Source organism: Seriola dumerili, unplaced genomic scaffold (genome assembly GCF_002260705.1).
Source record: "Seriola dumerili isolate Sdu_G_001 unplaced genomic scaffold, Sdu_1.0 BDQW01000068.1, whole genome shotgun sequence".
In the NCBI taxonomy this organism is placed as follows: domain Eukaryota; kingdom Metazoa; phylum Chordata; class Actinopteri; order Carangiformes; family Carangidae; genus Seriola; species Seriola dumerili.
In genome coordinates, this window is record NW_019174323.1 from 12,436,953 (window position 1) to 12,508,554 (window position 71,602).

The 71,602-nt window shown below is 41.1% G+C and overlaps 5 protein-coding genes across 5 annotated transcripts in view; 1 reads left to right on the forward strand and 4 right to left on the reverse strand.

The window, feature by feature from the left end:
• Positions 1–20,074: 20,074 nt before the first annotated feature.
• LOC111219853 (pentraxin fusion protein-like) lies at positions 20,075–22,168 on the reverse strand. The gene is made up of 3 exons (XM_022742687.1): positions 22,108–22,168; positions 21,908–21,971; positions 20,075–21,757 (listed from the first exon to the last, which is right to left on the reverse strand). Exons 1-3 carry the CDS (start codon positions 22,108–22,110, stop codon positions 21,147–21,149), a joined length of 678 nt encoding a protein of 225 aa, XP_022598408.1. The 5' UTR covers positions 22,111–22,168; the 3' UTR covers positions 20,075–21,146.
• Positions 22,169–23,525: 1,357 nt separating this feature from the next.
• LOC111219852 (STIP1 homology and U box-containing protein 1-like) lies at positions 23,526–29,727 on the reverse strand. Its single transcript, XM_022742686.1, has 8 exons — positions 29,611–29,727; positions 28,574–28,804; positions 28,203–28,401; positions 27,676–27,841; positions 27,445–27,520; positions 27,226–27,282; positions 26,096–26,212; positions 23,526–25,473 (listed from the first exon to the last, which is right to left on the reverse strand). Exons 2-8 carry the CDS (start codon positions 28,685–28,687, stop codon positions 25,348–25,350), a joined length of 855 nt encoding a protein of 284 aa, XP_022598407.1. The 5' UTR covers positions 28,688–28,804; positions 29,611–29,727; the 3' UTR covers positions 23,526–25,347.
• Positions 29,728–45,949: 16,222 nt separating this feature from the next.
• Positions 45,950–51,434, forward strand: metrn (meteorin, glial cell differentiation regulator). The gene is made up of 4 exons (XM_022743030.1): positions 45,950–46,066; positions 46,775–47,208; positions 48,791–48,850; positions 49,549–51,434. Exons 1-4 carry the CDS (start codon positions 45,960–45,962, stop codon positions 49,860–49,862), a joined length of 915 nt encoding a protein of 304 aa, XP_022598751.1. The 5' UTR covers positions 45,950–45,959; the 3' UTR covers positions 49,863–51,434.
• Positions 51,435–52,942: 1,508 nt separating this feature from the next.
• Positions 52,943–66,347, reverse strand: ccdc78 (coiled-coil domain containing 78). The gene is made up of 18 exons (XM_022742347.1): positions 66,279–66,347; positions 65,666–65,797; positions 65,481–65,567; positions 64,859–65,215; positions 64,424–64,474; positions 64,192–64,280; positions 63,826–63,904; positions 63,537–63,662; positions 63,241–63,437; positions 62,397–62,571; positions 62,065–62,108; positions 61,897–61,978; positions 61,702–61,802; positions 54,932–54,953; positions 54,339–54,413; positions 54,079–54,223; positions 53,517–53,713; positions 52,943–53,140 (listed from the first exon to the last, which is right to left on the reverse strand). Exons 1-18 carry the CDS (start codon positions 66,345–66,347, stop codon positions 52,943–52,945), a joined length of 2,226 nt encoding a protein of 741 aa, XP_022598068.1.
• A 783-nt stretch (positions 66,348–67,130) lies between these two features.
• The window catches only part of ift140 (intraflagellar transport 140), a 25,486-nt gene continuing 21,014 nt past the window's right edge, over positions 67,131–71,602 (reverse strand). Inside the window, exons 19-29 of the mRNA XM_022742611.1 lie at positions 71,283–71,473; positions 71,061–71,156; positions 70,806–70,938; positions 70,561–70,704; positions 70,303–70,431; positions 69,933–70,115; positions 69,628–69,831; positions 69,196–69,408; positions 68,590–68,753; positions 68,315–68,456; positions 67,131–68,143 (exon numbers count right to left, since the gene is read on the reverse strand). Coding sequence (XP_022598332.1) covers positions 67,964–68,143; positions 68,315–68,456; positions 68,590–68,753; positions 69,196–69,408; positions 69,628–69,831; positions 69,933–70,115; positions 70,303–70,431; positions 70,561–70,704; positions 70,806–70,938; positions 71,061–71,156; positions 71,283–71,473 — 1,779 coding nt within the window. The 3' untranslated portion in view covers positions 67,131–67,963. The remainder of the gene's footprint in view (positions 68,144–68,314; positions 68,457–68,589; positions 68,754–69,195; positions 69,409–69,627; positions 69,832–69,932; positions 70,116–70,302; positions 70,432–70,560; positions 70,705–70,805; positions 70,939–71,060; positions 71,157–71,282; positions 71,474–71,602) is intronic.

Genomic DNA, 71,602 nt, shown 5'->3' on the forward strand with positions numbered 1-71,602 from the left:
CATTTTTTTGCCTTACTATACTATGATGTTTTTGTGACATTTTATGCCTTATTATACTATGTTGTTTTTGTGATTTTTTTATGCCTTGCAATACTATGACATTTTTTGACATTTTTATGCCTTACTATACTATGACATTTTTTGACATTTTCTGCAATACTATACTATGACGTTTTCATGACATTTATGCCTTATTATACTATGACGTTTTTTTTTACCTTTTTTGCTTTATTATTCTATGACATTTTTATGACATTTTATGCCTTACTATACTATGACATTTTATGCCATACTATACTATGACGTTTTTACGACATTTATGCCTTATTATACTATGATGTTTTTTATAGGTTTTTATGCCTTATTATACTATGACTTTTTTTGACGTTTTTATGCCTTATTATACTATGACACTTTTATGACATTTTATGCCTTACTATACCATGATATATTATGCCTTGGTATACTATGACATTTTTTGACATTTTTATGCCTTACTATAGTATGACGTTTTTATGACATTTTATGCCGTAATATACTATGACGTTTTTATGACATCTTCTTCCTTATTATACTATGACGTTTTTTGACGTTTTTATGCCTTATTATATTATGACATTTTTTGGCATTTTAAGCCATACTATACTATGACTTTTTTTTGACATTTTATGCCTCATTATACAATGACATTTTTTGACATTTTTATGCCTTACTGTACTATGTCGTTTTTATGACTTTTTATGCCTTGGTATACTATGACATTTTTTGACATTTTTATGCCTTACTATACTATGATTTTTTTTGACATTTTATGCCTTAGTATACTATAAAATTTTTTGACATTTTTATGCCTTACTATACTATGACATTTTATGCCATGCTATACTATGACGTTTTTACGACATTTATGCCTTATTATACTATGATGTTTTTTTTTTTACGTTTTTACGCCTTATTATACTATGACGTTTTTTTTTTTACCTTTTTTGCTTTATTATTCTATGACGTTTTTATGACATTTTATGCCTTACTATACTATGGCGTTTTTATGACATTTTATGCCGTAATATACTATGACGTTTTTATGACATCTTCTTCCTTATTATACTATGACGTTTTTTGACGTTTTTATCCCTTATTAAATTATGACATTTTTTGGCATTTTAAGCCATACTATACTATGACGTTTTTTTGGCATTTTAAGCCATACTATAGTATGACGTTTTTTTGACATTTTATGCCTCATTATACTATGACATTTTTTGACATTTTTATGCCTTACTGTACTATGTCGTTTTTATGACTTTTTATGCCTTGGTATACTATGACATTTTTTGACATTTTTATGCCTTACTATACTATGATTTTTTTTGACATTTTATGCCATACTATACTATGACATTTTTTTGACATTTTATACCTAACTATACTATGATATATAATGCCATGGTATACTGTAACATTTTTTGATGTTTTTATGCCTTATTATACACAGTCGTTTTTATGACTTTTTATGCCTTAGTATACTATAAAATTTTTTGACATTTTTATGCCTTACTATACTATGACATTTTATACCTTACTATACTATGACGTTTTTTAATTTTTTTATGTCTTATTATACTATGATGTTTTTTGACGTTTTTATGCCTTATTATACTATGTAATTTTTATGACTTTTTATGTCTCAATACATTTATGACGTTTTTTGACATTTTTATGCCTTATTATATTATGACATTTTTTGACATTTTATGCCTTATTATACTATGATGTTTTTTTACATTTTTATGCCTTATTATACTATGACATTTTTATAACATCTTATGCCTTATTATACTATGACGTTTTTATGACATTTTATGCCTTACTATGCTATGACGTTTTTATGACATTTTATGCCGTAATATACTATGACGTTTTTTATGACATCTTATTCCATATTATACTATGATGTTTTTTGACGTTTTTATGCCTTATTATACTATGACATTTTTTGATGTTTTTATGCCTCAGTATACTCTGATGTTTTTTTTATGTTTTTCTGTCTTTTTGTAAGCTATGACATTTTTATGACATACTATGTATGTCATAAAATATCATAGTATAGAATGGCATAAAAAGTCATTGTATACTGAGGCATAAAAAAGCTATAGTATAGAATGGCATAAAACAGTCATAGTATAGTAAGGCATAAAAAAGGTGTAGTATAGTAAGTCATAAAGTCATAGTATAGTGAGGCATAAAATGTCATAGTATAGTAAGGCATAAAAGGAGAACATGTAAACTCCACACAAAAAGACCCCTGCGGCGCAGTTCAAACCCAGAACCTTTTCAGTTTGAGGCAAAAGTTCTGACCACTGTACTATGTTCAGTGAAGCCAACAATCGACTGGCACATGGTGCTGATGCACTCTGCTTTCTGTTATTTCTGAGTATCTGACTTCCACTAACAAATTATTGTTTAATATTGATCCACAGTTTGAAATGAATTTGTTTGATTTTTGAAATCTACTTTCAGTTCCTTTTGGCTAAGATGGTTTGGTTTTTTGCCACTCTGGACTAATAAACCAACCCAGAAACATATTATTAGTATTGTATTTCTATTCCAGTTATTTTATTTTTTTGTAGAGCACAAAAGACTGGATTACTGTTAAAAAGACTGAACTGTAATCGTCCAGATTTAGTTATGTTTAAAGGATTGCTTTATTTACTCTATTTAATTTTTTTGTGGAATGTTTAATCACTAGATTAAATTAGTACTTTGTGACATGTGATATTTATGTCCTCATTAAGTAGCTGTGTATGGATATTTTGCAGAATGTTGATTTGGCCGGTTTTCTTTATCTTCTGTCTATTTCTTAAAAAACTGATTAAGCTAACTGCACCTTGTACCTAAATTAACAGATAGGTAGACATACAGCCACTCTCCCAAAAGTTTTTGTGCTCGGTTAACTCCACAACGGCAGTGTTTACGTTCACAGGAAAAAGTAGGAATTTCGAAGTAGCTGAGTCTTGCAGTGTGAACACAGAACTCTCCTGGCGAGTTGAGAGAGTTGAGGGTCCTTATGGAGCGGCATCTGGGGAGGCTGACAGGAGCACTCTATTACCACTCAGAGAAAGGAACCTGAGGGCTGCAACAACACTGCTACCAGGGAGATCCAGCTGTGCAGATGCCTCCAAACACACACACACAGCCACACAGCCAAATCCATGCAAATGAAGAGAAAACTTCACCACACACACATGTTCCCTCCTTCAACAAAATGGACTTTATGGTGTAACAAAAAGAAACACAGATAGGAAGACTGATGACTAAATAGCGACCTCTAACCCAGGCTGAGTCCCTTTCCACTGGTGGAGTTTTAGGCCTGAGGTGGAATAGCTAACAGCTCCTCTCTTAGCCTGCGCTGCTGGGCACATTAACTAAACTCATATCGCTCTCAGCCACTATCAATTATTCACCAACCCCCTCCCATCTTTCCCCTCGATTTCAAAGGAGAACAACTCCAACAGCCATTCCCAGCTTCACTAACACACAGCCACAGAGACAAAACAACCTCATGCCTTTGGTGACTTCCTTTGGTTTTCTTTAGCACCCAGTGTGTTTTATGACTTCAAATTATCCTTATAATCTTATACTCTTTAACATGCTAATAACTGTCTTACATCATTGTTGCAATAAGCTACTTTATATACACTGTAGGTGCTCCATGTATAATTGAGTTTTAGTTTATTTTTCACAATGTTGGAGCGTATGTAGAATATGAAGCATATGAAGAATTTTGAGTATTTCTGCTTTTCCTTCTAGGCACTCGAACAGTCCTGGAGCAAGCGGCGCTTCAGTATTTTGCTTAAGGACACTTCAGCAGGACAGGTGCTTTCCAAAAGAAGCTTGAACCCACGGACCACAGCAGTCTCATCAGATTTTCTGATGGCCCCATCCACAGAAGCACATCTCTTAGCTTCTGTGCCTTTGCTCTCAGCTCCAAACTGGGAACGTGCCAATCAGAATCTACTGCAGGTAATACACTGACTACAGATACCTACCTCACACAACCCCAAATAACCCCAGCAATTGCCTTTAATATGACGCTGTTGGCACTCAAATGAGTACATACTTCCACACACAGTTTAGTAGTCCTTCAATGTGGCCCAGGACAGATCACCGTACACCCTGCTGAAAGAATGTGGCCGTCTGCGGCCCAGACCACCTCCGAACGTGGTTTGAACAATCAGATCTCAATGCTTCGCCAAAGCATCTGGGGTGCATTCACACCTGTATTTGTGAATGAGGCCTGACTTGTTAAGAATTCTTACTCAGGAGTTGCTCAAGAGAAAACCTTCCCAGAACTACTGATTCATGAGCAGCCAGATATTTCAAGCTACTTTGTGTCCGTATAGCACACCGTGAGTCTTCACTGGTTGTCTGCCATCCTCATGGCCACAGGAAGTGACTGCTACCGGCCAAGAGATAGTCCCCCACCTAACTCACTGAGCTCCTCTGGTACTGATAGGTGGATTTTGTCCTCTGGTACTGGTAGGTGGATTTTGTCCTCTGGTACTGGTAGGTGGATTTTGTCCTCTGGTACTGGTAGGTGGATTTTGTTACCTTTGGACTGAGCAAGACTCATCTATTTCTCAGCCAGTTAGTGAATAAATGTGTTTCCCAAAATGTTGAACTATTCCTTTGAATGGTAATTGTCTTGATAGCTATATCAGACCCTTTATCTGCATTCAAAAGTCCTGACAAAATAGTCAAGTGTCCTTTTCGGAGGTGAATTGCCTCCATAGTATGTCAGGGAACAGTGCTGGGAGCACACAGTGAGACATTTTCAGCTTCACACTTAAATGAACTCACACAATTATAGATGAGGGCTAGACAAACACTGGCAATTTTCCAAGGTGAAAATGCAGCCTTCAAATTGAGCTGGGTTGATATCTGAAAAGGGCAGACGTCAACGTTCAGTCATGACTGGATGTATGACTCGTTGGAGTTTTCTCTGCAGATATCTATGCCCTTCTCTGAGTCTTAACATCAGATATGGATGCAACTTTGCGGCAGAATCAGTAGGTGAGAAGGGCTTGTTGCTGTAAGTCTAACAGAGGCATTCATTTGGAATGAGATGCAGCTGATGCCTAACATTCACTGCTTATCATTCATATATGTGTGAGTGTGATGAGAGGTGGAGTTCACACCAACGCCTGTGCTGTGAGGTCGCTGACAGGAAGCAGCTGGTGCCTCGGTCGCCCGCTTTTTCGCTCATCGTCTCAGTCCCCACCCTCAATTTTCACCAGCTGCCTCCAGACACACCCGCAGGAGGCGGGGTCTCTCTCGCCAGGGCACCTGTGGGTGTCACCTGATGGGGGGAAATGCAAGTGGAAATGAAAGGAAGCAGCCGATTCTGTCAGAGCACATCAGGGCTGCTGTCCATCACGGCACTGACCTTCAGGGTGTGTGCGTGCGTGTGCATGTGTAAGTCTATCAACAACTGACCCAGTGTGTGTGTATAAGTATGTGCATATTAAGTCACTGACCCACAGGGAGTGCATGTGAGTGTGCGCATATGTTTGTTCATCAATGCAGGGTGTGTGAGACCATGTGTATACATTAGCGCCTTGATCCCAGTGAGTGAGTGTGTCCGTAAACACATAGACCTTGAGGGTGTGTGTATGAGTGTGTGTCTGTGTATCTGTCTATCTCAGTGCAGTGATCTGTATAAGATAGCTGCAGTAGCTGGTAGGTCATTGACAACCCTTGACACCTAAAACCAAAGCTCCTGACCTCGCTCACTGTCCTCACTTTGAGTTCTGACTAATTTCCAAAGTGAAAAGTGTCTGTTACCCGTCAAATGTGTCCAGATCTTAACGCTAATGTACAGCAAATGTCCATATGTGTTGGGAGCACAGTACCAGCATGTCCTTTTGCTGGGACCAGGGCTTTTATTCCCTCAGCAACAGGGCTCAGAGCAGTACTACACTCTGGGGACCAGGGACTAGAGGATGGTGTCAGTCAGTTTCCCAGCTGCAGTCAGGGCCGCCCCATGTACACCCCAAAGCCAGTGGCCCCTCACCTCCCCCTCTTCACCATCTCTGGGTTTGACTCAGGATGGGTGTGGGGGTGCAGGCAACAGCAGGGAGAGAGAGGGAGAGAGAGCGAGAGAGGCTGCACTGTGCTGCTAACTCCTGGAGGACGGCTGTTCGGCTCTGGCTGCCCAAGCGGGAAGAATTGAGGGAGACAGGGACCAAAGCCCGTCAGCTCCATCCCTTAGGGTGCCTCGGCCTCCCAACTACAAGTCCATGTTTTAGCAAACCATATGTTCACCCTCTTCCCCACCCAACCCCCCCACCCCCACCCAGTTAGCAAATAAACAAGTCAGGAAGCCATAGCTAGAGGGAAGTCTTGTTTCCCTCTCACTGGCTGTCGCTCTCGCATATTCTCACTGCCGCTTCAGACTCTCCCCTCTCACATCCCATGATTTGAAGCTGTGATACACAGTGGATAAGTGATGAAGAATGTCTGATATCTTTTTTTTTTTTTTTTTTGTCGAGTGTCTTTTTATTGAGACCTTCCTTTTCCAATAATTTTTCTATGTTTGACTGACGAATAAGGACTTTGGTAACTCATCATTTTGAGGAGTTTGGTTGGAAAATCAATACATCAGTAGAGTCATTCTAGATATTATGTCCACATTGGACAATTCTGCACCTCAAGACATAAAGCGCCAATGAGGTAAAGGTGTGAAGGTCAGCGTGGTCCCATCTCAGCCATGCATTTAACATTTGTTTTAGTCACCTAACTTAACTTTAACCACAGTCCATTTACGAAACTCATGATCTTTCCCTAATACTAATATTAACTTTGCTGTATTTGCATGTCCAGTTATTGTGGAAAGCAAGAATGTTAAATTAAGGGTGCCACAGGACACAAACTAAATATTATGACTAATGGGGGAGGGGTTCTCCAGAACCATCCAAAACTGTGGGTAAAGGGTTTCCATTTTTGTTACCAACCAAAGTGATACTGTAGTACCAAATACTGTGATCAGTCTATAGATCTGTTATATAACTTAGATCATTTGTTTATGTAAATATTGGTGCCAAAAGTATTTATACTAAACATGACTAAGAGTCTACAGGCTTGGTAGTGGTCCTGTGAGGCAGTACTTGGGCACAGTGGTGCTTTGAGCTAAATGCTAATGATGGTACTAATACAGGGACAATGCTGATGTTTGGCAGGTATATTTATCATTATCACCATCTTATTTTAGTATGTTAGCATGTTAACATTTGATAATTATCACTAAACGCAACGTACAGCCGAGGCCGATGCGAATGTCATTAATTTTTCAGGTTGTTGGTCATAAAGCAAAATGAATCTAAGAGAGAAAATGTGCTGTTGGTGCTAGATGAAAAGTCTGGGGATCATCAAAGTAGTTAGATTTATTCTCTTGGCATCATGGACATTTATCAAATGTACCAAATTTCATGGCATGGAATAGTAGGCCAAACTGGTGGACCGACCGATCAACAGACCAACAATCGCGTCAGAGCCATGCTGCTAATATGGCTAAAAATTTTGAACTAATGCTGAGAGCAGAAACATTGGTGATCTGAGAAGGGGCCCATTGCTCTCTGTTACATTAAACCTCAATGATTCAGTCTGAATTTAAAATTGAAAATGAATGAAGTTGCCTGGTTCTGCTTTCCATGCGGTGAATGAAAGACAGTCCTAAACAGATGGGCAGAGCGTGTACAAGGTCCACAGAGTCAGTCAGTCCTCCCTTTGGGCAGAGAAATTGTCCAGAGATGGACAGCTGTGCCCAGGGCAGGGCATATAGGAAGTGAAATAACACACAGTATTTATGGCTCCCTCAGGGTCTTGCGACTCACTGACCTGGCCATCCTGTAGCAGACAGGCAGACAGTTGGCGGTCCAGAGTTTTTCACAAGGTCAGCCACCATCCATCACAGTTTTAGGATTACAAAACGAGTTACCAAGCAAAGCATTGTTTTGTTTGACAGAGCTGCACCTCTCATTTCTCACCTCCAATGCTGAACATACAGTAATGGAACTCAGTGTTTTGGTGACAGAAGCTTTTGTAGTATATGTGACTATATATCTATTTCACCTCTTTGCCTGTGAGTAGTTCAAGTTCAGGTTTATTTTTATAGCACCTTTCCACTTTTTTGACATTTTTGCCTTTACTGGAGAGCTCACAATACAAAACAGACAACATATGTTACATATCTACCAGGATGCCCGATGTATAGCAGCATATCATTCAAATGTAGCTCCAAATGTTTTACAGGGTGATAAACATCACATTAGATTAAGCTGGAAAAGGAAGAAGCACTAAAAACAGCATAAGGACAAATAAAACTGACAAAAAGAATGTACTATACTGCAATGTTGATCAGCTATGAATAGCTTTGGCTCAGTGTACATACTATACTTTGGCCCAACTCTATAATCCATGAGTTCACCTGATCTAATGGTGCAGTAATTCAAGTACGATTTTACATAAGAACAAACCTCAGTGATCTTGTGGAATTTTGACATCCTGATTACGTCTTTATAGATTTTGTCCACATTGATTTTGTCAGGGGCTTGGTAAATCCCACACACACACGCACACACACACAAAAACATGCACGCATAGTGACATGACAGCCTGCCACACTGACTGGTCCATTGAGTCATCAATGACCTTCCGTGGGATTGGAGTTGCCAGGCCAATTGACCAAATCACTGATCTTTAAAAGCAGCTCTGCGGGCGAAGGGGGGGGGGGGGGGGCGGGTTGAGTGGCACTAAACACACACACATTGATGTACACGCACCCACACACTCCATCCACCTCAGTCTCTAATCAAGGAGCAGGCAGGCAGGACTCTGGGTCGCCACAGCGACACTAACAAGAGGCGACAGCTCCTCAGCGCTCGGGGCAACGACCAGCTCGGCTGTCGAGACCGCGGAGAGAGTCCGCCAGGCACGCACTGAGGCAAGGTTTGCTGTTTTGGGAGGAGGCGGCAGAGGAGGAGGAGAGATGGAGGAGGGGAAGTGGAGGACTGGTGGTGTAGATGCGTGAGGAGTTAATGAAGAAGCCTGAGTCTGAGAAATGATACACACTGACTTCCTCTTTTGATCCAGTCACTCACGTCTTTAAGTGCAAACATATACATTTTTTTTTTTTTTTTTTTTTTTACAGAAATTACCATTTTGAACAGAAAGACACAAGACACACAAACACAAGCAGAAACACACACACAAGCACACAATCTGAACTGAGGCGCACCCTCACCAAAGCCATCCAGCCCTGGGGCCTACTTGCAGAGTGCCGTTTCCCCCTCCCCACTTGCCCAACTTCCCTCCGCAACGCCCCCCCCCACCCCACCCCACCCACCCCCCATCTCCTCTGGAACACAGTTTAACTTCTGTCATTTAGATGAAGCAAGTGAGTCAGTCTTGCGGTGGCGAGAGGATGTGACAGGCCGGTAATGGACAGGACAAAGAGGGGATTTATGAAGTATTAGTAAACCTTAATAATTCACCACACCAAAGACCCCGGGAGTCCCCCAACCGACCCCCTGTCTCTGGCTCTCATCCTTGCTCTGATGTCCTTTGGATCTCACTTTCCATCCCAGCGCCTGTTAACAGTCAAAGACAAGAAGAATACAGAATAATCTTAACTGACTGATAATATCATGTAGGACATTTTTTCTTTAACCTTTTGACCCTAAAATCGATGGAAAACCACAGGAAATTTAAGATAATTAATATTCTTCAGAAGTGAAAATTAAAATTACAGTAATTGTATCATTCTGATGTGTATTGAATTATGCCTCTGAATGAGGCAGAATGAGCTCTGACAGTAGTTGAGAAAACAGTCTCACCACAAAGTCCATTAGTAGCTGTCTGGAGTTTTCAAAAAATAAAAAATTCAAGTGATCTTCATCAACAGATGAAGTTTGGCAAGGATTTTTATAGATTTGTTTATCTTCACATTTTCATTGTTTAAGCAGTTATACAAAATGGTTTCCACTTATAGCATTTTTTCCTAATTATCGTGATGTGCTCAAAAAAGACGACCTCCCATCGCTCTGCAGAAAACAACAAGCTGATAACCACACAGTAACAGAAAAAAAGTCTAAAAAGTCTTGAAATTAGTTCAAACAAAGAGTCAAAGAATCAAAGAGGTTTTCATGAGTGCTTAAGGCAAAATGAGTCTCCTTCACATCTGCAGAATGAACAAGACTAAAAAGGTCTGCTACCACACAGGCTGTAAGGAGGTACAATGGTGCTTCATGCTAAAATAGCATTGCCAACATGCTCACAATGATAATGCTAACATATGATGTTTAGCAGGTTTCCCATGTTCCTTGTTCTAGTTTTGGGTGTTAGCATGCCAATGTAGCCCACTCCTGATAATTACACCGTAACTAGGTTTGTAAGGAGCTCAGAAACTTAGACTAAAAAAACCATAAATGAAACACAATGCAAGTTGCAATTTAAAACCTTTAGTGTAATGAACTTGCAGGTAGTAATTCACAACAGGTTCATTAAAAAATTAAAAATATAAAGAAAAGGGGCCCTTTGAAATAAGTCTTTAGTGTATCAAAAGCCAATAAAGTCTGTTATCTGTGATCATTTTCAGTCTTTTTAATGTCCGTTGTCCCCAAGCGTTGTCCGTGACTGTCCCGTGACAGTTTTCTGGAATAGTGGGCACTCTTTGTGGATGTGCGGGAGTCCTGGCGACTTGCACCACCCTACCACCAGGTGGAATATTCGATGAATCAACTCTGGGCTCCAGGTTCCAAGTACAGTTTTACTGGGAGGCTCGTCATCAGTAGGAATGATCTCCAGGGGTGTCTCTCACTATGTCCACACGACCGGACCTGATGGCAAACAGGACTTTAAGATTTTATTCGATCTATTTGCTGCACAACATTCACACTAAAGCATAACTATGACAATGTAACATTAACCACATCACATACAATATTATACTCAATGATAACATTTCCATGCCTGGCATTACACTCTAGTTCAAAAAACTTCTCATCTCTCAAGAGCAATATCTAAATCATTGTACCATCATAACAGCACACACCATTGTACACTTTAGTACTGATTAGACAATACAAAAAACAGAAATATTATGACAATAGCTGTAGGCTTTACCTTAATCTAATATTTTATCAATATCAATGTTATATGGCCCTGCTATAATTAGCAATGCCCACTCTCTAATGAAAATACAGGTGACATTAACATACTCTCACATCTCCCACAGTAAAAGATTAACACTGCAATTTAAATATTTACATCTTAAACATCTACCTTAAACATTGCTGCTACAGCACAGTCAGCAATCAATAACTCCGGCCGCACATTTCTCCAAACAACTGAACAGACAGGCCACGCAGCGCCGCACACACAAATAACAACATTAGCAGCACGCTGCTAGCTTACCGAGACAGCTGGAAAAGACAACACCGGACTTCCAAACGTCCGGTGTGTTTCTACTTTACTCCTCTGTGTTGGCTAGTTAGCTGGTAGGTTTTACTCACAGTTTACTTTTTAATCCTACTCATCAATCCCACCCCCCGTCGCCGTTACACGAGCACGTCTCATTTCTGTCTCTCACACAACCTTGATTGTGCAGGTACTTTGTGTTCCACCATGTTCAACCAGAGGCGGGACTTTAACCAACCACGATTACTGAGTGGCTGATCATTTGTTCAACTGAGATGAAAACACTATTTGTTCAACAAAAAACGAAGTAACTTTATATTCATATTTTAACCCTTTATTGTCACTGGGTTACTCTAAAATGTGATAATTAGTGCTAAAAACAAAGTAGAGCTGAGGCAGATGGGTATGGCAGTTATTTGGTCACGGACCAAAATGTTGGACAGAACTTTTAACCTGTACCTGATTTCATGATTATCCATCCAATAGCTGTCATGACATTTCATATAAAAAATTTTAAAAAAAGTCAGGCGTTAACAAAGTCTATACTTCATCCTCAGGAAAACAATGTCTGTACAAAGTTTCATCATGGTTCATTCTTGCAATATTGCAGAGATATTTTAGTCTGGACCAAAGTGATCCCTGTAGCCAAACGGCTACCATGGCTAGTTTATGTGAGAACATATGAGTCTGAACCGGGCAGGAAGCCTCATTCATGTCTGCATATTAAAAAAATTAGCTCATGAGTAAGTGGTAACTTCAATGTCATGATCCGGTCTCCTCTCCCACCTGTCTGAGAAGCAAAAACAGGAGAACAATAGCCCTCCTCCTCCTCACCACCACCAGCCACCAATTAACCATGATCAGAGTTTAGCAGGTCACAATCGGTCAGACAGGCGGCCTAAAGGGAAACACGCACACAGATATCCCTACACACACATCTCCGTCGCAGCTGCTCCACGGTGGGTCCATCACTAAACAAATAGCGTGGAGTTAATTCCCTCTCTCAGCAGCCATCGCTGTGACGACTGCAGTCATGGCTGTGAGTGGCAGGCGTAGTCATTAGATCCCTGGATACCCCCACTGGCTGCTCTTTTTACCCTCTTTTATGTGTGTGCATGTGTGTGTGTACTGAGTGGTGGTGGTGGTGGTGGTGGTGGGGAGGGAGGGTTACAGAGGAGCAGTGATGGGTGTCAGTACTGAGGCCTGGTCCAGTCTGCTGTGGCCTGGTGTGACAGCACTGCCGCCTGACCACCCCACCCCTGACCCCCTCTCTCCTGCCTGCATCGCCCGGAGAGACGTGGAGGGTGATGGGGACTGGCACCGCAGGGGCCTCCCTGGCTGGTGCCTTTGCTGGTGGTCTCCGTGGCCTATTAGTGTCCTGCTATGGGCCTGTCAGACTGACAAAACAGGGGCCTGTCAAATTAAGTAGGGGCTGAATATCGAAGATATGTATTCAAACGCACCAAGGGGAGATGGTGGCGGGGAGGGGTGAAGAGAACCAGGATGAGGAAACCACCGGTGCTAATGTCGATGCTAAGTGAGAGTGACAGGTTGAGAGCTGATCGGAGGGTGAGGACGGAGAGAGAGAAAGAGAGAGAGAGAAACAGTAACAGTAGTTGATAATGGTGGGGTGGTTGTCCTGAGGAGACTTGTTAAGGGCCAGTCCAGACAGAGCCAGACAGCCACCATTCCCAAGGATCTGAACACAGGTAAACTGCTCCAAGTTTGGCCTGAACAGCTTGGAGTTACAGTACTTCCACTTAATGAGATCAGACTGATGAGCTCTGTGTGCAGGTGTGTGTCTGTGTATAAGCACCGATGAAGCATCCCAAAGCACAAAAGTCTTTACTGGAACAATAACTATTTCCTCTGTTGGCCAGCACATGTACCCAAGGCTCTGATGAAAAAAAAACAAAAAACAAGCATTTATCCGGGCACCGAAGGCATCTTTCATAATCTTCTCATATCATTGCATCGTGACTTAAACTTTTTGTCTCTTCATTGTTTGTGTTACTTCACCTCTGGAGACACATTGGCTCCTCGTGCTTCAGGCCAGGCCATTATGAAGCCGTACACGGTGCACTAAATCTCAACAATATTGTCAGAGTGTTACAAAACGGCTCAGCTCAGTCACCGCACATGAGGGTTACTGCGTTGGGTGGCTTCTATCTCTGGGCTTCATTGTGCACTCAGCTCTCAGACGAAGACACTGAAACACAGGAGCCGGTGAAACATCAGCAGCAGGAGCGTTACGGCAGTTGTATGACAAAGCCCTGTCTGAGCATACATGTGTGTGTGTGTGTGTGTGTGTGTATTGCGAGGGGAGCCGTGGCAGTGCCTGTGTGTTTTCGGGAAGAGCTGCGACTCTCCCTCTCATGTCGCTGCGCGTTGCTGAGACTGAGAGGCTGATGCACAGTGGCAGCTCCCCCCTCGCAGCCACAGGCCTGCCCAGAGCCACTGCAGATGATAGTTTTAATTGCTTTCAATCTTTCAGGCTAGTCCCTGCCCAGTGGCACAGAGTGCTTGTGTGTGTTTGTGCATGTGTGAGATCGTGATTCTCTGTGTGTTTCTGTGTGTGCGCGCATGTGGTGTGTTCATGTTAACAGTTATTGTCTGTGGATGCTGTACACATATGTGGTGTGTGTTTGATGGATGTGTTTGTCCATTATGAGAGGAAAATTAACAGAGAATTAAGGCCTCGCAGTGATACATCTGATGCACACGTCTGCTGAAGAAGACGGAGAAAACATATGTTTATCAGACTGCCTGCACTGTGAAAGCCAAGCAACTGAATGCACATAAAAAAAAGGTGAAAGGACAGAGTGGATGATTAAATAGATCCCTCTTTCCATAAAGGTTACGTGTGTTTATAAATAATAAAGTTCAGGGTTTTCATGCAAAGACCTCAAAACACGCACTCACATCCTTAAAAGCATTTTAAACACGGTGAACTACAAAACCAACTGATCAATAATTCAGAGCGAAAGTCGAGCTGGCATAACGGAACATAGCAAACAGCCTGCAATTAAAATGACAGTCTCATGTGTGAATGAAATCATTTCCCTACTACGACTAACACCTACAGTCGAGCAGAATGATGTGAAGCGGAGCAGCAATATTTTTGTCTGTAATGTGGAGTGAAATTCGACCAGACTGTGAACTGATCTTACCTTTGAGCTGATCTATGAATAAAATGTGTTAACATTTCTATATGAGACTGAGCGTACATCAGTCCTGTATTGTCCCTGATGGTCGATAGGAAAGGTCATTCATTCAGGTTGATCATTCTGAAGACAACATGGTTTCACACGTCAAAATTAACCAGTGGCAACAAAACAAGAAACAAAAAAACATGTCGGCTATTTTTGAAAAGTGACGTCCTGGAGTGTCTCAGGAATCAACGGGAATATTTACATACTGTGATTGTGGTTTTACAAGCTACACTGTAGTTGCTACTGGCAGTGAATGTCATATGATATACAGTACTTCACTTTATACACCCTTTTCTTTAATTAAATCTAATTGATTTTTTTTCTTGAGTTTTGAGGAGAGGAGGTTTTTGTAGCAGTTACTGTATATGTCTGTGAATGTCTGTGTACATATCATCTAACAACTATTTAATGTGCAAACACAAATATGGTGCATAGCTCAACATTTTATTATATATTCATACATTTCTTTACTGGCATTGCAATACACAAACAATTAAAGCTTATACAAATTGTGTCACTGAAATAAATTACAGTAAAAACCATGACACTGTTTTTTAGTATTAGGGAGCTTTAGTATAAGATTAATTTTACATGATATAAGGTTGGAGATAAAAATGACTTTTTAATTTAAATTTTATGATTTTTTTCTGTCTGAGTGTTTCAGCTCCTGTGATACAACCCAATCACATGACATAAAATAATAATAAAACTCTGGACTGGTCAATTCTACAGACATTAATAAAGAAAGAGTCTGTCCTGCTGTCTGGGGGAGATGTTGAGAACCAAATATAAACACGGGGAACATTTTGTTCAGCTGAGAAAAGATTGAGCACTGAGTGGCGGTATAACATATTCAAGCTTTCTTCATAAATCCATTCATTTCCAGTGTCCATGTCAGTCTTTTCCATAAACTCCAGACTATGTTGCTTCAATTTTATGTTGTAGTTTTAACAGCGAAAGAGATTAATCAGATTCTGTCTTTTGTAAATGAAACGCCGCTTCACTCATCAAAAAAGAGAATGAGGTGTTGAAATTGTTCATTGATCCTTTAAACTTGAGAAATAACACAAGTGTAATCACATGACAAATGAGCTCATAATTCATCTTGCTCACATTCAAAAAAAAGAAAAAAAATTAAACTGAGAATAACAATATGAAGCTCTCAGCTGACCTAATATCAACTGTCTCTGAACTGCTTCCGCCGATGAAACCACAGTACATCCTCCACTGACCTACTGCTGGAAACATGCAATCCATTTACACTGGGGCACATGTACAACAACCCCTTTCCTCCCCGCTAATCCTTTCATATCTACACACACACACACACACACACACACACACACACACACACACACATCTGGCCGGGGGGTAAATTAACTAACATTCCCACAGAGGCTAATCTCCATCCATTTAGGGGTCTGTAATATTTAATCAGGAGGCCCTGGACCGTCTCCCAGCGCCACACGCTGTGGCACAGTTCATATGTTAGAGTAGAGGCCAGCCCAGAGGCGACGGAGGGGAATTCACTGCTAAAAGCCACAATGCATTCAACCACAGAGCCTCTTGCTCTCGTTCACACTCCTGATCCTGCGATCCTTTGGGGTGGAGGAGATAGGAAAACAGTAACTGTAATGGTAGATTTGGGAATTTTGGCTGCACTTTTATTTTTGTTATTATTGTTGAATATATGTGCATATTGTTAGAATAGATTGTTCACTTTTCATTTCAGTGTATTTTCAGTTGATGATCAGATATTTCTTATTTTTTGATGAATCTGTTTATAGTTAAATCTATATGTTGTCAAAATGAATTCACTACAGAGTTCAAACCTAAAGAAATGTATTTTACAATTATATAAATCTAGAAAAGAAGCTCATCCAGTCCTGCTTAATAAATGACTTAAACAATAAATTACACATCAAAAATGAAATTAAATCAATTAAAGAGACACTCCAGTGATTATTATTGCACTTCCATAAGAGACACATTTGCAAAACAATAGCCAAAGTCAATGCTGCAGATATTCTGACTTTTGGTCCCCAGTGTGAGTAAACTTCCAAAAACAATGGGTCGTGCATTTCCCATAAAGCAATTCAGTGATGTCTTTCAGATTAGACCCTCATTGCTCAGTAAACACATCTGTGACACTCCTCAAAGCAGTTCGTCACACAGACTTTCTGCTTAAAATTTAAAGTCAGGGATCCACAAAAAAAAAGGCTTGTTTTATTTGCACCATTTTGTGCCTGTATTTGTATAGCATAATGAATATTCTTACATTTCTGCGTGTGGGGCCCCTTTAATCCCCTGTCAGATGAGTAATCAACTAATTGTTTTAGCACTAAATGTAATACCATAAGTTATGACCTCGAAAATGATTTTTTCATATTTGATAAAGGCTTTATTAATCACAGGGCTGTTGTTTTGTCGGGTATTCCTCCTATTCTGTCGCTGCACACCCACACTGTTTCAGTATCAGTCCTCCTGACACAGGACATGCAGTACAGTGTGATCATAGACAGACAGTGCGGTGTTAGCCGTCCTGCCTGGAGGTATCACACCGGACACAGCCAACTGCTCTCACACTCACACACAGTAAAGGTCAGGTCTCGCACCATCAGTGTGAAAAGCCTGAGCTGAAAAGGGTATAGCCCATCTGTTTTTAACAGTTCAGGACTGTTGATGCTTGAGTGTGTGTGTGTATGTGTGTGCGTGTGTGTGTGTACAGTACGTACAGTGTGTGCTTGACCTGACCTGCAGCAAAAAAATTGCCGTCTGCTGAGATTTTGTGTTTTATAAACATAACATTTGCGTTCCTAAGTGTCGAGTGATAAAAGTGCTGTGTGTGGCCATTGTAATGCCTGCGCCCTGATTCAGACTGACTGTAATGGGGAGGCCTGGTGAATTTTTCATACAGCCCAGAGGGGGAGGACGAGTGACCATACTGGCAGAGTACAACCTCTCAGAGAGAGAGAAAGAGAGAGAGCAGAAGGGTGAAGGAGGAACCTGACATTCAGGCCGCAGCTTCACCTTTCGTCAAGCTTTTGGTGAACACAAACTTGAAAAGATGTTAAAGTCATGATCATTTTTTGAATCAAATCCCTCTGAAAGTATAATTTTCACTAAATATTTTTCACGAACAAAACAAGATTCAACAAAACAATAAGAGAATCAAGGTGGAGAAATCTTTTTGACCTCTTGTGTGGCTTATAGCAAACCAAAGATGCTTGTATGTGAATCCTACTGACAGGTCATTTTTAACTGTGAATTATTTGAAGTTCATTGAAGTAAAGTGTGTCCAGAAATGCTTTTATGACTCAGTTTGAAAAAAGGGAATACTACCCACTACTGTTTTGTACATATCTCGGCTTTGTTAATGCACTGACTCCAAGAAGTCGATTAAAAATCGAGGAGGAGGGCTAACTCGTTTAAAATATTTCCTGTATCGTTTTTGATTAATCTCTGATCATCTGTCATGTACTACATTTAAGAAACAAAAGCAGCTTCATCCGGATGATGCTTTGTGGGCCTCATGAACAAAAGCAGGATGAAAAATGCCCAAGATCTTAATTTAATGGGCTGAAATTTCTGCAAGAAAGCTCTAAAAAAATTATCCATCTGTTCAATGCACACATGCCACAGTTCAGTCAGATAGCTTGTAGCACTGTCTTGCGTATGCAAATATGTTTTGCCTGGAAATCTATTTGGAGTTGCTCGAAGGAATCCAGAACGGCCCTCCTTCTGTCTCCCCTCTCCGGCTCACGCTGGGCTCCCTCTTGCCGTCTATCTCCTCTCGTGTGGAAAACATTTTCACCAGCTCCACACGCATGGACATACAGTCAGTGGCACCGCCTTACCTCAGACTGCCTAAACCACCATGGGCCAATATGCAGATCTCACAGGCCCACACTAGCGGCCCTGTCCGCAAGCGGGACGAGGAGCCCTGCAAGTGTTTGCTCAGTTGGATAAAACATGCAATACAGGGACACAGAGGGAATAATTATCCACTCTGTGAAGAGACCACTGATTGTGTCCTTCTGTTGAGGACGTTCAGTCCTTCTTTTGGGCAGAAACAGAGGCGTGTGTGGCCCCAGAATACAACCTGTCTGCAAAAGTCAATCGTCATGAAATCAAAAGGTTTCAAGTGTTAATAAAACAAAAAAATAATTGTATCAACTATTTACTTTCTACATGATGTTGGTCTCTTTTTTTGTAAGGTGTTATATGATTAACAAAATACTACTGCACATTCTTTTTAAACTGTAATCACTGAAACACTAAAACACTAGAATGATTTAATAAAGTTAAGTTTATACATTCTAATTTTTTCATGTATATGTATGTATGAAGAATTAGTGCCCCTTTTGGGCAGAGATGCAAAAAGAAGGAAATAACAGACCGTGTGTGTGTGTGTGTGTGTGTGTGTGTGTGTGTGTGTGTACCAGAGGGCTGAGAGGCCAGGCTTGGGCAGATGGTCCACAAAGGTGTTACCACACAGTGAGTGGGCACTGGGATTGATGCATTGCAACATCCAAGAAGGTGGAACATTTGGCTGCTGACCCGCAGTCAGAACTCATTGGCCCTGCCTCCTCCTTATTTAGCTGCAGCGAGAGAGCCGACGGGTGATTTGGTCAGAATAAACACACACACTAGAAACGCAGCACTTTCCCACCCTCAAGGGAGCCTGCATGGGCTGTGTGCACTGGAAACTTCCTCCCTCGTCTCTGCAAGGAGGTCACAATGGTGGTGCAGGCAGGGAGGATGAGTGCACAGAGTCATGGAGACAAACAGAGACGGCACACAGGAACTTAGGGTTACTGTGTTACACTTGGATGGAGAAGATCTGACCTTGGGCTTATTCTGAGGGGCCTTTGTTAGAGAAGCAAGTCCATATGACTTGATTTCTGCAAGTAACATGTAACATATCCATCTGATGATGTTTCTTTGCCGTGGTTATCTCAAGCACAGTGGAGAAATTGGGAAATATGGAGACAAAAGACCCACGAGGACGGGGTGCAGAAGCTTTAAATTATGGCTTCTCTTTCACTCCAATTCAAAAATGTCTTCTGAAAAATGACATTTTACAGGTGGAGCACAGGCATTAAAAATCTGTAAAGAATTAGAATGTGCATCAAAGAAACAGCTGGATAAGTCAAAATTAAGTTGTGCTTTCTTAGTAAAAATATGATGGAAAAGTGGGAGTGTCCCATCCCTCTTTCAGCCAAATGAGTGACATTCATAAAAATAAAAGAAAAAGAAAAAATTCTACAATTAAGACACAATAAATAAAAATTAATCTAATTATTCCCTTGTTGGAATTATGTACACAAGTTATTTTTTCTTGAAAATGTGTCAAAAAGATGATTACGAAAAGGAAGCTGCCAGAGTTCAAAGACGAAATATTCTCTGTAATTACAAACATTATTAGTTATGCACATGGCGAGATTATATTTCAGGCCCAAAAGCATTCTTACATCAGCTGAAACATGGAAAATTCATGAGTGGGTACAGTAACCGACGGCAAACATTATGGCAATGGATTTTAAACATGATAATTGCTATTTGTCTCTCAGTGCAGTTAAATCATTAAGTCTACTCTAGGAATAATGCATCCCCCTAGTTTGCTGTTTTAATATCTCATTCATATTTTCATTATCAATATCACTGGGCCTGCAAAAACAAATGGTGACAAATTTTCAATGCGTGATAGCAGGTTTTTGAATGGACTTCTTTTTATTACAATATGCAAATTTTAACCAAAAAAAAACAAAATTGAATTCTAAACTGATAGTTGCACTGTTTTATATGTGTCATCTCTATTGTGATTTGCTTTTAAACGCACTATAGTGTGAATGGTAATGTAAGCTGATATCAAACATATATAAACATAACAACAGATTAAATTTATTTGAATTGCAGCAATCGATCATTTTTCTTAACATTTTAATCAGTTATTCGTGGCCTCAGTTAATAAGCAATAAGTATGCCACATCACATCAGTGGATGCATGTATGATGAAGCTCTGACACAAGTTTTTTTTTTTTGATGTGAACTAGTGCAGACTGCCACCCTATGGATGCATGTGGCACATCAACATTTTGTGCTTGATCTTTACCAGTCTGCTCCGACAACAATCACGGGATGAAGCTTTGAGAAACAAAGACTAGTATGACTTTAGAGGAATGACTGAGAGTTACCATGCAGCAAAATATTTGAGTGAATGCATTAAGACAGCAGACTTCTGTGCATTTGTGAAAAGAGTTATAGGATACTATTTAGTTACAGGAGACAGTGAATGTCCCAAACACTCCTGCTTTCTTCTGTTGATCTTTTAGGAACAGTTGAAGGGCCCTAACATAAAAAAACACTGAATCTAAGAAAGACAATCACACATATCAGTATCAGTCCAACACAAATCTTTAAAGCCTCATCCCTCTCTGCAAGCAGCTCCACACCGAGTCAGTCATCATCCACCACCATCACGTTTCCGTTCAGCTCATACTCAATAGTGGCCCAGTCAAAGATGTTTCCCTTGGGGACCTTGTGCCCATAGTGCCAGGCCTGGATCATGCTCCTAGACAGCACAAAGTCCCACATATTCAGATCGGTCACCTCCCCTACAAAGCTCTGTGCGGCTTCTAAACCCCCCAGGTGCTTGTCTGGGTCCTGCCCCAGGAGGATGCTGCCGTTTGGACGGATGGTGTGCCCAGGTTTGTAGACCTGGTAGGTGCTCCGCTTCCCTTCCACCCAAAAAGCAGTGAGGCCAGTGCGAGACTCCCAGGTAAGGCAGAGGCTGATGCGGAAGGTGGTGAGGGGTGGCAGGTGAAAGAAGACACCGTCACCACTCAGGTAAAAAGAGATGCGTCCATCCCTCTCGCGCCACACGTTGAGTTCATCATAGTCAGCTGTGCGGTAGGCGAACAGGATGATCTGCCGGTCTTCTGGCAGCTCAGTGGCCACACGCATGCAGAGCGTGAAGGCTCTCAGCCCCATCTCCTTCTGCGGGATCAGGGCCACGAAGCTGAAGTCCGTCTCATAAGGGAAGACCAGGACTTTGTCACTGAGACCAACTGTAGCAACACAGACAAGAAAGAGAGAATGAAGGAGACACCAAATCTTGATCAGGATGGGAAAACATACACTTTTGAAAATTGAACATGTGCACAAACCAAATCAAAATTAACATTTTTTCTAATGACATTTTGTTCTTGAACTCCTACCTTGTGTGCCTACGGAGAAACTCCAAGATAATCCAAGGACACTAAGCAGAACCACAGCAAACTTCTGCAAACACACACAGAACATCCATGATCAGCCATCACCTGACAACAACCCCAAAGCGATATTGATTATTGAACACTTCAGTCACATCAAAGGTCAAATTAAGTAAAAAGTTACGAGGGGAAACATCTTTTCTTACCATTTTAATGTTGTGTTGTCGTTCGTCGATGTTGCTTACTCAGTCCCACTTGCTAATGAGCCGGTGCCCAGTCCTCTTCCCTCCTAGCACAGGGCATGACGTCAGCTCTTCAACGGATGCTCTGACAATAGGCCTGGTGTGTGAGGCCTGAGTGACGCTGTCCTGTGCATGTGACTGATGCAGACACACACTATTTCACCTATGTTTGTGTGTGTCGTTATCGCATGATGAGCATGATGAGTTTAGGCGTTTACATTAAAGATCTGATCTGATCCATGTGCAGAGATTCTTGTAGTTTATGTTGAGATATGTCGCTGAGATTCTTGATGGCACCCCAATATGAATGGAGGCATCTAAAGCTTCATTTCTGCTAGTCACAGCTTTGAAAATTGACATTTGAGAAGCTCAGCAGCAACATTGTCCGTACCCATTCAAAGAATCAGCAGGATTGTGAGACTTATTACCCTTTATATACATCAGTACATATTATTTCACATGCATGTGAGGCTTTAAATATCATAAGGTCAAGATGAAAAAATGCATTTGTTTAACCCAACCTCATATCTTAGGAAAGTATGTTTCTAACAGTGACACAGTGGGAGTGGACAAAATTATAGAAACACCTGCAATAGAAATAAATTGCTTAACCTTGAAAGTTTTCAACTGATGGCCATTTCAAGGACGCAAAGTTTGAAGTTTTAGTCTGTTCAGCTACACATTGGTACAGGATTTTTCAGGCTGATAAATTTGCTAATCACATATTTTCACATAATTGCATGAATAAGATGTGCACCTGAAAGTGGCACATTTTACATCTGTACATTGTTACATCTTGTTAATTATTAGTTAACATATACACCAATACTAAAATATCTGCGATAAACTAATAGATATATCAGCCCAGCTCATTTATCGGTCAGGCTTGGCTACAGAGGTTAAGTCAAATTTGCTTTAATGCAGATCTAAAAATTTTCAAAAAAAAAACACAGTATAGATCCTTAAAGATGCATTGCTACCTGAAAAGCAGACACTGGGAAAACTGATGTAATATGGCAGGAAGAAATATGTAAAAACCCTTAATGCAGGAAAAATGAATGAACACAGGAACATTTGACAGATGAAGACCCATATTACTGACTCAAAAACAGTTCATGGGATTTTTTGTTTGTATCAAACTATGAAATCAAAAAATAAAAGTCAAGTCAGATGTCTCTGATAATCTGACAATATTAGGTTTATCAAAATTTGTATTTACTGCAGGGCTCATGTCATGAATTGTACTGCAGAGCTTTTATTTTGTTATTTATATGCTGGAGACCATCTGATTCCTGTTAATAGATTTCCAATGAGCAGCAGAATTGCCGTCATACTTGGTATCTCTTTAATGATGATCTAATGTCAGAAACACCACAAAAAACTCAAAGTTCATGGTTTAATCGGGACAAATGAAAACTGAACCAGGCATTTATGTTATCAACATATCTACATTTAATACAGTTTCTCAAGCTCTAGGATTTCTCAAGAAAAAAAAAAGAACCCTATTTTGTCAAGAAATAAAATCTGAGATACACCAGCAAATTATTTACACTGCCTGCACCCCAACACGAACCGCCAACAGGCCTAATTCACCATAGACGCACATTCAGCAGAAATACCTGTAAACTAAGAGCACGGAACTGAGAATGTGTTGTACAGAGAATGCCAGCGAACCAGCATGCAAAAAATTTGGACTGAGGTATGGATGAGATAAGATGGTCGCAACTCTTCCAGCATTTGTGACAGAGGAGGTTGGTATAGTGATGCTAGTGAACCTCAAATCCTTCTAACGGGGAAATTCCAAAACTTAAAAAGTTAGTTTCACACTGATGACTGGTTTATATAAGCTGTTGCAACCATTGTCTTTATAACTGTGACACTGGGAGAAGGTGCATAAAATTAACAGCAAAATGGTGAGCAAAATAACGACCATCCTCTTGTTTTTGCAACAGAAAAGATAATTCACTTCATGCTTGATGTGAGCGTCCACTGTCATTTGCAGACAAACAGCACCAGCCAAACACAATGTCCGAGCACATTTTTTGTTTTTACGAACGACACAGACAGCACAGATCATTCCTCAAAGTAGATTTTTGCATCAACTCAAACAGCTGATGTCATCTATCACAATTCATTTCAACATTTTCGATTGATATCCAGCAATGTCAAAACTTTTTTTTGTATGTAGCAGTCATTTCCATTCATTATCTGTATCCAGTTCAAGGCTGGTTTTCATGAAATCCTTACAGTCCTGATAAAAAACATTTTGAATTACAGTAGGTCAAACCTAAAGAGTATATTATGCATACATTCAACTTAGCTCAATTGTCTGAAAGGGATGTGATTGATATGCGAAGAAAAAAAAACAAAACATAATCTACTCAGTCTTACAGTATGGTGACATGGTTGGGCATGTTTGCAGCGCCACATTCATGCCAGTTGACTCAGGTTAAAATGTTCAGTGACACACTTTACCGTTTACTATATTTCAATCATTATGTAAAACTTGCATACAAACTACTGACCCTTGTTGAGAATAGGGTTTTGGCATTTTAGTTACCACTTCAGCAAATGTACATTAAGAAGTCAGCAAATGCTCCACACTTAAAAGAAAAAATTATGAAACACTGGAGTAAACGCCAAATAAAAGGCCAAAGTCTTAATGAATTCTACCACCAAAATGTAGATTTTTTTTCAATTGGTGGCATCTGTGAAACACTGGAGTGTAATGCTGATGCTTTCCAAGGATTGTGGCACTCAGAGAAAGAGAAAGAAAGAGAGAATGAGAGAGGGAGAGGGAGGGGGGGGCAAGAAGAGACCTGAGAACATGGCCCCTTATTTTGAGTAAAGAAAGGAGTCAAGCTTAGAGACTAGAAACAGCATGACAGAGAGGAAGAGGATAAAGAGTTACGAGGGAAGGTACAGAAAAAGCAGAATGAAAAGGGGTTTTAAAGGGAGCAGCAGGCCATGAACACCGAGCCTCAGAGAGTTGGAGCAGGAAGTTTTACAGCAAAGATAAAATGTGGGGAGGAGAGGCAGACCGAGATACATGGCTCCCATTTGGTCGTCCATAGTGTGGCTTTTCCCGCTTGTGTTAAGTACATATCCAGGCAAGGGGTGATCTGTTCTCTAAAGTCTTGTGTTGTCCAGGCTTTGTGTCGAGTATCGGGGGGTATGATGGAGAAATGGGAGGTGGGCGTCCCTTCAGTAGTCCTCCACCCAGCCGTTCTCCTGGATAAAGGCATCGATGACTTCCTTCATGGCCAGGTTCGGGATCAGCTGATCCTGGGTCAGGGGACTCCTGGTGACGGGGTCAAAATGACCCACTCGCTATAGAGAGAGTAGGTTAAATGTTAGAGTTACTATCTATGGCTGAATTTTATACAGAAATATATACAAATTTGACATATTTTACACATTGGGGACAATCACACAATATTATAATATGTTCTTTTTAGCTTGACCAAAGACACTCACATAAAAACTACAAATGCGCAATATTCAAATGTATTTGGGCACAATGTAATTTAGTCATACATCATCTCTCCACAAATATATACACTGGAAATAAAATTTTTGAAATTGACTGACAAATTCATAAATTCAGACCGATGTTTTTCAAAGTAAAATATTTCAGTGGTATAAATTAGGAATTAGTCATGATACATGTTTTATAAAAATCTAAACACATTAATAATCAATTAATGGTTTTAGTGCGTTCAGTGTTCTTCATAAAAGCACCAAAAAAGGCAGCACTGCTGGATTCAAGGTATCGCTTACCATATTAATGATTATCTAAACAAATATTTACTTAATTTGGTTGTTTACTGTAAAAGTCATGAACTTCTGAGTAAGGTGTTTATGTAACAGGGGTTTATGAACTAAAGGCCTCAAGATTACAAAATCAGCGGTCATATGCAGGTTATTAAGCTCTGAGATAACAACAGTTTACCTGTAGGTGCTCTTCAATGTCCTTGCGATCATAGGTGATTCCACTGGGTGTGATGCAGGGCTCCCTCATCAGCTCAAAACTGATCTTCCCACACAGGTAATCTGGGATCTCCCGTTTCTGAACGGACAACAAAACACACCAACAGTCACGCTGAGGTAATGCTAAGAGATATATGGATATATGATAATTGCCACCATGATACCGTGATGTGGCTTAAATGTTTTCTTTCTCTGGTCTTACATGGTTTGTTACACTTTAATAACAAAAATCATATTCACATTGATGTTTTTCCTCTTGAAACAACACCACCCACTCCCAGTTTAGATTAAATGTTGCACGAAAGCGCCAGTGCTGATACTAAAAATATCATCAAACTAAAATCAAGGCACTATATCAAAATGATGTCAGTATTTCTTTCATCAGGACTTGCTAGCTCTACACTGAAGCCCTTACACCTTCTAACACATACAGAAGAGGAACACCCTGCAGGCTGTCAGTGCGTTGTCATTTCAACTGACAATTACATAACAACTACCTCAGTCAAGTCGACACCTATCTATAGCAAAGATAATTAATCACTACAAGCCTTGGCAAACAAACGGAGATGGTTACCAGAGAAACAGCTTGGGCGGAAAATAACACACAACTGTTTGTCTATAGTATAGGTGCATTTTTAACATGTATGTAGTCAGTTAGCGATCACGTGTAGGTTGAATGTACAGCACAGGAAGAGGACAGAGAGAATGTCCTCAAACCAAGTAAATACATTTTACTTATATTTTATTTTTCCAAATACATTTGAGATATGCCAACATATCTGTACACAAATCTGAAAGAGGGTATGTGTGTCTAAGTCTATTTCTGTTGTTGCTATGTCAACGATCAGAGAAGATAGTGTGATGTGGGTGTGGACTGTAATAAGGACGAATTCCTGTGGGCGAATGTAATCAATGTGTGCCCGTCTGTTTGGTAGCCTTGTGATGGACTGGTGAACAACCCAGGATGTTTACCTGCTTTTTGCCCAATTCATTATGGGATTACCTCCAGTCCTCTTATAACAGGAATAAGTGGGTGTAGCAAATCATGACATGGCAAATAACTGAGTGAATGAATAAAATGTTCATGCTTACTTTTCTTTTCTCATCAACTTGCGAGAAGAGCTCATCCATGTCCATCAGATACTTGTCCTACGTAGGTCACATTTCCAAATGTTACCAAAATGTGACATGTAATACAAATATTCAGACATATTCATGAAAATTCAAGTGCACATTGAAATATATAATTACTATATTTGTTCATTAAATGCATCACAGCCAAATAAGTCCAAAACATTTGCAAAAACGTACGTGTTTTGATGCAATCTTGGCGGTATCGCCTCCATTTTGATTGTCGTCCTGTTTTTCTTTGTATTCTTCTAGTTCTCTGCACAAATGCACAAAGTCATTAAAATTACAGCTCCATCCAGAACAAAATAATAATGAAACCCACATGACAAACTCTCTCAGTGATTAGCAATAATCATCAAAAGATCATTATCAAACAAATAGCCATGGTGGATATTTGATTGCTACCCCCACCTTTCCTTCTCAGCCAGAATGAGTTTGGTCAAATAAGCATGCAACTCATTCTCCTGGTTGATGCGCTTCTCCTCAATGCTGTTCCAGCGTTTCTTCTTGGCAATGCGCAAGGCGCTAGGGATGTCATCTCCAAAATTCAGCCTCTGTTCTTTTGCCAGGTTATATGCTGTAAAGAAAAAACATCAATACAGCAACAGTGGTTTGCAATTAAAATGTCAGTGATGTACATTTATAAAACTTTCAATACCTTTCACTATAGAATATTGTAATTACAATGATAGAAACCCTGATAAAGCATATTGTAATATATCCCTGCAGATCTGAATAAGAGCAACTGTATTGTCAATTTGATTATTACAATCAATACTGATTTGAAAAAGTTACAGCTGATTCTAGGATCACTGAGACCACTGACAGCAGAAATTGGTTATGAAGAAGCAAACTATTAGACTTGAACATAAATTAAGTGGTACATGATTAACACATTAGCATGCTGCTTTTATACACTTTTAGGAGGTTGTTCTGACCTTTCTGCAGGTTGCCAATGGCCTCATCGTAGTTCTCCAGCTCCAGGTGACACTGGCCCAAAAAAAAGTGGGCCTTGACTGACTGGCTGTCAAGCTCCAGTGCATGCTTACAGTCTGCCAGAGCCTTGTCATGCTGCTGCAGCTTCACATGGCAGAGAGCTCTGTTGGTGTAGTACACTGCCACAGATGGATTACGGTTCTGGGAGACAGAACATACATAGATAATACACATGCACGTTAATATTATAGCACTGTACATTGAGAGGAAAATTCATCCATTCCATTTTTCTAATAAAGACATTACAATGGTTTGGTGAAGAAGGTGTCAATCTGCTAATGGTACTATTTCTATTCCAATGACAGTTCCTCACAATGGCTTTGCTGTAGCATGTAGCAGCCTCCTGGTACTTGCGGCAGAGGAACAGCCGGTTCCCCTGTTCTTTCAGCTCCTGAGCGGTGGAACTCTTCTCCGGGCTGCCGGCCATTTTCTCCGCCGGCTCCGCGGGGCCCGCCTCGCCCTGCTTCCCTATCCTGTTCCCCGTCTCTTCGGCTGGCTAATCTGACAGGTTCAAGAATGCCCTGTCCCTCCTGGATCTCACACACTAGACCAGAGACACAATGCATGAAAAGTTAAGTCAACATTCAGAGGGATGCATTCGCTGCAATGCACCTGCAATGCGCGTCTTGGGCGAATTAGGTGCAGTCCGCGATGCAACCCGAAAGGGCAACCGTTTAATTCTCCGACAGTGTTCACAGCTGTGAAATACAGCGAGGTGGCTACAATGTCGGCGATTTAACTATTCGTGTGACGGACATCAGCAGTAACCGCGATCAGCCAGCAATCAGAAAAAACATTACACACTCACGGTCCCTTCCGTTTGTGCAAGGCTTTTCACTGTAACGCTATACCACTGGTACACATTGGTAGTTAAATGTTTTATACAAGCTACGTTAAAATATTATTAATATTTCGGTCAGTAACATCTGCTTCAGCAGCAACCACAGAGACATCGTGACAACGTTGCTAACTTTAGTTAACAGCAAACAAGAGATCGGTGCTCAGATGTTAGCCAGTTAGCTGAGCTAGCATCGTAAGCTATGTTGTCGATTAACGCTTCGCCGGGCAGTTCACTAATAAGGGCACGATTCTGCTCACACTACGGTCACAAAATTACAAATTCAACGAGGAGATGATTGGAAAGTTTGGACTATAGCTATTATGGGCCTGAAAAAGTCTATTTAGCATTTATCGCAACATTTACCTCTACGCCGCTAGGCAACCTCAGAAAACACAAAGTGGCAAATGCTAGGTTAGCTTACGTGCTACACCGCCTATATTACCTTCTATTTTAGCTATTCCCATGCAAGTCAGGGTTTGTTTCTGACATCCGCGGTTTCCAACCCTTACCTTATAGAGGCGGTGTCACATACAGATGAAACGGATTTTATATAATTTGATATCAAATCTTAACCGATTATTTTTTCCCATATACGAGTTGTCATGACAGGTTGTTGTTATGCTGACGTCAAGGACTTACGCGACGTTGACGGAAGCCGAAAGGACGTTTTTTTCTCGTTCCTCAGTCAATCAATGGCCAGCTAGCACCTAGAATAAACTGACTATCCTAGAAAATACACGAAGTGAACATACAATGAATGTCAGTATCATTGAAACTGTGTAAACAATACGTGTTTACATTTGTGATTTCCCAGCGTGAACAAAATTGTATTCTTAAAAATATTGCCTTAACCTGCTTTTTATACTATATCTATAAATTTACAGCATCTACTATGTGTGACGGGGAAGAGCAGCACAACACAAAGTAATCACCAGTAGATGGCGCTCTACAACCAAGAGTTTATACAGACCTCAAAATGACACTAGTGTAAGCGTTCACTGAAAAGAAAGACTGACTAGATAGATAGATAGATAGATAGATAGATAGATAGATAGATAGATAGATAGATAGATAGATAGATAGATAGATAGATAGATAGATAGATAGATAGATAGACTTTTTGACAAATTATTTGAAGCACTAGGACGATAAACTGTGATCAACTGAAATTGTTAGTCCTGAAAACTAAGGATTGTGAAAGTATGTGCCAAAGTATTGCAAATATTTTCTATGTCACTGATAACATTTTTGGGCTGATACTTAAGGACAATGATATGTTCATCAGTAGCAGGCTTGTTCAGAGAAACATCTGATTATGATTTAGAATTTAGTTTATATTATCAGGGCCATGCCACCCACAGAGCGATTCAGCCCCACACACACAGATCCATAGATGACCCCTGACGGCTTTAATAATAAAATTCAGGTTTAACCATGGAGGAATTAGCAAGGCTGTGACAGTGGACAGGGTCACTTTCATCCCAGCCTGTTGGGGCTCTGTATAGGCTTTGCTCAGAGATCAGTGTGTGAAGATTAGGGGACATCCCCTGAGCAAACACACTGATAAATGTGTGAAGGGGGCCGCTGAGCTGCAGACCCACCAGCGCTGTGTGTCCCCAGCTGTGTTTACCTATCTCCACCAGTCTGGTCCCCTGATCCCCCCTAGAACACCCACCTACCCAACTAGCCCCCAATCTCATCCCTGTAAAAGTGGGGTTTTAGACCAGAGACACAAACTGATGAGGACAAACACACTAATGCTGCAAGTTTAGATTCAAAGTTTCTACCAAGCGCTTATTAAATGCACCTTTTTGCCTTTAAAACTTTAAGGGCGGATCATCATTTAGAAATAAATAAATAGTTCTACTAATTCATTTATAATTATAATTACATATTTTGCATTATCATTTTTGGACACATCATATAAGTTTCACTGACCCAAATCCATGACTGACATTTCAGTCAAGGTGCTATCTGATGTAGTCTACATAATTTTTCATTATAGATATGAGTAACGTTTAGGTGTGCTCAGTATGTGCCAGAAACTTCTTTTCTTTACCTTACTGATTTCTGTGATTATTTCTGCAGTATTATCTTGTAGTTACTTGTCTCTGAGAAAAAAAAAAAACATGAAAACGTGGCTTCCACATAATTCCAGTGCGTCTCCCTGCCATTAAAACTGGTATAAAGAATACAAATTTCTACAAAACAAAAAATGCTATTGTGTGAAGAAACCAGAAGTGGGAGTAATTGGAGGGATTATGTAATTGTTTGCAGAGGGCTGGAAACAGAATAGAAACATACACTCCACATTGTGATGGTTCATCTGGATGCTGTTTGAAGAACTCGTTGCTTACATTTAAACTGCCTCTCCCTCTCTCACCAGCTCTCCGCCCACTCCTCGTGTCCAATATCCCAACCGTCATCCTCCGCCAACCCCCCATCAAACCAAACTGCTGCCCACTGCACCAGCTGGCTGAGTTTCCAGTCACCTTGGCAACAAGACCAGGAAGTTGCCCGGCTCCTCTGGCACAGCTGAAAAGCTGCCACTTCCTGATTGATTCTGGTCTTTCTTTCTGCCTGTGTAGTCGCTTTCCCATTTGGCAGTGGTCTCCGCTATTCAGCGCCAAAGTCCCTGAAAAGAGAAAAAGGGTGAACACACTCTCCTAAGCGTTAAGGGAAACCTCAGGTTCAAATGGGTAAAACAAAAGCAGTATTTATCCACAATGGTGGCCCTTTGTTTGGTGGGTTTGCTCATTTTGAGAAGGGGGAAGGCTCATGGACTTATTGCAGTTTGTTCAAGTGGCTCTGAATGCAACATGTACAAAAAAGTAAAAAAAAAAAAAAACTGACAGAAGATGGAGATGGAGGCGAAAAGGAGGTATAAATCAGTAAAGCCAGCATATATTAGTTGAAAAATGTTTCCAAATACTTTGTTTTACAAATACTTCTACACCCAATTCACACACAAAGACATATACGTCTACCTACACACTCTGTACTTAACCCTCACACTGAGACACCAAAGAAACCTGCACACAAATGCACACACAAGCCCAGCTGCCAGCCACGATTTTACCACTTTACATTCACCTGCTCACAGCTTCACTGTACTCTTGTGCCAGAACACAGACACAAACTGAAATGTCCACCAAGTATTCAAAGCTGCTGTCTGGTACAAGGTGGATCCACTTGCAGAGCTTTTCTTCTTCTTTTTTTTTTTTTACCAGTTTTTAAGACTTTTTTCAGACAAATATCCACCACAAAGAATTTCTTTCCACTTAGCTGTTGCTGAACATTTTCTAACCACAAATGGTTGATAATTGCTGCTGAGTTTTATTGTCTTGCCAGAAACCAATTTGCTATATCTGAGTGGAACTGAAAGTGCACTAAGTCAGGCATTTCTTTCCTTTTCTAGCTGATTTCTCATTGCAAGCTGCCCTTTACATATCTATTCTATAAATAAAGATACATATTGTGATATCACTAGTTGTGAACGGAAGCTGCATCTGCTGCACACTCAAACACTTTCTGGTTACGTCTGACAATTCAGCAGAGCTGTTTATCTTTGTTCTGTCAGTTGTGGTTGCAGTTGTTTAGTAATCATGTATAATGAACAACTGACTGGGTTAATGTGCTTTTATGTGCACATGCCTTTACTCTGAACCACCGGGTTGCTGAAAGGGACTTCTAGGTTAAGAGTTAAATTAGAGATATCCTGATGTTAACCTAAAGGCAAGTAAGAGAAAGGCCTGAGATACCCAAGAGGTCAAAGGTCGTCCAGACACCTCTGCAGCCCTGATTAAGCTTCCTGACAAAAAAGGGGGTGGGGGGGTCGAATGACTCATCTTACCTCTTTAAAAGATGCATCCGTGTCATTTATTCAGACGTGGCACATACACACAAACAGGGAGCCAACAAAATGGGGGTTGTTAAGGAGAGTTGATTCTCGAGTGCTCACATTTCAAAATGCAAGTAAACAAAATCCTGTGCAAAGGATCGCAGGATTTGAGGATTTATTGTGAACACCAACAATTTAAATCACAAAAATGTGCATTAAGCCACTTTATACAGTGGATAGATTTTATTTATTCTCAGACTGGATGCATATGACACAACATCCTCAGTGTCTTTCTCAACGTCTGTTGATTTGAGACCAAAGAAAGCTTGAGTAAACCAAAATCAAAGAGTTTGTTTTTGAAACTTGCAGTGTTAGTCCAAAAATCTTTACACCCTGGGGGGTTAACAGCACTCTGGCTGAGACATACCCCACTTCTCAAAACACACACACACACACACACCACCATAGATTGATGTGTGACGGCTGGGGGTGGAGGTGGCTGCTGAGTAGCTTGTATAAGTGGAGGGGGAGAAGTTTTACAAAAGAGTTTTTGGAGGGAAAGCAAAACTCCTGCAGCTGACTAATTCATGGATGCGGAGGGAAACTCATCCTTCCCTCCCTCACCACTTAATCTCCATATATAAAATAAGGTTAACCATTAATATAACTGACAGCTTACTCCAGATGGAAACAATATTTGTTTACTGATGGTTATTAATTGCAGGCTGCAAAAGACAAGACTGAGTTTTTTTTATAATTGTAATGAGCTTTGTTTTAGTTGAATCTCATCACATTATCAATTCAAAAGCAATTGTTCTGGTAAAGCTCATGCAGTTTACTAGTGATGACTGATCAGTGTGTTTTTCACTTAGAAAATCAATGGGGAGCTTCACAGGAGAGAAGTGAACCAGCAGGGGAACCAAGAAGTTACTTTCCCTCCCTGGATGTTGATGCCCCATCCCCCTGTCCTCACTGCTACTCCCCCAGTAACTCCCCAAATGTCCCCTCAGGTCAAGCTCTCCGGGGTCACTAAACCCCACCCTGCCCTAAACCCCAGACACACCCACCCCAGCACAATCCAAAGGAGCTAAAGCAGACATAATGAGCTATGGGCTAATTGTGTGTGTGTGTGTGTGTGTGTGTGTGATGGCCAGACAGAGGTTTGTTTTGGGGGTTGTGTGTGTGTGTATGTGTGTGTGTGTGTGTGTGTGTGTGTGTGTGTGTGTGTGTGTGTGTGTGTGTGCGATCTTCCAGGGCTGAACAGGATAAGGCGTTTGTTATATTTGACTGACTGAGTCCATTGCAGAAGATTTTCAGAGCAATCAGAACATGAGCAGTGACACACACACACACACACACACACACACACACACACACACACACACACACACCAGTGATAAAAGCATTGCACTTCATACATGCATTTACATAATCCACACATATAGTCCATACATGGTACAGACCTACAAAGCAGTTTGCACACTTCTCACCATTAACACATATTATTTGACATTTTTTATCCCTTCAAAATAGTGTTTTTTCTTTGCCTTTAGAGTTTGAAAGCAGTTATTCAACAAAAAGTCACAGTCACACCACGCTCATTTTTCCACATTAAGTTTTGCAAGAGAGAACTTCCAGCTAATACTAACTGACAGTTAGCAAGCTAGCTAGTTCTGATAGCTTTTTTGAATGAAATGATAAACTGTACAATATCATTTTCTTTATATTTATTCACACATGAAAAGCAAAATGCAAAAATTGCACTGTGGGGTTTTTAGAACCAGGATATATGCTAGGCCACGTGTTTTGTTCCAGCGTGGACACTTTTGAGGGCGCCAAATAGTGAATATATTTTACACTTGGAATTTAACAGTCAAATGAAATGACACTGTGTCATTAGGGCTCTGTTTATCAAAGTAGTAACTGTGCTGTTTTGGACTAATATAGATGTACTAGCATACTTAAATGATGAACAGAGAAGATTCCTGTGTCTGGATGCTGTTAATCATTAGTTTTGGATGCGATCAATGTGAGACATGTTTAGTTTGGATGATTCACTTGATGATTCATCTGTTTATTCTCCCCCTCTGTTTTCAGTCATCGTCTTTGTTTTGTTAACCTATGATTCAGTAGGAATTATGACGATAGTGTGTTTTCTTGAACAGTTTTAACGCAAATCCCATTTGCATCAGTTCTTCATTAGTAGATACCGAGGTTGCCATCTATATAAAGCTTTGTCCGTCTCTCCTGCCTGAATAGATCAAATTCTTGTCCCTTTACTCTTCCCACAACAATCCAGCTATTTGTTGTCATGTAAAGTTGCTGAAAGCAGCTTGTCTTGATCCTAGAAGTGTGTAGTCGGCAGATCCCAAATTGGACGGTAATCAGATCAGTGTGAGGAGTTTGACAAATGACCAATGACAAGCACTGGACCCTGGAGGATGGGAGGGGTTGCCAGGGGTCAAGGCTGGGGGTCAGAGGTTGGCTTTTCAGAACCGTTCAATCGAAGGGCCATTAAATCCCATCTTTGTGTGATTTCTCAGTGAGGTGCAGCGGTTCCATCGGATGCCCCCAGTCTAAAAGCTACATGCCCAGTTAAAGCTATATGTGCTGGGCTCCAGTGGTGATGGAATGAACAGGGTGGCGTGATACCTTCACCACTGGATCATATGCAATCAGTGGAATAGTTTGCCTGTTTGCCTGTTGCCTGTTTCCTTGTTGGAAATAGAATAACATTATTTTAGGCAACTTTCGGGAAAGGAGGCTATTTTAAACAATTTTAGAAAAAGTCATACATTCTGCTGTGCAACACACCAGAATGAAGATGAGCTAAATCCTGAACCCTGTGCATATGCAGATTCCACTAAAGCTATTTGTTTGTCTACACCAGCTCTCAGCATTAAATCTACAGACAAAATATTTTCTAAATCCAACTATTCTCTTACAATTTTGTGAAAGTGTCTGCAGTGGAGCTCTCCGTCAGTAATATGAATGAGAAAGGCTTTGTTATCCTATTTTAAGGGTTTTTTTTTTTTGTAACTCCCCAATGTGTGTTATCTCATGTGTAAAGTATGTCGTCTCTGGGGCGTCTTGTCTCTAGCTTTGTTTTCCTACGCCTGCCGTCCAAATTTCCATCACAAACATCTCACCCTGAGTGACCCCTTGCTTTCTGTCTGTGAAGAGGCCCTGATTAGCCTGCATACATGTGCAGATAGGCCCAAAATCTTTGAGCTGGGACTATGTATGAATGTGTGTTTTTGTATGTGTGTGTGTGTGTGTGTGTACGTGGCATAGAGAGGAAAAGTATACGCGCTCATGCATATGTGTGCATGCATGAATGTGTTGGCGATTCAGGTCTACACTCCATGCTCTAGTTATTCACCGAGTTCCCTTTTACTTTGGTTTCTCACTCGTCTGCACTTCTCTGCAGGACGACACAGTTCACTGCAGAAAGAAACAACCTCTATTGAAGAGTCACTCAGTCAGAGGACAGGCTCTGTTTTGTCACTCCTCTTCTTTCCCCTCTATCAGCTTCCTCTGTTCATCAGTCTTGGGTCAGATGAAGCAAATAAAAACCAAACAACCACATGGAGCTGTGAGATAAATATTTATTGCCTCTGCTTTGCTTTTCAGAATTCCTCAAAGCGTAAAAGCAGGAGCTAATGGCCACTTCCACAATGATAAGTCCTGTTTAAAACGAAATGATTAAAAATAAATACTGCTAAATGTAAGAGTAATATGAAAAAACATATCAGTGTTGCTTCATTAAAATAAAACTAATAGAAAACAATGGTAAAGCCAACAAACAGCCACCTGTTGTGTACATTCAAATACACCTGTTATCATGAGAACATCCAGCCTTGCACTCCACTATACCCCAAGGGATAGGTGATATGATACCCCTGAAGTAAGATGTGAGTGTATGTGTGTGTGTGTGTGTGTGTGTGTGTCAGAGAAGCTGGGGGTTGGGATTTACTCAATGATGGAGCCAGGGAGACAGCAAATTTTGGCGGTCCCCTCAAGGGTTTCCCCCCAACAAAGGCTACCTCATTTGCAACAGATGCATACATTCTCAAAAGACAGGTTCCACTGATGAGCTGGAGGACACTGAAGTGCAGGTGCTGAGGAGAGCAAAGGGGTCGTGTGCAATGGCATTTTTTTTTAAAAAACTGATCAAAAGGGGCTCAGGGACGAGCTACAGGTCACCAAAGAATCTGAATGGAGTTGATGAAAGATGGTGGGAGATAAAAGACGCTTTGGATTCAGATTTGGTGCGCAATTATGGTCCCACTGAGTCTCTATTCAGAGAGTTTAATTGTCATCTGGGGGCTGAGATGTAAAGATGCTTGGATTACTGCTAAGGCTGGAAAAATGATCATTAAATCACTTTCTTAGTATTCCTGTAGAATTACTGCCGTGTGATGCTTTAATCCTGTGAATTTTACCCTCACATCGTCTCGTCTTACCTCTTATCCTTTGGTGTTTGCATTTTATACAATTTTATGACCAAGCTGTAACATTTCAACACTTAAATGAAAACTGTTGCAAGTTGCGGTTCTTGCCGCAGTTTGAAATTGTACTTGGAAAAGTAAAAAACATTGACTTTAGATCATTAGTTTCAATGGTTTACGAAGCTAAAGCTCAGCTCCATCTTTGGTTACAAACTTCACAGCATCCAGCTTTGAAACTGTAACACATTATTAACTTCATCACCTGAAACTTAATACCTCGAAGCAATGTCTACTGTAATTCCAACCACCGGCCAGATTTCAAATCTCCACTGTAACAGCTGAGATTCAGCACCTGTTAAGCTCTTTATCATTTCTATGATATGATGTGAAATGCGATATGAAAAAATGTAACCTCATCAGTCTCATTATTCTGCTGAGTGAGCAGGAGGGAGGAGGCTTCAAGGATGAACAGGGAGTTTTTTGTGCATGGGGAGATAGCCGAGGGGGTCAGAGTATTGGCATGTGTCTATTGTGTGAGTGGGTCATTGTAAAGGGGGGGGGGGGGGGGGGGGTTTAAAGTTTAAAGTCTGTGTGAGTGTGATTGTGTATGTGTGTAGGCAGGCTAATTATATTCTGCACAGCCAAGGATGGCCTAGGCTGACCAAACTCAATTCACTGAGCAGGCACCGTGCAGGGAAGGAGGAGGAGGAGGAGGAGGAGGAGGGGGACGGAGGGGGGAGGAGGGGGAGGAGGGGGAGGAGATCGAGTGCAGTCACGCAGCAAAAGAAAAAACTGACCATCCATCCTTTTTGTTTTTTACTTGGTAACACTTTCCAACAATGAGTTTCCGGTGTGTGTCTTCTGCATGTTAGTTTTTAAAGAAAGACAAGCAAGAGAGGTCCAAGGTATAAGTTATATAGGATTTTTGATACATTCTATTACAATTGAATATCACATCGAATCGTATCAAAATGAAATGTTTTTAATGTAATGGAAACATCTGGGACCGTGGAATTACAAGGACTCATCAGGTTATTTGTCTGTAATGTGTTAGTGTCATATCTATTCTGTGAGCACCTATTTAAAGGAACAGTTCAACATTTTCACAAATGCACTTATTCGCTTTTGTGCCGAGGTTTAGATAAGAATATTAATATGACTCAGCAGCTGCTCTTAACACCAAGACTGTTAAACCTCAATTTTTTACACTTTTAACAGATCAAACAAACAAGATATAACATGTTAACATGCTACCGGTTTCCCCTCTTTCAAACTTTATGGTACATGCTGCTAGCTGAAGGGTTAATTTACCTCCCTGCAAAAAAGCAAATATTAATATTTAAAATTGTTTTTTCCAAAATGTTAATTCTTGTCTGTTATTCTTTAAAACAAAAGGCCCCGTCCTCTCAATGGAGGCTGAAAATGTTAATGTTGCAGTATGACACATTTTCAAGATCTGAGTTACTTTTAGTTTCCATGTTTGACAGCTATCCAGCCTGTCTTCTGTGTAACTGATGTAATCAATATGGCACAGATGTGAACATTGAGTAAATATCAGCTTATGCTTTAAAATATAATAAAAGTTTGACTTTTATTTGAATTGAAATGAGAGGTCTATCACAACGACTTTAAGAACATGGACTCGTCTTGGCCGCCAGAATTATGCATCTGCCAAGACCGCCAAAATATAGTCCCTTTGTATTCGCTCCCATTGTATCCAAATAGGGGTATTTAAATGTGGATGTGGTCAAGAGCGACAACATCTGTCTTTCCTGTGGACATATGTAAAACACTATACCTATTGTCAATTTTGGAGGGATCCTGCTTCTTGTTAAGTTTCCCTCCAAATTGATTCAGCCAATTAGAGGCAGTGTGGGGGTGGGAGAGCAGCAACCAAGACAGACAGCGGAGAACCTCTGTCTGACCCCCAGCTGGGCTCCAACAACACTGTCTATCAAACTCACCAGGCCCGGGGCGTCATTATAGCACCACTGGGCTGCTGATAACAATTCTCTCATCTAGATTACAAATAGTGGGATAGGGAGATGCAGCTAATTGCAGCTAATGAGTGTCATAAATGTGGAGTGAAAGGGGCTGGAGATGCTGTCTTCTAAAGGGAAATGACTAAAGTGGGTTTCCCTCCAAAAACAAGACAGACCAAACCATTTACAGACCAAATCTCGCACACATTTCCACACTCTAATGAGGGAATGCAGCATTTATAAAGGAGCATAACACATGCCTGCTTCAATCTGGCTACAATCAAAAACTGTGGTGCTGACTGCAGATGCTTTGTAGTCTAAATTTACCCTTAAACCTCATGTACCACAGGAAACTTCCTGTGCATTCTGTGGTGACTGCGATGTGTTTTCATCTCTGTCTGCTGCTCGCAATCAAGCACCAACAGTAAAAAATCAAATCCTCTGACTTAGCAGTGGCAACGTTGTGTGAAGAACCACTTTAAAAGAGACCGGCCTGTTTACCCTTGAGCTAAACTATTCCCTTGTGTGCTTTTGAACATTGAGGAATGTGAGAATCAATGCAAAGGACATCAAGGTTGGCTGCACTATTGACACTGTCCCTGTGTAAAGTCAGTCTCAGTTCAATGACACCGTCATTATCTTCTTACACTGAGATAAGAGATTGGATCTAACTGCTTTGTCAAGATAGGAATACAGTAATCATCAGGCTTCTGCACGTTGAGAGGGAAACAATTCAGAAGAGCTGTGAGGTTCGTAAACAGTAGAAATGAATTTTGACATAAAATAAGTGAATAAAGGAGAGCAATAAAAGCTCAAGGGGAATCTGAATGATTGAAGATGTATATGGGGAAGTCAGTTGGCAGAGAGACTGCAATGTGGGATACTGGCATCTCAAGCTCTTTGCTGTCTTAATCAGCATTTCAGGATGCATTACTAAACATTTTCAGGGTTGAATCAGACCAGTGTTTGGCCCCGAATACACAAATGGTTGTAGAAGAAGTACTTGAATCACCTAGTGTAAAAACACTCAATTATAAGTAAAACCCCTGCACTGATCATCTTACTTAAGTAAAAGTACAGAGGTATACTTAAAATATCAAAAGAAAAAGTACTCATTATGCAGAAAACTGGCTCCTTCAGGTGTTATATGATTATATATTACATTAATGGTTGTCACAACTGATGCATTAAGGTGTAATTTTGTGTACTACTTTATGTTCTGTTGGATAGTTTAACACAGTGCATTTTATAAGCTGAGAGTATCTGCAAAGTTACTCATGACTATTGCTGAAAAATATGGTTTTACTAGTAATTATTTCCCTGTGAAACATGGTGGTGGTACTTTAGTTAAAGTGGAAATCTTGAAGATTTTAATTTAAGTAAGTGTTTTAAGTCACCATCTATCACCGAATGAGGTGAGCCGTGCATTTTACAGTTCTATGAACTAGGAGTCTCGTATGACAAATCACAAGGAACAGGAGTTACTAACACAAAGTTAGTGACAAGTGTGATTCAATAAAATCAAATAGTATATATAATATAGGCTATAATAATGTTTTGTTAAATAACAAAATGTCTATCTAACATAGAGGGCTAACATGTATACGTATTATAAAGGAAAAGGGCTGAAAAAAAAGATGGAGTTTAAAACTTCAGTCATGAAGGCACAATAGATAGAGAGGTCCATTTTAGGCACCTGCAGCCTCTTCCCTCCATTTTGCTAATGAACAGTCCCTAAGGGACCCAGCTGTGACCTCTGACCCCAGATACTATAATTAGGTTATATTTGGAGCTGCTGAATGCAAAGAAAAGTGGAATTCCATAAAGCCATAAAGAAGATTTAAATGAACATCTTCAAAGCACTTAAAATAAATGAAATTGTCAGAAAGTACTTTGAAGAGCCACAAACACAGATGACAGTGATGTATGAGATAAAACAACTATGATAAACTAAAACAAGACCGTGTGTGCATGCGAGTGAGACTGTGAGCTGTAAGAGAGAGAGGCAGAAAAAGTATGCGAGATTACTGCAAAACATGTGTAAACTGAGACTTGACCCCAGCGGCCACAAATAAATCTCCTGTGATTTGTGTCATTCCGACTTGATCATGAGATTATTCATCTCAGTATAACAACTCATAGGAAACATCTTCATGCAAAATTTATGTGCGATCCCGATGGAGAAGATTAAAGCATGTGAGGGCCGTATGAGAGCATTGTGACAGTGCAGCTAAGTGATCTATTACATGTTTAGAAAAGCATTAGAGAGCATTCTCAGGGTGTCTCTGCGCGTTTCCAGCTGCGTTTGCTATCAACCCTCTCTGACTGTTTATCTGGTGTAGGGCCCTCTTGTATTCAGTTTCCCACTGGGCTTTACACTAACACACACACACACACACACACACACACACACACACACACACACACACACACACACACAATCACACACACAAACTACACAAACTGAGATGAGAGGCACAAAGAAGAAATTTACTGTCATACAAACAAACACATACACAATCAGGATCCTGAGAAAGTGCAATGAGAGAGCAGGTGTCAGTTTTCACATGAGGCTCTCATGGGGGCTCGCAGGGTAAATATCAGCATGAGTTTTTCCAAGCTCCGAGCGTTGGTTCTTCTCACAGCCTCTCGCCGCCATTCGACCAGGAGCCCCTTCACCTGCATGGGGAGGTGGGAAAGTGTCGACCTCACTGATCTCACTGGCTCATCACAACACAAAACTACAACAGAGTGAGGGAGTAGTTCAGATAGCCTTTTTCCTATAAACACATACACAACAATACAAAGGCATGAAAGACTGGTTGCACATTCATTTTACATCCTGTGACGCTCTCTGGACCTTGCCGCTACACTGTAATTCTAGATATTGTTAATTAAAAAATGTAAAGGAATAATAGCCATAACGGAAACAAAATCCACATGTCTTTAGTACATGTTGTACTTTTTTTTTTCAAGTGTGCGTTGAAGAATGTGATTTTCAGTAAATGTACCCTGGCATTCAGGATATCAAGGGTTTTCTCGTCTCGCCCTAAAATAATTCTACAGGCAATTGGACTGCGTGATCCTGATTCCACAGACACTTTAACAGTGTTTCCCATGACTGACCCGGCAGAAACATAAGACACAGCGCAATCCTGGGGCGGGAAGGGCATATTTTCTGCTACCCTGAACATGGGCTGATTATCAGAGTATCCCGTCAAGGTCTTAGATCTCATTACCAGCAGATAGATGACACTGTGCAGGAAAACAAACAGCAGCGATGTCAGATCAGCCGGATTAGCACCGAGGTGCCATGGGAAGCTGCTGAAAAGTCTGGGAACGAGGGCATCTTAACTTCTCAACTGCGGTCAGGTCGTCCTCTGGTGTGTCAGCTGGGGCATTTTAGGTAGACATGCAACTGCTGCACCGAACTTGTTTGAATAATACAGAACCTCTAAACCCAGTCAGCCTTTTATTTCATACGGCACATCTAAAGGTTGTGTTAAGACCTTTTTAGCAAAGTGTGACGTTCAGTGACTCTTCGACTCCACTGCAGAATTAGAAGTCTTTAAATGTCAGCCATGTTGGACTTATGTTGCAAGAACATGTGAAATACTTATGTTAACATGTATGAAAGACACAACCTGCCTCTTTGTTTCTGAAACAGCGAGAAGAGGCAGCGAGAGAAAGTTACACACAACGTTAAGGTCCCATAAACACCAGTAACACCACACTGCCACTACATCCTCTCTGTGTTTGCACACGCCCACACACATAGAGGGATACAGTATACCAAATAAATAGACACAGCACTAACACATGTGTGCAAACTCTCGTATGCGTACAGCAGCACCATTTGAAGACGCTGTCATTGGCGGGCCGGTGAGAACGCAGAGGACACGCGGAGGACACAACATGGCGGGAATCTGGTTCAGCGGTTAAAGTATGAGGACAAACAGACCGTGTTTCATCACAGTCAAAGATGGTGATGCAGAAGAGCAACAAGTAGGTCTGATGATTCAAACACTCACACTGACCTTTAACAGTAAGACTGATTGAATGGAGGTCTGCACACTGATGTGTAATTTGTGATTCAGATTGAAGCTCCTCTGACACTAACTAGTCATTCCACATAAAAATTCATTGTATCTTTGATTAACAGATAAAATGCTTTTATTACACATAAATCATGGAGAGGGCAAAACTTCTAATAAAACGACAATTATAAATGGATAAGCCAGAATCTAACTTCAATGATTTTTTTTTACTTCACATTTGCAGCACAAACACAAGAGTGGATCTTCTCAACTAACTCCACGATTAAAAGCCAGTAAGTGCATTTGCAAAAATGTCTTCTTTTAATTCACTCAGTGCACTATTCTGGTTACAATAATGCATTCACTTTGGAATGACACAGTCACATGCACTGACATTACTCTGTGTATGACTTAATTCATGTTTAATAAATGTAATTTTCACATACATTTTTTGTCTACCTCTCCATCCCCTACTCCATCACTTTTTTGAGGGATGAAAACTCCCAGTAAAAAAGTGAGAATAACCACATCAAATAAGTTTAGTCTCACTGTGTTTGAACTGTAAGATCTATACAGCCACATGAAAGCATTGAACATGATCCAGGCTGCAGAAGACTGTAGTTTGGGTCATACCAGGGTCACGCCGAGTGTGTGCTATTGTTTTAGTGGACACGCGTATGAATACATACTCACTGATGGCTTTGACAAAGTGTGTAAATTTGACTGTCCGTGTCTGACTTCACTGTGCACACGTGGAAGCTGTGACATATTTCTGAAGCCCATAGCTAAGTTTAGGCACTAATGTATTCATTTTTCTTTGACTGGGTCGCACAGCCACCCCCTTCCACCCGTCGCTCTGCACTTTAAACTCTGCTGCTTTGAAATGGCCTGCAGAAAACAAAGCTCTGTCCTGCTGCAGACAATAAAGCAGCTGGATTTCTGCACATGTGCCATTGTGTTGGTCTGAGGCCTTGTCATAACTCCATCGGAGGGGCCTAGACTTTCATCACACACACACACACACACACACACACACACACACACACACGTACACTGAAAGTCACTGGCTCAGGGAGATGCATGGCAATGTTAGCACAAAAGAATATTTGATTTGGTTATAAATACCACAACATGAAAGAGAAGCTCAGCGGGGTAAAGGGCAGAGGGCACGACAACCAGAGGAGGCGTCATCACCATCATATATGATGGGTCTGACAATCAGGTTAGCATTATTGAACTGTGACTAGGGCTTTATGTCTCTCCTTTTTCTGACTTGATTTGATTTATCCTTTATTAACTTCAAGTCTCATGAACATTAATATGCTAATAAGAAGCTTTTGAAATGATTGGTGTTGTTAAAAATAGTATGTTGCAGAATGAAGCCGGTGTAAAGTAGCCTACTGACCAAATCCATGAAAAGCTTTATCATTTATTATTATTATACGATTTGGGATGTTAAAAAAAGGAACCACAGTTAATTATAATTATGAAGTAGGATTTCCTTTGTGTTTAAATCTAACAACCAGAAAGTGGGTATGAAAGAAAAGAAGAAAAAAAGATACCTGCTATAAAACCCAGCAACACAAAGAAGCAAACATAATTTTAATTGGCTTATTTAAAGTCCCCCTCCACTAAAAAAAAAGTCTTTTGCTCATTGTTAGCTCAGTTGAATATTTGGCCCTGACAGAAATGAGACATGTGCAGAGTTAGACACTAAAAAGCAGATTTCACATTCTTTTGCTGAAGGGGGGGGGTCATGTTTCTCACCTTAGATTTACGTTTAAGACGTGCATGTGCGAGTACTTTGTGACATCACAACCAGTTTGGAAACCAATGCCCGTCCAATACCATCTACTTACACAAGTGTATTGTGGAAAGCTGAAGCCTCTAGTGAAAATACACTGACAATGGACATCTAGTGTTTTAGCAGTTAAACATTTGAAATTTACACTATTTGAATATTTTAAATGAGGGAGATGATAAGATTTAATTAAAGGTTAATTCATTTTTTGGTGGACAAGAATATATTAGATACAAATTACAATTCAGGCAGAGTATTTTTTTATATATCTAAATATGTGTCTGAGGGGGTTGGGGGGGTCCTTTAAACTCACATTTTAAATTACGTTAATTAGTCATTTCTAAGCAGACAGCTCCAACACAATAGTGAATTGTATCTTGGTTTATCTTTGCATACTGTTACTCATTCTGCAGGTCAGACGTCCCTCCCCCCCTCGCGCTGTGTGAGTGGTTTAAAGTTTCTCTTGCAGCACTCTGATTGGCCCGTGAAGTTTTTCTGAGGGGGAATAACTTCACAGCTCTGCGCTCCCTGACGCACAGCAGCCCCGGGAGTTGAAGGCAGAGCTGTGAGAGTTTAGTAGTATTCTCTTATCTTACACGTCAGGGTAAGAGGATGCAAAATCATGGAGATTATCAGAGATAGAATAATAGTTGTTTTATAAAGATTTAGGACATCGCAGGTTTGGAATAATCTTTTTCTGACTTTTTTTTTTTTTTTTTTTTTTAAACTTTGCACCACTGACGAAAATGTCTGCTTTGGGGGTTTGGATTAACGCAGTTTGGATTTTACTTTTTGCCATTTTTGATGTGGCTCTTTCAAACTACTCCGAGGACCAGTGCAGCTGGAGAGGCAGGCAAGTGTTTCTAATTGTATCTCTGCTGTTTCTGCATTTGGCTGAATGAAAAGATGATTTTAAAAATGCCACTGAGAGATGCTACAGGTGGCACTGTATTTTGTATTTTATTGTTTGGTGTCAGAGTGAGTGAAGGACAATGCTGGTTTGAATGCATCACGTTGAGACTTGCCATTAGGCCGTAATTAAAATGTTTCTAGAGCTCTGCAGCGATAGCGCCTCCGGGCTGTCTGCAGGAGGCACAGAGGGTCCAGACAGACAGGAGACTGGAGGATTAATTCCGATACTTGCAGGAAACACGCATTGTGCATGCAGTTGTTGAAGTGCAGCTTCATCACAGCTATGTATGTTAAAATACATGCAGAGAATTAATGCATTTTCATAAAATTGGACCCTACAGATTATGTGAAGGGCCCCTGCTTCCACACAGCTGCCAGTAGGCGGCGCCTTCTCTGAATATGTCTTGATAAGTTCTATAGAAGCTGGAGTTTTTATTATTTTATTAAGTCATTTTGTATTTATACTAAATGCTTATTATAATTTTGGTTCAAGTTGCCTGTTTGCAGGGCTCACATTCAGTCAGTCCATCCTGCAGTGAGTCAGTACACTTCAGGGAAGTATCCACTGATGATGATGTTAGGGACTCTGGATAAATGATGGTGAAACCTTTACTCAGCTTCCTCTCCCTCTCTTCTTTCCTTCTCACAGTGGTTTGTCCCAGCAGCAGGGCAGCGTGGAGCAGATCTCCCTCCACTGCTCAGAGGGCACTCTAGACTGGCTGTACCCCAAAGGAGCCCTGCGCCTCACCCTCTCACCCCGCCTGCCCTCTGTGGCGGTGGGGCCCGGCGGCAGCAGCTCAGGCCTCATCACAGCCTGCGTCAAGCCCTCGGAGCAGTTCCACGGAGCCCAGCTCTACCTGGAGAGAGACGGTGTCCTGGAGCTGCTGGTAGGGGACCGCCTGGAGTCCTCTCCCCCGCCGAGGGTCCGGTGCTTCAGCCGCCTGCCTGGGGAGAGGGTGGCCCTGTTCCTGCAAGCTACACCTCACCAGGACATCAGCAGGAGGATCGCCTCCTTTCGCTACGAGCTGAGAGGGGACTGGACCGCTCGCCTGTCACTGGACTCCAACACCATCAGCAGTGAAGGTGAGCCAGTGAGGCACTAGTCAGCCAACTTAAGGTCAAATACACTTTGATTTGTTTTCTTCTTTCTAGTCAATGAATTAACTAGAAAGAGGAAATACAGAAGAACTTTTTCTTCTCAAACTATAATCTTTGTTAAGTTGCCATGTGAACGTCTGAAAGTTCACCTTGTTTCTTTATGGATGTCAAAAACTGTGGCTTCTTAGTCGCACAAAACTCTCATAAAAACTACCAAACTGTGGTCACAACCCTTTTTTTTCCTCCTTCCTGAAGAGTTTGGATGCAAGGTCTTACCCCACCAGTGACGATATTATACACCATAAAATTCTGCCTGTAGATGATTCATAATTCATAACAGGCCTCTGTGGGCTGGTTGGACTTTCCACGGCCCATGTAGAATGCAGAGAGGAGGAAGTGGCCAAACTTTCCCCAGAGGCGTGCTGGTTTGGAGTAGGAGACAGGGAGCTGTGGAGTGTGGAGGAGGAGGGGGGGGACAAAAGCACAGTATGTGGGGCTTTCTCCACAGTCCAGAGCCCTTTGAATGGGTGCCGCATGAGTATTCTGGGATTACTGCCGTCGCCTAGGCGATAGGGAGGCCTCTGCCCAGCTGAGATGCTCCCCTCTTTTGTTGAGCTGCCTCTCTGTGGGGAGACTTGTCTGTAGGAGTATACTCCCCCCTACATCTCTCTCTCTCTCTGTCCCACACACACACACACACACACACACACACACACACACACACACACACACACACACACACACACACACACACACACACACACACACACTGATTAGGTTTGGAAGGGGGTTTGCTCTGGACTAGAGAGGAAGGAATCTCATTTATCAAGAGGTTTTCACTAAGGAGGAGAATGTGTGGGGTGGGCAAGGGGCCTCCAAAGAACCACAAGGAGAACTTTAAAAAATGCCAGGACTTTTTGTCTAGCCACAATTCAGTCAAACCAGACAGCTAGAGCTTTGCTGGTTTGGTTTTTGTCCTTTTTTTTTTTTTTTTTTTTTTTTTTTTTTTTTTCCTGGCCATCTTAAATCCAGCTACAAATTTCAGGAAGGTGCACTGTATTTTTTTTATTTATTTTTTTAAGAAAATTCGTCAGGCCTTAGGTGAAAGGGAGCACTGAATGTTCTGGGAAGTGGGATTGTGTTGCTTTAAAAATCTTTGAAGTCCTCCCCGACTCCCTTCCTTGGCCCCTGTCTAGGCTTTGATGAGGTGTGACTGTAGACACCCTAAAAGGCTTTAGGGGGGGAAGTTTCATTTGGCCTTTAAATCGTCTAGGGTGGACGAGCCTTGCACCTTAAAGCTCCACTGGTCCTCCTCTGCCAACTGTAAAAGTAGCAGCTGTCTGTTACAACTCAGCGGTTGGTCTCTCCTTTGTTGCTCGTCTTTGCACAGAGTTTCAGGTCGGGATTCACATCTGACATTCCTGTGCATGTGATCTGGAAATGCGGCCTTTGGTTTCCAGAGGCTCAGTATAAGTATTAGCATATAGGTGTTTCCGAGCAGTTTAGAGAGTTTAGTGAGGTCACTAACCGATTCTCCCTCTCTTTTCTTTCTTTTTTCCCGCTCCAGATGCCTGCAGACCCTGCAACAACACAGAGATTCTGATGGCTGTTTGCACCAGTGACTTTGGTAAGTTACCTTTTTCCAACCCCTCCCCACCCTGTCTATGTAACATGTGAAAGACAGCAAAGAATGAAATCACTGAGAGTGCCCCCGCCTCAAATTCAGATAGGATTAACATATTAAACCAGACCACCAAATGGCAAGAAGTCCTTGCAGCAAAGCTACAGAAAGTAATGATTTCTACTCAGGATCGACAAATCGGTTGTGTCGAATCGGTTTAAAGGCAGAGCACCCCAGTGCCTGCAAATCCCCTCCTCTCAAAAGTGCAAAGGTTAAAGGTGAAACAGCAGCTCTCTGTATCCCCCAACACACACACACACACACACACACACAAACACACACACACACAGAGGAACTCCTACTGGAGGCGCTGTAGTGGACTAATCCCAACATCACCCCCTTAGAGAAAGAGCAGTGGGCTAATCTGCAGGCGTCTGATTGAGTTGTAATGGGACTGAGGAAAAGTTCAGCCAGCAAAGAAAGTCAGAGGGATTAGTGACCAGGCCTGGGCCTTCCAACGGCTTTACCATCAGTCGTTACCCCGCAGTGAACCACATCTCTAGCTGAAATAGGACACAGCAACATTTTCAAGATGATAAAAGCACAGTGAAGCATTTTATGTTAACATAAGTCAGAAGTGTGTGTTTGTAAAATAACCATAGAGATGAACTAGAAATGAACCTGAATGTTCTGTTGATCCACAGTGGTGCGCGGTAACATCCGTTCAGTGGCGGAAGACGAGAACTTGCGGGCAGCAGTGATCAAGGTCAGCGCCACGCGGGTGTTTCGTCAGAAGTACGCCCTGTTCACCGGCAACAGTCGCCTGACCAGCAAGGGTGAGATCAGGACTCTGCTGCAGTGTGGCGTCAAACCGGGGCCAGGCAGCTTCCTTTTCACCGGCAGGGTCCACTTTGGGGAGGCCTGGTTGGGCTGCGCTCCCCGCTACAAGGACTTCCAGCGGGCGTACACTATAGCCAAAGCAGCCCAGCAAATACCCTGTGAACTGCCTGTAGACTGAGTTCAAACTCTGCAGCGGCTCGTCTATCGCACAGAATCAAGGCTGTCCTCAAAGCCAGGCCAAACTCAGCCCTGCTCCATGTTTCGGAAAAAGCCACGATGCGCAACTGTCGGTCGATGTTGCCATGGCGCCACCGACGGGTATTCCCAAAGGACTGAGGAGTGAAATGGACTTTCCCAACACCATTTCAGTGCAATATGCACTCACCTGGTCCAAAAGACCTGGTGGAGTTGAGACATGAGAGACATGGTGGAAATAAAGATTAGAAGCATTTGGCATTGGACAGTTGTAGAAACAGTGATGCCATCATGCTGGTTCAGAGAAAATCTTTTGAAAAGCTTTCCATTCGGGATAAATTAAGTTAAGCCATTAATTCAGGCCTATTCAGAGTCATTGCTCAGAAACTCAGGAACATTTGTGAAAAGTTCTACAGAAAAGCTTCCTGCCTTTTAGCTGGTGTCCTGGTGAGGCTACACTGAGGCTACCTTCTTTACCACAGTGTTTTTGTGCAGAAAATGTCTGACCATGGGACGGTGATTTTTTTGGTTACCCCTGTACTGGGGTCATCCTCAGTGTTACTATTACTAAGGAGATTATTAAAATAAAGGAAATATTAAAAATTATATATTTGCACTGATTAAGGAAAGGGAATGATCTGGAAAGTGTGATGCTGCAAGCACTGAAAACCAAAAAAAAATAAAAAAGCAACTATATGTAGCATAGTGGAGCAAGTAAGAATTTAATATATGTACAGACAATGTGAGCACATACAGTAGTAACACGAAGCTAAGGCTACCTTTCACAGCTCCATATAGTGCTGAAAGCACTTTCACATTCTAGCCAACTCTGAGATTGTGTTTAGGGAAGGAGACGCAGACTCATTTTTTATAAGATCATATGTTTCATTTCAATAGCAAGCAATATTTCTTTAAAATTGGATTGTATTTGACTTTAAGCAGAGTTATTTAAAATGATGTTGGTTGCAGGAGTCTTGCCAAAGCAGTTACAAGTTTAGTTGTTGTCATGTCATTCACTGCTCTCTCCTGATGTTGCTGTATATTGCTAGAAATTAAAACTAAGAAGCAATTTTTTTTTTGGTTTGAAAGTAAAACAAGCCAGCTTTTTATTAAACATTCGACAACAGCCATTCATAACAGAAGTCTGGTGTTATCATGTACTAGAAAGATGAGTGTAAAGATGGAGATATATATAGAGATAAATGTCAAAATCCAACTTTTGGTGGAAAAATAAATGACTACACTGGAGAAGGCTCGCTCAAAAGAAACAAAATATGCATTTAATGTATACAGTTCTGTTCTGTAAAGTGATGTCATATGTAATGTGCACTATATCAGCAAGGGGAAAGGGGTTCATACCAAATTACCATGATATGCTGAAGCGGTATGTCTTAAATGCGTACACTGCCATTTTGCTGTTTTATTTTTCATGTGAATTTATGTGAATATCAATGTGAATGTAAATATGTTAATAAGAAATTTCTAGAAACAATGGCATGAAAAAGGCCTGTGGAAAAAAAAAACAACTGTGTCTCAGTATTGTGGATTATTTTTATGTTTGTCTGTGTTATTAAAATATACTGTGAGAAAACACTCCTGATGTATTTATTTTCTTCTCACTTATATTCACTTTGAACTGATTCTTTAAGGCTTTTTAATTCAACAGGATCATTTCATGCTCCATAACCCTCTCACTCAGCACATAAAAATGTTTAAGCTACATTAGAGTATGTGGCTCCAAACGTTTCTACCATGGTAAACTTTTCTCAGACATAAGTCACTTCAAGTGCCCATGAATCACATCCCTGAAAGCGCAGAACAAATGGCGTGCCGGAGAGAGCGAGAGGGCCTAAAAGGCAGAGAGATTTAGGGAGTGTTTAGGACCCTGAGGGCGTTTGGACGGGGAAGGAGGTAGAAAACAGTGGTTGGAATTCTGTTGTCCTCAGCCTCCCATTTTCAGGATTCAGGAAGCAATAAATTGCCATTAAGGGAGAGGCATGGCAGACTCGGCTGAGCTGAGGTGCCACACAGTCGCTCACTTTATCCTGACCATGTGTACACAAGGACACAATCAAACCAAATCTGTTTTCCACTCTGGTCCACCGTACCCCTTCAGCCTGGAGCAAAAGTTTAGACTTAATCTATATATCTGTTACCTGTCATGGCTGACTATGGTACATTTTCTGCTTCGAACAGATGAGGGTAGATAATAAACACCCATATCACTGGACCTCTATGATAAATTCACCACCTGTTTCTCCTTCTTGCAAAATTCTGCATAAACTTGTACTGCACACACCTCGGTAAAATCTCAGATTTACTGCACGCAGTAAAAGAGCAGCTGGGGAATTTACATGGTGTTTAGGTTAAATGTAAAAGAATCACAAAAGCTCGACATGCCTACCATGTCTGGCCAGCTATCTCCCATAGAAACCCTGACACTGGTTTGCCACTGCATCAGTAGTTTGTGTGAGTGAACCTCCAACCTCCCCAGCTATTTACTGCCTCAGTGCTCCTTTAAAACATCCCGTAGCTGGGGGCCCCCGAGCTGCTCAACCCTGTACACACGGACACTCCTCTGCCCCCCTCCCTTCCAGTCCATCTGAGGTTACTGCTGCAGGGCTGATAAAGCCAAAACAAAGAGCACTCAAATTATACTCCCTCAACTAATACATCATGTGACATTTTGACAAAGCTCAACTTCCTGCATTATTGTCATTTCTTTGTGACCCCAGCATGAACCCCTAAAAACGGCAGTATGAATGTCAGTGTAGCCACAGTGACACAGCTTGGTTTAGCACTTACTATTAAAGAGATTAAAGTTAATTACACTGAGTACAATCCAGATAAAACAGAAAAAATATTTTAAATCAACTGTGTCAACAGAAGATTTGATCAAGGTCCTGAAAACACATTTCTGTGATGGATTCGAACTTCTGATTATATTGCACACTGGTAATGAGGCGTGTGCTTGTTCAACGCTGAGGAGGTTTTCATTGGTTTTTGCGGAACGCTAAAGACCCAACAAACCCTCCTCCACCATCCACCCTGCTCCTCTCTTTATTATGTCCTGTTGTGCGGCTGAGGTGAGGTATGGACACAGCAAAGCGGGAAACACTCAGGAAAGTGGAAGCCAAAGCGATGGGAGAGTTGTTGGGTGTGGACTTCCGTCAGTCCCTGGGGGAGTTTGAGGGAAGTGGCCAGAGACAAAGCTCGAGAGATGAGAGGGGCAGACGGGGGCAAAGTGCTCCTGGACACTCCCTTGTAGTCCAGCACAACAACACCACACCTAGCACACAGGTCCTGTGCTTGTTATTCAACTATATAAAGATTCATAAATCAGACCTGCAAAATTAGACTTGTATCCAAACTGATACAAGCCTATTAATATTCAAGTTCCTTGTTTTTCTATCAGCTTTTTATTCTGTTTGTTCTCAATTAGTCAAATCTGAAAAGAGTTTCTTTCCCCTTTGGGTTGTTCACAGGAACATCCACTCATTTTCTTCAAAATACCCTCTTCGTGTTCATCTCTGCTCTACAGCCTGATCTCTCTCACAGCTTCTCACACTCATCCTTCACCTGGCTCTCTCTCTCTCTCTCTCTCTGATTCATGGCTTCATCATCCAGTCTTTCCCACCGCATGGTCCACAGCTGCTGGGTTGTAGCGCTGTTGTGGAACCAAAACATTGGTTGCGATGCCCTGACATACACTTCTACATACACTCTGAATCTCAAATCTCTCGCCTTGTGCCAAAAGATACTTGAGGTTTCTGAATGACTGAATCTCTGCAGCTTTTCCACTGCTTTCCTTTTCCAGTGATTTCCCTCTTGTTGCTGAGTGGCAGATGAGAAAGAGGTTCGTGTTCGTTATGTGCTTTGACAGTTTACATTCCAACTGTTCCTCAAACACTTCAGGACGAGACATAACAATCCAAGGTTCCCATTAAAATACACAATTTCCATCTTTAAAGCCCTATTTATTAAAGATAACTTTAAAATTTAAAGGTAAATATGAGCGTCTCTGTTGATTTGGTGTACGTGGTTTTAACCCATAGTGTATGAGATTACGTAAAAAGCCACAGGGGGAAAGAGAATGTCATGGGGCTTCTGTGCAGCTTCTGCATGAACAATATTAGTAAGAAGTGATGGAGAAACAGCTGTGGGTTTGTTTCCACATAAACAATTGCTGGTAATCCAACCAAACATCGGTGGCTGCGCATCCTGGTGCGTCTCCATCAGCTCAGCACCAGCTGAGAGTGCAGCAGTGCATGACGTTCTCGACCACACTTTGGCATCCCAGAATCCCAGCTGACGATTTCTGGTTCCCATAACACTCTCGCACAGCTGGGAGTGATGATTCACAAATGGAAACTGTGAATGTTCAGGTCTGAGAACACGATAACTTGCTATGCACTAATTCTCATGCGAAGGAAATGCCAGCCATTATCGAGCCACGCACTTCTTCGCGCCCTGCTCCTACTTTACCCTCCTCGGCGCAGTAAGTTTTGTAAGGCACAAACTCGTACTGGTCTTTCTGTAGCGAGCAATTGGCGACAAGCGATGCGTAAAGAGTAACCTCTATTCACCGAGCAGGGTGACAGAGGGAGAGAGAAACGTGGTCAGCTTTAAAGTGGAGTGGGCAGTTTGGGTGGGTTGAGAGGTCAAGGCAGAATAGAGAACAAGTGTAGAGCGGTGCAAGAGCATGTTTATCTGGCCATGTTATCCCTCTGAAGTACTGAAGGGAGGAGAGCGAGGAGCCTCCTTTGTTCCTCAAGAGCCTGCAGATGGCTGTAATCCCTTCCAAAATGCGCACTGAAAATCAATCAAGACAGGGTGGACATGGTGTATGAGTGTGGAGGCGGGCGACACTTTTCTCAGGGAGGGGGTCCTGCAAAGAAACACAAGTTGGGTCAAACAAGCGTCTTTGGTGATTTCCCGCCAAAAAAAAAAAGTATTGTAAGGAAAGACAGAAGGAGTGAATTGCGACCCCCTCCGATGAAGGCCCGCTCGCTACCCCTCCGTTTGAGCTCAACACAGCTGCCATCTCCTCACCGTATCCTGGGGCTGACATCGCCTGCAGGGGGTACAACCACAAAAACCTCCCAACACTGACATTATACTGTAATAAGGCTACTTAGAGACAGTCACTGTGGCAGGACGAGGGGAAACAGGCTCACACGATACTCAACAGAAAAGTGTCAACCTCATAGTGGTAAGAGGAAAAGTCAGGGGGATCACCAAAGTGTGAAGGATTCATCCTCTGGAGAGAATAAATGTCTGGACCAAAAAGGTGGGTCAAATGACCGACCAACCGACATACAGCCCCAAGTGAGTGTGGCTAAAAATGTAAATATTCATTAGTATTAATTAAAATATTACTGATCATCATATGATCTTTTCCTACAGGTCGTTTCCTACACTTCCTTCTATGCTAAAATTCTCATCTCTAAGCTGAACTTGTAATACAATGGCATAACAATGACTCCTCATGAGGTGACGTCATCCCTCTGGATACTAAAACCCCAGACTGAGAGTCTACCCACTGCTAGGTAGCACAGCTGTCTTTTGAAGGGCTCTCCAACCCTGCCAATTAACCACCAGGATTATGGTTTACTGACAAAAACCTGTGCGATTGTCCACACAAAAGGGAGAAACTTCCCTGGCAGATCAGTTCAGTTCTTCTCTCACTACCTGCCACCCACCTCTGTTTGTCCAATCTAATCCTGCAGTACTGACGCACAGCCCAGCCTCCCCTGTTGTACCTGTTTTTTGTTTTTTTGGGGGTTTTTTTGCCTGTTATCTTTCTCCTCGGAGCAGTCGTTTTAGGTTACCTCCTCAGAGACATATAGCACTGTGCCCTATTGTTCGAAATGTTTATTAAGGAAAGAGGTAGGCAGGAACGAAACTGCCACTCACAGTGGTTTTGTTATGTTACTAGTATCTCCTTGCATTTTTCTCCTGCATTTCTCATCTTCAGGGCAAGATTTGTCAACAGATACTCCTGGTGCGCTGTGCTGCGAAATATGTGAAAACATGATGATTTGTACCAGGTTCACCATGAAACTCTTGCAGGTGTCCATTTATTAGTATTAATAGACAAATATATTACTTGATATAGACATTTTTTGTCAGATATCATCAATGCATGCTTACGTTCTCACCTCTGCACCCTTGGCCGATGACTGTGTGAGATGGGAGTGAATGTCAGAGGGTTCGTTTTGGAAAGTTACAGAAATTATTGGGGGTTTCTGACTATTTTCATCCATCTACCAAACACTTTGTTTGGAGTTTAATGGTGCTGTTACTTATTACCCAAAATGTTTTGCTGCCATGTTGCATTGTGGTCTTTTGAGGCAACTGTTGGATTTCTTTCAGCCTAGAGAGAAGCTGCTACATTATTAAGTTAAGCATTAACTTTTGGTTTCAAATCATCAAAACAACCTCAAACACCTTTAAAACTGAATAGTCAATATGTTGCTATGACTTATTTCTCTATGTTTAGCCAGTTGGGAATAAGAAAATTGAAAAACCGAGATACTTCAAGCACGGTTTCGTGGTGGAGTCCACCATGAGGATAGTTTAAGTTTTAGTGCTGAGGTTTTGATATATCCACCTATGAAAATTCTGCTGCAACCCCAATACAATGAAGAAAAGAGGAATTTGTTCCTCTGACCATTAGATAAATAAATTTGAATAACTCAGGTTAATCCACAGATCGAACTTTTCAACTCTCAAGAGTTTTCACAGCAACAATTTCCATGTGAAATGCCATTTAAATGTCATTTTCAATGCTTTGAGCACCATAAAGAAAATTCCAGTCACCAATAAAGTATTAGATATAACCAGGAGACAAATATCTTAAATCCGTAGCACATATAGCTTAATAAAGAGAAAAACATGTCTTTTTAGAAATGAGATGAACTGACCCTTTAACAGCGTGGAATCGCGGGATAGTGTGCGACGTGTAGGATTCTTTAACATTAATGACATGACACTTTTAAGCTACATACTCCAGTCATGGTGGAATGTGACTAAGCAATGCTAAGTGGCTGCTAGGAGCACTTTTCATGTTGGATCGAGTGAAAAGAAAAAGAAGCAGAGAAACTCGTGAAGCCAATTATGCATCAGATGTGCTGACAGTCGGGCTTGCATGTTTATATTTCTACAAAGTGCACTCGCACATTGTGCATCAGCCCAGCCGCTGTGGCCTGTCTGATGTGTCAGAAGCTCCAGAGCTTTCCTCTCCCTTCGCTCTACGCTCATTCCAGGGGAACATGTGCGCTGGAATTCTCCCCCAATTAAGACAGGGATTAGCCGGGTCCACTGTGGGAACCGGCCGAGTGTGGGAAAGCAGAGGGTCTGTCCCTCTCTCCTTCCCTCACCGACACTCAGCCTCATTTTCACTCGCTCTTGTTCATCAAGCTGCCTCCCTCCCCTGTCTTTCTCACCCCTACTGTAACTCTTCCTCCCCTCTTTTCTCACCCTATATTCTAGACTTTTTTTTCTTTCCACACTCACATTTTCATCACTTTTTTTTTTACCTTTAGTAGCTCACTCTGTTAACCCTCACCCCGAGAATCCATTTTTCATTGTTTCCCCCTCTCATCTTTATAATTATGCACACTGATCCCCTTTATTTTTTTCTTCTTTTCATTCTTTTTTTTCCCCTTCTCGTAGCCACCCAGAATCTCCATAGCTTTCAGTCCTAATTCTTCAAGGTTTTCTGAAGTGCACGGTTCTTCTGTGCTCCCCTCTCCTGCCCCTTCCCTCCTCCCTCTTAATGCCTCTCCAGCCTTCATACTGAAAGCTTGTCTGGAGGGAAGCTGGGGACTCTTGCATGAATAGTCTGAGACTGTCAGACTGAAAGAGGGGGCGAAAAGACAGCTCATCAGAAAAGAAAAGACAGGTGTCTCATAAAACAGAGTTACAGACAGTTTATGTTGGCGTTTTTTTCGCTCATTAATTAATATCCAATGCAGCAAGCTCAAAATGTATCTTAATACATGTTAGTATCATGGGAGGAGCACTGGCTAAACATCCATGGGAACGTCCTGGTTAAACTTCATGCTCACTTTTTCATTGTCACTGCATTTCTTTCTCATGATCTTGCATTACTCTGACTATCACATCGGATTCCTCTCCCACTGCCTCCACATTCCTCGTACTCAGTGTCACCTTTTCTTCCCGGTTCCCACTCTCCCTCTCCTTTCCTTGTGTTCCCATAAATCCCTTCCCTGTGCACTCCTCCACACAAGGCTTGTCCGTTCCAATTATGGCAGGGCCGTCCAGCCCCCCGGCTCACACACTCTGCACACACAGCCCGCTCTCATTAAGCCTGTATCAATTAGGCATTAACCTCCTAAAACAAAGGGCCTCTTGACGAGCGGCCCATCGCAGGCCATGTGAGGTACTTCCTCTGCATCGCTCCACCCCGCTTCCCATCCTCAGAATGACACATTCATCCAACCTTTTTCCCACTGTGCTGGTCACACAACAAATCTGGGCCCAAAGTAACAACAAAACGGACGAGAGCGGAGAAAGAATCAAATGTTTAGTTGCAGTTGTAATGTTGATTAGGTCAGGGTCCTTACAGTATAATGATTTCACACAAACCAGAATGCTTGAGTTTTATATTGATTTGACTTGACCTTCACAGATCAGCAATCTCCGTGATAGAGAGTGAAAATGCTCAAATGTTTTTTCTCTTCTTTTTTTTAACCCGACAAGCATAACATAGTATTGAATAACATAAAACATTAGTTTGAACGTGCACAGTAAAACCCAGTTGTTTTATTTCACATGCCAAAAAAGGGATCATATATTTTTGTAAGAGACAGAAAGTAAAGGAAAACAAACAATTCTTTGTGGAGACGAGAGCCTGACATGAGGGGTATGAATGTGAAGTGAACGTAAAATTTACCAATAAAAGATGATGATATAAAATGATTATGTTAGAAGCATTTCAGTGGTTGAGAATCAGGAATCATTATTTTTGAAAAGTGCTGGACAGGGACGTACTACAGAAGCAACACCTGAATGAAACCTTTAATCTCTGTGAAGGTTAAAATGTTCAGTTCTGATGAGACAATCAGAAAGGAGTAAATCTGACACAATGGCACTTGTAGACTGTATTATACTGAAGGACAAAATGCTTGGTTCCACAAAGACATCATTATAAACGCATCACTGTAACGACCATGTAATAGCAACTTCATAGTAATATTTTGATCCTAATGCTCTGTAACCCATATAGACATAATTGATACAAAGATCAGATTTATACAACATTTTGAGTGATAAAATGTGATTGTATAAACAGTAAATAAGTACTGAATATATTAATATTTTAAATACAGTTTTGAGAGGATCAGAGGAAAACTGATCTGTGACATCTGTAATGGTAGGATGGTGGTGTCTGACAAGTGTAAAAAGCAGATTTTATGCCTGTGTGTGTTTTATTGGCTGTACTGTAGCTTGTGGGTACAGTGGTGGACCAAGATGCGCTCCACTTTCAGTAAGATGATAAATAATTCATACCTTATAACTCAAATCACTGCTTCAGATAAACAGGATTATCAGAAGTAGGTTTAAGTCTTTTTAAAAAATGAAATAGTGAACGTGTGTTAATAATACACGTACGATAATATCATGATGGCAGATGTTAGGTCTTGTGGATCTTTTGTTTATCATGTCATGTGGTAAATGTGTTTTTGTGTGCTTTTGTACAGTTATGGTTACAGACTCTCTCTCTCTCTCCACCTCCTCTACAGAGGGTTATTAACACAGCACAGAAAATCACCGGCTGCTCTCTTCCCTCACTCCAAGACATTGCAAACACCTGCCACCTGTCCAGAGCCAAAAAAACATTATCAAAGACTGTTCTCACCCTGGCTACCACCTGATTGACCCTCTGCCCTCAGGTAGACGCTACAGGTCATTAAAAACTCGGACCACGGGTTGCCCTGGTGGCTCACCTGGTAGAGCTCGTACCGCGGAGGCTTAGTCCTGACTTACATGCTCCAATCAGGAGCCAACACTCGTACAGACAAAATACACAATAAACAGAGAAGATTAATATGACTGATAGCATTCTTTTTTTTCCTCTTAAAATTTTCCATGGATATCACAATAATATCATCATCGTGAATTCTTTTGGCCACGATAATAGTGTAGTGAAAATCTGATATCATGACAGCCCTACTTGGTTGTTTGACTGAACTCAGTGCTGTTATCCTAGCAACAGTGCTACTGTGATAACTGCAGATGATCTCGCCAATCCCTCCTTTTTGTGGGACTTTTTTTATACATTATTTGAATAATATTTTTTGCAATATTTTTTAGCGTTTCATAGAGAAATTATCATTTAAATGAAGGGCTTTTTGTTGCCACATTTATTAGACCAAAAAGATTGGCACATTGCCTTGGGGACCAGCTGTGGTGCACCAGATAAACTCCTACTACAATGCATTTGTAATGTTACAATTTCTACTCCTTTTCTTGCTTTTTGTTTACTCAGAGTACATTTCATTTGTACAAGTTTGCAGAGGCCTCTGCAGACACATCACCTCTCTGTCTTTGTTGGCGGAGCAGCAAAGAACAACCTGGTTTTGATTTTCCCACAGATCTGCCGGTGAGAGGAGTGGTCCCCAGCACCCAGCGCTTTGGCACAGTGACTATGTTGGCACAGACCCAAGCTGAACACCCCCCACCCCTTTTCCCAGGGCCCTGGGAGTGTAATACATTACTAACAAAATCCCACTTCCCATTCCTCTCAAACTTTCACACCCCTGCTAACCCCCTCCCATGGCTGGCATGCCCCCTGAAAAGGGGATTGGGGTGACATGTCTATGCCTTTCCATCTCCTCTTCTTTTCCCAACATTCCCCTGAGTATTTTTGCTTCAACTTTTTCCAACATATAGCTTTGTTTTGATCAAGTTTGGATCAAACTTTTCAATTAATGCCACATTTAAAAGGACACTTTATTTTTAAAGTTATATCAGCTGTCAGCTATGACAGGAAACCCAGCCACCAAAACACACTAGAGAGAAATAAGCAGACCCTTTCACTGTGAAAGGGATTTAAAGGGAATAGTTGACCATTCAAACCAACACTGGGGTTATAAATATGAACCTTCATTCTGGAAAAAGCCTGGCTTGTTTGCGCCACAGTTCTCAGCACGGCACTGAGGGAAAGTATTCACAGGCGTGTATGTGTCTGGGTAACATGTAATGACATTATTCTCACCAGGGTGACCCCCTCATTGTCACCGCGCTTTCTTCTCCCGAGCTCGTGAAATTGACATAAGCTTTACAAACATTCCAGGCATTTTTTTCTCAAGGCCGGATTTCTTTGGGGGCCTTTCATAGAGAAAACCACCAGTATGAGCAGCACCACCTAGTGATAGTGTAAAAGCACCAAGGATTCACACATCAAGTTTAAATGCTTCAAAACAGCTTATTCGGTTAGATTTATATTGAGTATCCATTTAAACAGGAATTAGAGCTGCTTACAATCACTGATTTATGTATGATGTCACAGAAATACATATTTAAGATTACAATTTAAATTTCAAATGACATATATGTGAGATTTTTAGCTTCAGTGCAATCTCATTATTCTGCAGTATATGACTGGAGTTCAGTTTTCAGTTTTCTTAATGGAGAGATGAATTAGCCCTTCGGGAACGCCCCACTTCCTGTATCCCGTGCAGTCTGCGGAGATGTGTGATCTCCTGTTTATACCTGCAGGTAGCGGGTAAGTTCAATATAACACTCAAATTGAAATTTAAACATTATATGACTTACATCAGTGACTTCCTGACCTGCCCAGGTGGTTGTCAATGTAGTCCTGCAACTCCAACACCTGCGCCTCTGCAACTGTAGCTCTGGTGATGAGAAGGGCGCGCTCCTTCTCAGAGCTCACCTTTTTGAAGGAAGAAAAGCTTCAAATCACCTTTATCACATAAAAGATTCTTCATATTGAGAATGCCATCAAACAATCTAAAAGTTTTGTTTACCAGTGTAGAGTCTGTGATTTCCTTCAGTTGTTTCCTTATGTCCAGCCAGGAATCCTCACATGTCTGCTCCTGTCTTGCCGGCCTAATAAAGTTACATGATTGTTTTTAAGACACACTCCACAGCTGATGATGTTTTGTCATTTGATTAAATACAAAAAGGACACTCACTCCTGACAGCTTAAGTTCTGAACGGGCATCCTGAGGGCAGCCACCTGGAACAGAAAAGTCAGAGTGAAGGTCTTGAATCACCATAAACACATAAATTCATGTAAACCAAATAAAGGAACATCGGTGCTGTTACATGATCTGCAATCCACCTCTGCAACAATAGTCCTTTATGTTGCTGCAGGACATTGTGACAGTTCAAACATTCTTTGGCTTTAAAATAGGGGAAGCATGGACACAAAGAAGAATCCCCCACAGACCAAATACAAGCATTCACCAGACAAAACAAAGGCAGATTGATCCACTTCAAAGCAGTCATCTTTCTTTTATACTACCTTCTCCTGGGCCGCCAGCAGCTGACCCTCCAGCCTCGCCTTGTCCTGACGAAGGTGCTGCAGCTCGTTCTCAGTTTCATCTCTCAGCTCAGTGGGCTCCAGGCTGAAGTGGGCCTCTGGAGGTCCAGGGTCAAGACCACTCTCTGGTTTGGCCAACATCTGCTCCCTCTGAACCCTAATATCATTATATATGGTGTGGTGGTATTCTATTTTATCCTTGTTGCCTATGTAACAAATATATGTTATTATCCAAAAAATATTATAGAAAATACATCAATCAGCACTGGTGACATGCTAATTCATTGTGATGTACATGAGTACCAAATTGTAGCTAAATAGCAGTAGAAAATAGTCCCCAGCTAAAAAAAGCTATTTACTTGGCTTGTTGCTAAGTGTCACAAACAGGATAAGAAAGTCAGAAAGCATTGGGAGATCCATTACTGCATAGTTATTTTTTGTCTTTTCATGGGATTTGTTGACAAAAACATAAATATACAGTAATGGCGGAGTCATGCTTTATGGATGGAGTCATTGTTAATATGATAGCAGTGCTGGTAAAGGTAACACGTTTCATCAAAAGTTGAACACTAGAGTGGCAGTTATGGACTCTTGAAATCTTTTCTGTTACCTACTAATTACATCGTATTATCTACATATTACATTATCATTATTAATACATCATCACTAAAATTATGACACTTCTGATGTTTGGAGATTTAATCATCTTGCCTCAGTTTAGCGAGTCAGTTTGTTTAGCTCAATATGTATATTAAGTTTTAGGATCATATTTATGCAGATGGTGAATAAATGTAATTATTGACAATTAAACAGACATTAGTGTTACCTGTATGCAATAAGGAGGGCATGATGGCTCTTGGTGATCTTCTGTAGTCTCTTCTTAAAGGAGCGAGCAGCAGAGGCGAGCTGTTCCTCCCTGACCCTGTAGGATGAACGCACATCCTGAAGCATGCTTTCCACAAACGCCCTCATCTTAGTTCCCTCTGAAGGAGTTTTACCATCTCCAAGCCCATCAATGTAGCCCTGGATTAAAAGATGCACAAATGAATGATACACTAAGATGGACTTGTCATTATCTTACTTTATCAAAGATTTCAGTGCTTTGTGTTCACTGCTACTCACAGCTATGTCCTGTATATAGCACACCAGCCTTGCACGGTATTCCTCATTCAGCTCTTTGACTTGAAGCTGCAGCTTTGAGTTCTGCTCTTCTACCTCCTTCACTTGGCTCTGAGAGCACATCAGGGCCTTGGATGAAAAAGACGAATTTCAATTCCAACACATTTCCACCATTTTTAACCTGCTATTGAAATTGTAATAACATTTATTTAGAAGCTGCAAAACAGTGATAGTATCTACAATAACTTCAGCAATGTCCTGTAAATCAGTATCTGGGACTGTTCATGCTCACCGCACTCTGCTCAGATACTTTCTGCTGGCTATTATGGATGGCTCTCTTGTTCTCCTGCTGCTCTTTACCCATAGCCACCCTGGTGACCAAACACAGGCTCAACCACAAAAGAGTAGTGACCAAAATCCATGGACAGCCACATCACACGAGCAAGCAAAGAGACCACATCACACACACACACACAGTAAATAAAACCAGAGCAAAAATCAAAGAGCAAACCACAGAGCAGATGCATGTGGGATGAACGCTGGGACATATATCCTGAGATGGGTTTGGCTGTTTGATGACTGGAAATGGAAAGATAATGATGTTTCATTTTGATGAGGCTTGTGCAGCAGTAAATGACAAACATTCTTTGGCCCTCACACTTTCTCCTCCAGTTTCTTCTGCTGCTCCTCGTAACTGTTCTTCATTTTCTCCAACATGTCTTTGATCTCCTCTTGGTTCCCAAGAAGCTGTGTGACAACAGATGAATGGCAGGGTATAGGGAGCAGCTACTGAAGCTGTACTTAGATAGTTTACTGATACATGTAAAAGATACATGCTGACCACTGTTCCCAAAAATGAATTACATTGTATTTTATGCAGAAATACTCACTGTTTTTTCCATAGTTTTTTGCTCCTTGTCCAGTGCTGCCAGATCCTCAGGCTGTTAACACAATCATATAAAACGGAGCCTTACATTTCAAATAGTGAAAATATTCAACTTTGAAGATTAAGTTTAACCCAAAACAAAAGCCCAATCAAAATATTTTACATACAGTCTTTTTACTGTACCCAAAAGGCATTACATCTTATGCTAACAAGGCTTTATTTGCAAGTAAAACACAGGAAATCATGAGGGAAATGTTAGACATTTGCACCCTGAGGTAAATCATTTGGCGTTGGTTGCACAAACAGTTTGAGCATCATGTTCTGCTTATGTTGGAGCTGTAAGAGTCTCAGCAGAGTGTCAGTGATGACTGAACTTTAATTTTGATGCGAATGATTCCATTAAAGTACCACTATTAATACAGCTAATGCACTTTCTAACCTTGACCCTGTTACATGACATGCGTCTGATCAAGACCTGCACCCTGTCCAGCTCTCCATGAAGGCCCTGGGTGGTAGTCTTGACGCTCTGCTGCTGCTCCGCCAGCTGCCTGCGGAGGGCGTCCTGGGCCTGGGCCAGTGCCAGCAGCTCAGCACTCAGCTCCTCACTCTGGGCCAGCTCTTTATCATGGGCCTCAGCCAGCACCAGGTAGTTCTTCTTCAGAGTGTTATACTCTTCTGTCAGGCCTTGACCGCTCTTCTCTCCCACTCTCAGACGAGCCTCAGCTGACTGGAGTTCCCTTGATAGCTTGTCTCGCTCCATCTCGAGCTCTGCTATCACACCGTCTTGGTTCAGTATCTAACCAGGGGAAAGAAAGTGCAGCACAGACAGGAAGGAAAAAAAAGGACAGATAAGTGTGTTTGTGAAAATACAAACAACTTTTGTTACTATTGGTGCGGGATATTTCAAGTAATTATATGTATGAGTGGAATTGAGCAGCTTTTTTGCACATTTGCTCTTACCTAGAGAATTTTTAATTCTTATGATACTGATCAAATAGAGGCTTAAATTTTACCCTCTTTTTTAAAAATTTAACACTACATCACTTTAAGCCAACCGTCACCTTGTTTTTCAGCTCAAACGTCTCCTCCTCAAAGTGCTCTCTCATCTTGTTGGTCTGAATTTTCTCCTCCACAAGCTCCTTAGATATCTGAAAGATGGGACAGAGAAAGCAAATCCCTCTGGTGCTCTACTGAATACATACACTGAACCTTTACTTAATGCTTAACACAGGTTTGTGTACTCTACCTTCAGTTTTTGCTCTTCACTCTGGACCAGCCTGCAGGACAGATCTGTGTTGGAGCTGGCCAGGTGGCCCAGTCTGCTCTCCAGGTAGCCCACTTTGGTGAAAAGCCGTTCATTTTTGTCTCGTAGCTGAGGCTGAAGTGAGGTGACAAAGGTACATGCCACCTTAAATTTACTCACATGTTGACTGTATTGGTAAGACTTTACTTTAGGTCCCTGTATTAAGCATTAAAAGGTATTACAATTATAAATGGCTTATAATACTCTACCATGTTGCCTATTTCTATGAAAATACAAGAATATTTCAAAGTGTTTATTAATGCAGAGTAATTAACCTCCCTATCTGGGTGCCTACTGGAGGAGTTACAGTTGTTGGCAAATACATTAATAAACTTATATCTGCTTACAACTATTGTGGTAATCATTTATTACATGTGTATATATACTGCTTATAAATTAAAAGTACTGCATTATATACCATAGGGACTATTTTGCTAGCTTTTCCTTTAGCTTAGCATTACTTCATTAGCCAAATACCAGGCCAAAATTAACCTATTATAATTTTGAGGGGTGAAAAGTAGGATTAACCACTGCACATTAAGAGGACTATACTTACATTTTCCTCTATAAGAGCTTGAAGTCGCTCCTGAAGTTCATCTGAAGTTGACTGGTCCTGAGTGTCCATCTTTATTCAGTGGCTGCATAAATGGTACCCACTGTATCCACCAACAATATGTTGCCATGGTTCAGAAACACAAACAAAACCGGGCCTGGCCTGGACACTGTTTTTTTTCGGTCGTACTCCATTTGATACCTAAGACTGTTTATTTATTTTAACAACTTTGCCACAAAAGCCGCTGCAAACTGCATTCAGGCTCATTCCAACTTTCACCACCAACTTCAAACCAATCCTGTTGAGGATTAATGTCTACAGTTAGCTTAGTTTACACTATTCCCTCCCGCTGTATCATAAATAAGACGTTAGCGTTTAAACATTGTTTTTCCGCGCATTATTTCAACCTGAGAAAAACTGCAGGGCCCAGTTTCAGCCTCTCCTCTGTAAAATGAATTGGAGCTACTGCTTGGTGAATTTCATTGACAATAGCGCCCTCTTGTGACTACAGATGGGACAACTGTTGACTCCTGGCAATAATGATCTCAAAATTATTTTCTTTTAGAAAGTAATGTTTTAGAAAGGAGTCAATAACATTATGATAGATACGGAAACTATATATTAGCAGCAACAATGACTTCATGCTATAGTCAAATGACAACGACATAGGAGTTAGCTGACTCAACTGAGTAACAGCCTTACATGTTTGCAGAACTAAACAGTTTAAATAATACATGTTTGGTCTATCACAGTATATTACAGGCCTATGCTGATATGAGACTTTAAAAGTAATAAAGTGCTATTTAATTTTATTGTTTTATTGTAGGAACTTTACAATGTATAGAAACAGTGGATTTTAATGTATTAATTCACAATATCATGTGCTAAGTAGAAATTGGCTGAAAGTTATCAAAAATAGCTGCAAATTCTTTTCAGAGATATGTCTTTTGACATTGAGAGGATATTTACAAATAATACATCATTGAATAGAAAAAAATAAACCGTAACAAATGCCTGTAAACTGTATAATTACACCTGGGGATAAATGTATAACCAAAAACAAGAATAACATAAATTTCATTTTGACAAAGACTGGTCTGCCAAAACAATGATGAATGAACCCATGATTTAAGGTAGAACAGAAAACCATACCTTTTGCAGATCATAAAGGTTAAGGGTTACTTAACGATAACATTTTGAAAATGTCATTGAATTGTACATAAGTTAGATATAGTCTATATCTGAATGCACTGTCTCTGCATTAGACTTTAAATCTATATAAAAAGACCACAAGATGGTATTTTTGAGGTAACAGACATCCTCTCAGGTCTTTATGTGGAAGTGTGGAAGCCTCATGTCCTGTAGCTTTGTCTCCCTGCATTTTTCTGTCTTCACTCTACAGTGATTGCCCTGTGTAATAATTAAGTACCTTCTGTTTACATATAACAACCAATTACTGTTTGTGTCGTGTTCATTTTAACAATGTGATGTTAGTTGGTAACTGACACATCCCATGCTGCTGTTGTTCAGGACCAACTGTACCGTCATTCCCGGTCTGAGAAAGTGTAGACTCTCATATATTCATGCGGATGAAAATACACTCTTCATACACACAATTTAAGAAACTAAATGTTTAAAAATACTTAGACATTTTTAAACAGTATAAAAAAAATTTCAGAGATACTCTTTTAAGACAAATTTAAATCCTCCTCTACTTCATCGTCCTCCTTCACATTGTGCCTGTGGTCACCACGATCCATAGGAACACCCATCTCTTTCTGCAGGGACTCTAGACTGGCCTGGCTAATGTAGTACCTTACGTTCTGTGATGGCAACAGCTTCTGGAGCTCCTCCAGCTTACGATAGGCCTGGACAGGAAAAATGGAAGAAGACAGAGAAATGAGCATCCAGGAACTTACAAGAGTTCAGACTCATACTTCTCTTTAATGCTTTCTTTGACTCAACACAGATATATTTTTTTCCTTTTTTACTTAAGGGTCATTTCACCTATTAAAACAGCAGGGAAAAAGGACAGTTACCACTTGGAAGTTGCCTTGCTGACAGTGGTGCTCAACCAAGAAACCAAATGCATCTCCAATCCTGACAGCAGGGTCCAACTCTGGCTCCTCCAGCAGGGCTTCACATAACTGCACCGCCTCACCAGCATCCTCTGCATACAACCTGCAGCCAAAGGACAAAATCAAACCTCAGATGAAGACAACACCAAAACCTCCAACAGAAAATGTTTGTTTCAAAAGGAAAAAAGAGGTATTTATGAAGATACAAAGGAGAATAACTTGAGCTATATTCTTGCCTGCGTGCATGGACAAACTTCTTGATTAGGGTGATCTTATGCTGCAGGTCAGCCAATCTTGCTTCCTGTTTTCCAGTTGAGTCCTTCACTTTTGAAAGACACTTTGCAGCCTCAGTCAATGCATCTAGTGCCTTCTCATAGTTTTGGTAATCATCAATTTCCACCTTAACAAAGGTAACAAGAAAAAACTTAGTTTATTCAGTATTTCAGCCTCTTATAAATATTCTAAAAAATATTAGGTTTTCACAAATTTAAAAACCCTCGCTACGATTGAACAGTTGTAAAGAATTTTAACACCATGAGCCACAACAAACACTTTTTTATTGGCTCCAAGATCAGCTTATTTTGCATGGTTTATTCTCTGAAGTTGCAACTATTTGAAATGATATATCACCAAATGTAAAATTTGTATACTCATGTTTTCTCAATTCATTTTTTCTTAGAAGACATTTCTCCTTCAGAACAAGGTGGTTGTTGTTTCATCCGTTAAATTAATGAACTGAACTGCTAATATAAGACCGCGACCATAAAATGAACAGACATCTCCCAAAATATTATTGTACTGTAAATAAAGCGATTTTTATTTAATTGGTGTATTTGCTGTACCTGAGCACAGGCCTCATAGAAGCCAGCAAGCAGGTCTGGAGCTCTGCCTTTAGTGTAGAAACCAATGATGGTCTTCAAGATCTCTGGATTTTTCCGCCAGTCCAGAGACTGCAGGTAGTTGGCAGCCATGATGAAAAGCTCCTTCTGACGACAAACGTTGGCAAAGAATACTATTTTCTCTGTGTCGCCGGACTTGAGGAGTGCCCTCATGGCCTGTTTAAAAAAAGATACAATGAAACTTTTCAAAGATTTGACACTGTCAAATTTTAACTTGTATGTGTATGTATGTGTGTTTTTATGTATTGCAGATGTTGCTGATGGCACATGACACCAAGCTGGCAGATCAGGTGGAGTAAGCCTTCGTACTCTTCCATCGATACCTGCAAGATGTTCTGAGCTTGCTATAGTGTTTACTACACACTACAGCATTACCTTGAGCTTGTTGCCCGCCTGCGTATATTTCTTGGTAGCCAGGTGGTAATTGCCCTGGCGCATGCAACAGTCAGCGATCCTCTCCAGCACCTCCTTGCGGGCCTCCTCAGCCATATCTTTTGAATCAGTTACAGTCATTCTCTCTGCTAGCTCCTCTGTGATGGTCAAGTTCTGGGTCACACACAGCTCCAGGGCTTGATGGTACTGGGTACACATACAGGAACAAATATAAAAACACACACACACATAAGCACATATGAACTGATACTTCCATGTATAGACAAAAAAGTGAAACAAACTGGTACCTTCTTGGCTGCTACCAGTAACTCCACAGCCTTCTCATACTGGGAATGTGTGATGAAGAAGTCAGAGCAGCGGGCCAGGAGGGCTGGATCTGAGTACTCATTTAGATCTTCAGCGATCAGCTGAAGTGCAGAGAACTGCTGTGTGGCAAAGGCCAACTCTAGAGCTTTGGAGACGTAACCAGCCTACAATGGAGAAAATAATGAAACATACTGCTGTGATAAAAACAAATCCCTAGCTTTTTTCACCAATCAACACTGTTCAGTTCAAACATACATATAGTGCAATATTGCCCCCTTGTGGAATGATTTAGAATGCATCAATGCAAACATAATCTCAGTCATTCAAAAAAACCAGACACTTGAGATGAACCTTGTGGTAGAGTGCGACAGCTCGGTCCATATGGGTGCCTTTCTCCTCATAGTAACAGGCAGCTTCCATCATGTCCTCTGGGTTACTGAGCAGAGCCAGGTTCATCAGCTGGTCATCCAGACCATTCTCCTGTTTACACACAATAAAAGTCAACAAGCCACTGAGAGAGTACAGTAGTACAATGTCAAATATCATGACCAATAAAAATCTGTTCTGATTAAAAAATATATGTATGAAGCACACAGTAGAGTAATTTACCTTACAAAGTCGTATGGCATTGTTGTAGGCCTGGGCTCGTGTGTAGAAATGCACAGCCTGTTTGATATCATCATGACCCTCATAATGTCTGGCCAAGTGGTACGATGCTGCTCTGTCACCCGTGTTATTGGCAATCTCAGATGCCTGGTAAAGACATAAATTCACTATCACATTTGTGGACTTTATTTGAGGATGTTAATGCCTAAGGCTTTTTACTACATGACTCCTAATACGAATGGAGTCACCTTCTGGATGTTCCCCATGTAGCAGTGGACTCGAACCAAGGAGAAGAAATCCTGAGCACATTCATAGAAACGCAGTGCTGAATCCATGTCTGACTGGCTCTCAAGGTACTGGGCCCACCACTTGTAAATGTTCCTGGATTGATAAGGTGACAGGGCCGATGATTAAATGTAACTTTGTATGGATGACTTTGTAATGTGATATCCTATGCAGATGACAAGGTTTTTTTTTACCATCAAGGGAAGGTCTGGACTTACTTGTCTTTCATTTTGCTAACATAGACCTCAAGAGATGCTGTGTCATCCTGAAGCATTCTGGGAACTTCAGCCCTGTGTGTGTCTGAATTCTCATAACTGCAACAAAAACAGTGTCAATCAAACTTTGTTCCCAGGGTAAATTTACAAAGAAACATCAGATATAGAAATAAAATGCCAAACTACTTTATTTTTAACATAGAACCACAATAGATTGTGTCTTACTATGCAAGGGCCAGGGTCTTGTCACCCATTGACTCCAGGTATTTGGCATAACTGTAGTAGGTGGTGCGTAGATGGATGCGATCATGGATTTCAGCTGTTTCCAAAGCTTGCTGCCATTGGCCAGAAGCCTGGTAGAAATTGTTCAGCAGGTCATAGCGTTGACAGCTCTTGTACAACTTCTCTGCATCTTCCTGTTGGAAGACAGGAAAAGATGATGGAAAGATAAATGCTTTTGGTTGGGAAAGTCCCATGGTCTTTGTGTGGTTAAAAGCTTAGACCTAAAAAGAGGACATGTTATTTGTAGCCAAAGGATGTGGCCT

Coding starts and splice junctions, on each gene's coding strand:
- LOC111219853 (XM_022742687.1), bottom strand. Junction 21,758..21,907: donor TTTCTCCGTAGGCACACAAG/GTAGGAGTTCAA, acceptor GTGTTGCTACAG/TTGGTCTCAGTGACAAAGTC.
- LOC111219852 (XM_022742686.1), bottom strand. CDS start 28,687: ATGGCCGGCAGCCCGGAGAAGAGTTCCACCGCTCAGGAGCTGAAAGAA. Junction 27,842..28,202: donor CATTGGCAACCTGCAGAAAG/GTCAGAACAACC, acceptor TTTTCTTTACAG/CATATAACCTGGCAAAAGAA. Junction 26,213..27,225: donor AAGTTGATGAGAAAAGAAAA/GTAAGCATGAAC, acceptor TTGTCCGTTCAG/AAACGGGAGATCCCAGATTA.
- metrn (XM_022743030.1), top strand. CDS start 45,960: ATGTCTGCTTTGGGGGTTTGGATTAACGCAGTTTGGATTTTACTTTTT. Junction 47,209..48,790: donor CAACACCATCAGCAGTGAAG/GTGAGCCAGTGA, acceptor TTCCCGCTCCAG/ATGCCTGCAGACCCTGCAAC. Junction 48,851..49,548: donor TGTTTGCACCAGTGACTTTG/GTAAGTTACCTT, acceptor GTTGATCCACAG/TGGTGCGCGGTAACATCCGT.
- ccdc78 (XM_022742347.1), bottom strand. CDS start 66,347: ATGGACACTCAGGACCAGTCAACTTCAGATGAACTTCAGGAGCGACTT. Junction 64,475..64,858: donor TGTCATGTAACAGGGTCAAG/GTTAGAAAGTGC, acceptor TTGTGTTAACAG/CCTGAGGATCTGGCAGCACT. Junction 63,905..64,191: donor AAGAAACTGGAGGAGAAAGT/GTGAGGGCCAAA, acceptor TTTGGTCACCAG/GGTGGCTATGGGTAAAGAGC.